General features: G+C 41.1%; 1 protein-coding gene and 1 long non-coding RNA gene across 3 annotated transcripts; both read left to right on the forward strand.

The window, feature by feature from the left end:
- Nucleotides 1–288: 288 nt before the first annotated feature.
- On the forward strand, nucleotides 289–6,460 carry LOC132659831 (uncharacterized). Its single transcript, XR_009600707.1, has 2 exons — nucleotides 289–394; nucleotides 1,629–6,460. It is a non-coding gene; the product is annotated as an uncharacterized LOC132659831 (long non-coding RNA).
- Nucleotides 6,461–10,611: 4,151 nt separating this feature from the next.
- Nucleotides 10,612–31,648, forward strand: SFT2D2 (SFT2 domain containing 2). Of its 2 annotated transcripts, XM_004002746.6 has the most exons (8): nucleotides 10,612–10,731; nucleotides 16,673–16,759; nucleotides 17,010–17,095; nucleotides 19,787–19,868; nucleotides 22,054–22,089; nucleotides 22,177–22,235; nucleotides 24,141–24,170; nucleotides 25,983–31,648. In XM_004002746.6, exons 1-8 carry the CDS (start codon nucleotides 10,669–10,671, stop codon nucleotides 26,020–26,022), a joined length of 483 nt encoding a protein of 160 aa, XP_004002795.1. In that variant the 5' UTR covers nucleotides 10,612–10,668; the 3' UTR covers nucleotides 26,023–31,648. The 2 variants fall into 2 exon arrangements, with proteins under 2 accessions (XP_004002795.1, XP_042085155.1); XM_042229221.2 differs by lacking the exon at nucleotides 22,054–22,089.
- Nucleotides 31,649–66,302: the final 34,654 nt, after the last annotated feature.

Consider the following 66,302-nt stretch of genomic DNA (forward strand, 5'->3'; position numbering starts at 1 on the left):
TGAGATGGTTGTATGGCAACATCGACTCGATGGACATGAGTTTGAGCAAGCTCTGGGAGTTGGTGATGGACAGGGAAGCCTGGCCTGCTGTAGTCCATGGAGTCACAAAGAGTCGGACATGGCTGAGTGACTGAACTGAACTGAAGAAAAGCATTTCCATGAATAATATACTGTGCTGTGCTGTGTGTGTGTGATCATTTTCCAGACCTAAAGAAAGGCCAGTTCTTGGGCAAGCTACGTTGTTGCACAAGGCTTAAGGGAAGCATGAGCAAGAATGTTCACCTCCTTCTTAAAGGGCCTAAGCTTTAACTCTCTCATTCCCTCCTTTTTCTTTTAGGAGAATATGGTTGCCAGGGAAAGGGGTGGAGAAATTGTCTGTAATTTCTTCCTGCTGGTAAGTGGTGCAGACCCTAAATTGTTAAGGCAACATATTCTCCTTACCCAAATATTCAGGGTCTCTGATCTAGAGGCCCTAAGTAACAGCTGGAGGAGGCTGTGGCGACTGCAGGAGCTTGAACCATTGTAGTTACCCATTGTAACTTAAAAGTCTCAAGCTGCTTAGATACAAAATTCATTATACAATTACAGATACAAGGAGCAAACAGCATGAATAAGATGATTACAATTATCAAACTTATCCCAGTTTTTTCAAGATGCAATTTAGTGGGTAACACTGGCACTTTGTGAGGCTCCCATCTGTAAGACAAAGAAAGAGATGATGTTCAGCGACTGTTTCTTCTCATTGTGGAAGCATCCCTCCCCCAGGGCGTGGCTGGGTGATGGGTAGAATATCTGGCCTCTCCCTTGCACTGGCCAGTCAGAGTCTGCCCATTCATCTGGTGCAGGTGCCCATCTTTCTCTCAGCTTGCTCTGAGGGAACAGTGAGGACTGGTTGGGAAAGTCCCTGGCCATGTCCCAAACCCGTTGCCAGTCCCTGTCAAAGATGGTCACCCCACGGCTTCCCTTTTGTCTCATATCACATGCTGGGTGGAGCAGTGTAGCTTGCTTCAAGGCGCCTATGGCCAAATCCTGAAGAGTGGGTACCCCTCTCATTATTGTTTTCATTTGTGCTCTTATGATATGAGACAGTGCTACATGTTCTGAGTGACTTTACTATACACCAATGGGTCAGAATTGAAACCCAAAGTGGCTTCCCCTGGTGACTTTACACCACTTCCTTAGTGTATCTAGGCTTTCCAAGATACAGTCTAAAGGGATGGGACTGAAATGGTGTGAATCTCCCATCTGTAAGAGAGAAAAAGTGGCATCTGACACCCTTGTTTTTCTACCAGAGGTGTATCTCTCTGTTCTAGATGGGGGTGGAGACAAATTTTTCACTAAGTGTCCCTTCCCTGATTGGATTTAACTTGTCTCCTATTGACACAGGTGTGCTACCTGTTCTCTTTGACTCTACTCGTTCCACCATCAGGGAGGGGTGGAGATGCACCAGGAGTGGACCTGGTAGCATCCCATGTTGACGTCCAGTCCCTTACCATCAAAGCCTTCATTTTGTTTCCCCCTTTTCTCTGACGCCACCCAGGGTACCACAGGATGGTCTTCTGGAATGTGCCCCATGCCAAAGTCACAAGGGGACCATGAGTACTGTATGTGTTTGTGCCCTGTTGCAGGAAAAGTGGTAATTCCAAAAGGACAAATGTGAAACCCAAACGTCTCTTCTGAGAAAAGCCATGCCAATCTATGGAACTGCAAAGGAGGTGATGAAGAGTTGGCCAGCAGTGAAAAGATAGTCTATCCTGTTCATGGAGTGTCAAGGTCAGCCTTTCTATTCCTGTCGTGCAGATTGTACAGAAAGAATATCTAAGGAGCTGAGACCAGAGCCACCAGGCATTCTCTGGTCTGCTAAGAGCTAGCATTACCAAGGGAAGAAGCGTGCTGCTTTTCCAATTTGTCCAAAACTGAGGTGCCCCAATCTGTATCCTCAGGAATCTCATGCTCATCAGCAATGTCTCTGTCCATATAGTCCAGAGGCATAGTGGTGACAAGAACTCACCTCTGGGTTTCTGGAGTCAGGAGGGTGATTTCCAGTCTGAGAGATGTCCCTGGAGCTAGAGCTCTAGCTAACTCCCTAATGTGTCCCTGCCTGCAGTGTCTGTAAAACTCAAAATGGGGGTCTGGCTAGAAAAACACAATAGGAGCATGGATTGAAGGTCCCCTGAAAGTCTATAATCTGGCACACTAGGTTCAGTTCAGTCAGTTCAGTTGCTCAGCAGTGTCCAACTCCTTGCGACCATGTCCATCGAGTCGGTGATGCCATCCAACCATCTCACTCTCTGTTGATCCCTTCTCCTCCTGCCTTCAATCTTTCCCAGCATCAGGGTCTTTTCCAATAAGTCACTTCTTCCTATCAGGTGGCCATAGTATTGGAGCTTCAGATTCACCATCAGTCCTTCCAATGAGTATTCAGGACTTATTTCCTTTAGGATGGACTGGTGTGATCTCCACAGTTCAAAAGCAACACTTCTTTGGTGCTTAGCTTTCTTTATGATCCAACTCTCACAGCCATAGATGACTACTGGAAAAACCATCGCTTTGACTAGACTAACCATTGTCGGCAAAGTGACGTCTCTGCTTTTTAATACGCTGCCTAGGTTGATCATAGCTTTTCTTCCAAGGGGCAAGTGTCATTTAATTTCATGGCTGCAGTTACCATCTGCAGTGATTTTGGAGTCCAAGAGAATCAAGTCTGTCACTGTTTCCATTGTTTCCCCATCTATTTGCCATGAAGTGATGGGACTGGATGCTATGATCTTCATCTTTTGAATGTTGAGTTTTAAGCCAGCTTTTTCACTCTCCTCTTTCACTTTCATCAAGAGGCTCTTTTGTTCCTCTTCACTTTCTGCCATAAGGGTGGTGTCATCTGCATATCTGAGGTTATTGATATTTCTCCTGACAATCTTGATTCCAGCTTGTGCTTCATCCAGCCCGGCATTTCGCATGATGTACTCTGCATATAAGTTAAATAAGCAGGGTGACAATATACAGCCTTGATGTACTCCTTTCCCAATTTGAAACCAGTCCATTGTTTCACATCCAGTTCTAGCTGTTGCTACTTGACCTGCATACGGGCTTCTCAGGAGGCAGGTAAGGTGGTCTGGTATTCCCATCTCTTAAAGAATTTTCCACAGTTTGTTGTGATCCACACAGTCAAAGGCTTTGGCATAGTCAATAAAGCAGAAGTAGATGTTTTTCTGGAACTCTCTCGGCTTTCTCTATGATCCAGTGGATATTGGCAATTTGATCTCTCTGGTTCCTCTGCCTTTTCTAAATCCAACTTGGACATCTGAAAGTTCTTAGTTCATGTACTGTTGAAGCCTGGCTTGGAAATTTTGCACATTATTTTGTTATCTTGTGAGATAATCGACCTTTTCCAGTCTTGTGGCCACTGCTGAGTTTTCCAAATTTGCTGGCATATTGATTGCAGCACTTTCATTGCATCATCTTTTAGGATTTAAAATAGCTCACCTGGAATTCCAACACCTTCATTAGCTTTGTTTGTAGTGATGCTTCCTGAGGCCCACTTGACTTCACATTCCAGGATGTCTGATTCTACGTGAGTGATCACACCACTCTGGTTATCTAGGTTATTAAGACCTTTTTTGTATAGTTCTTCTGTGTATTCTTGCCACCTCTTCTTAATATCTTCAGCTTCTGTTAGGCCCATACCATTTCCATCCGTTACTGTGACCATCTTTGTATGAAATGTTCCCTTGGTATCTCTAATTTTCTGGAAGAGATCTCTAGTCTTTCCCCCAAAATAGAAATTGTTTTCCTATAGCTCTTTGCATTGATCATTGAGGAAGGCCTTCTTATCTCTCCATGCTGTTCTTTGGAACTCTGCATTCAGATGGGTTTATCTTTCCTTTTCTCCTGTGCCTTTCTCTTCTCTTCTTTTCTCAGTTGTTTGTAAGGCCTCCTCAGACAAGCGTTTTGGCTTTTTGCATTTCTTTTTCTTGGGAATGGTCTTGATCATTGCCTCCTGTACAATGTCATTAACTGCCATCCATAGTTCTTCAGACACTCTATCAGATCTAATCCTTTGAATCTATTTGTCACTGTCACTGTGTAATCATAAGGGGTTCAGTTTAGGTCATACCTGAATGTTCTAATGGTTTTCCCTACTTTCTTCAATTTAAGTTGATTTTGGCAATAAAGAGTTCATGATCAGAGCCACAGTCAGCTCCCAGCCTTGTTTTTGCAGACTATATTGAGGTTCTCCATCTTTGGCTGCAAAGCATATAATCAATCTGATTTCAGTACTGACCATATGGTGATGTCCATGTGTAGAGTCATCTCTTGTGTTGTTGGAAGAAGGTGTTTGCTACGACCAATGGGTTCTCTTTGTAAAGCTCTGTTAGCCTTTGCCTTGCTTCATTTTGTACTCCAAGGCCAAACTTGCCTTTTACTCCAGATATCTCTTGACTTCCTACTTTTTCATTACAGTCCCCCATGATATAAAGGACCTCTTTTTGGTGTTAGTTCTAGAAGGTCTTGTGGGTCATCAAAGAAACATTCAACCTCAGCTTCTTCAGCATTAGTGGTTGGGGCATAGACTTGGATTGCTATAACGTTGAATGGTTTGCCTTAGAAATGAACAGAGTTAATTCTGTCTGTCTTGATATTGCACTGAAGTACTACATTTCAGACTCTTTTGTTGACTATGAGGGTTACTCCATTTCTTGTAAGGGATTCTTGCCCACGGTATTTAGATACAATGGTCATTTGTATTAAATTTGCCCATTCTGGTCCATTTCAGTTCACTGATTCATAACATGTTGATGTTCACTTTTGCCGTCTCCTGTTTGACCACTTCCAATTTAGCTTGATTCATGGACCTAACACTCCAGGTTCCTATATATTGCTCTTTACACATCAGACTTTACTTCCATCGCCAGTCACATCCCCAGTTGGGTGTTATTTTTGCTTTAGTTCTGTCTTTTCATTATTTTTGGAGTAATTTCTCCACTATTCTTCAGTAGCATATTGGGCACCTACTGATGTGGGGAGTTAATCTTTCAGTGTCCTATCTTTTTGCCTTTTCATACTGCTCATGTGGTTCTCAAGGCAAGAGTACTGACGTGATTGGCACACTAGGTTAGTAGCTTCAAATTCCTCAAACAGTTATGAAATGGTCAGAGAGACCAGGAAAAGCTGATTGGGCAAAAGAACTTCGGTCCATGCTTTCAAGTTAGCAAAATAGAGCCTTTACAGTAAAAAAGTAAAAGAGTTCCAGCTCTGAGTATTCTTACCTTGCTTTGAAGATCCTGGGTGAGCCCCCAAGGTGATAGCTTAGTGGTGAATGGTGAACAGTGCCACTGGATTTGTGGTCTCCAAAGGAGAAGCTTTAACTCTGGAACCAAAAACAGTCTCGGTCACTCAGAGTTTTGTGTAGATTTTCCTTTAAAGTAAAAGTGAGAGAAAAAGCTTCTAACATAGACATCAGAAGTGGGTAGCAGAGAACCCACCTCATTTTAAGCATGGCCTTATTTACTTCTCAGCTAGTTGCTGAGAATAGATAAAAAGAATACCTTAAGGTATAAGACTTTCACCAGACCATTACCCAAAGCATACATTCTGAGAAAACTTTGGCACAAGATTAGCCAGGGAGGAAGGGTTCTTGGAAAGGTCTCTGGGAAAGATATACTGTTGCTCTGTAATCAGGGGTACAAGTCTTGAGAAACACGTTCCCAGGCAAGATTTTTTACAGTTGTAATCATTAACATAGAGCCTAAGAAAAGTGTTTCCATGAGCAAGACCTTGTGTGTGTGATCATTGGTTCTTTAGTTCCCAATCTAAAGAAAGGCCAGTTCTCAGGCTTAAGGAAATCATGAACCAGAATGTTCACCTCCTCCTTAAAGGGCCCTAAGCTTTAACTCTCTCAGCACAGGGAACTCTACTCAATATTCTGTCACAATCTATACAGGAAAAGAATTTGAAAAAGAATATTATGTATATATATAACTGAACCACTTTGCTGTATACGTGAAAGTAATACAGCATTGTAAATAAATTATAAAATAAAATAAAAATGAAACAGAAAGTCTTTGTACTTTTATATCTGAACCCATCTAGCATTTCTCCTCAGACAACTCAAAAGTCCTTTGGCTGGAACACTTCCAGGTAGATTTGCAGGGCCTGAGAAACTGTTCAAATGGAAGTATATATGTCTAAATACTATTTTAAAAGCCATTGGAATATATTATCATAACAACATAAATTCAATTTTCAAATAAAATTGTTACTTTTTTATGTTTTCAAGAGTAATTCTTCTAAAATGTTCAAAATCAAAAGTTAAAGGGAAGAAATATAATTTATGATTAATAAACATTAAGAATTGAATATCAAATGTTTAAATAAAGTTGAAACTTTTTACTTGACATTTTGAAAATGTAATGAAATCTTATTAAATAAAGTTATTTATGATTCTAGTGTTCAATATCAAGTGAGAGTCATGTTTCATGTACTTTATGTGTATTTATATTAAAGAGTAATATGAATTGTTTAATTTTGCAAAATACTTGCCAGGCTCCATGTGAACTGCTGCAAATACTGAATTAATTTATGGGTACCTCTGGGATCTTAAATTAGAGCATGCAGAAAAACAAGTAAATGGTTATTTGGTAGTGCTGGGAGATGGTATGTTCTTATAGAAGAATCTGTTGCATTCAAGGAATCTTAGTGGAGGGATCTGACAAGAGGACTTATCTTTCTTCTGTTACATAAGCTCTTCCATTTTTGTATTCACTGGCGAAGCAGTCTTCATCTGTACAGGTAGTGGCACAACCTAGGAACTTCACAGCATTCAGATGTTGCCTTTTGTTTCAAGGACACTGGCCAGAAAACATGGATAAGCAGCTCCCTGGGACCTGAGCAGTGTTAACCACGAGAATGGGGTGTCACAGTGTTGAGTGTGAGATCCCAAATAATCAGAGTGTCCTGTGTTCAACTCTAATGTATATGTGCATGTGTTTGTGGTTTTCAGGCTCCCTTGCCAGCCTGGGCTAAGAGCAGTCTATCCCTACCTAGTTGAAAGAGAAATACTAATCTTAGGCATGAGGTGAGATTACAAGTATGGTCTTTCTTATCAAAATCTCACTGACTCTGATAAATGCAGAGTGGAGGTGGAGGTGGAGGGCAGACAAGTGGGTCTCACTTTGCTAACAAAAATAGGCTTTTTCTGCTGAGTTACATAGCATGGCCATTTACGTGTCACCATATCTGCCAATCTGTCTGTTAAATTCACTGAATTGCAAAAGACAGAGGCAAAGTTTCTCATTCATTCATTCGCTCACTCAATGTGAATTTACTGAGCACCTGTTTTGTGGGTCTTCTCTGGATTCAAGGAATAAAGAAATGAATGGCATTGTGAGAGTCTCACAATGTAGAGGAGACAGGCATGTAATAAAGGTAATACTGTGAGGTAAGTATTTACAGGTGTGCTTAAGGGGCTCCGGGAACACAGAGGAAAGAGCAACTGCCGTGTCAGTATGGCCTAGAGAAGGCTTCGGAGGATGAGGCAGAGTAATACTGGCTCCCATTAGTTGCTGACTGAATGCCCGCCATGTTCCAGGCCTTCTACATATACTGTCATGTTTACTGCCCACAGTAACTTGCAGAGGTGGTCATGTGTGTCCATTTTATGCGTGAGAAAGGTTAAGTAAATTGCTCGACGTTACACAGCTAGTAAGTGACGGTAAGATGTTTAACACCCATATCTTCCTAATTCCACTATGGATGGACTTTTCACTCTGTCCTTGTATTTGAAGAGTCTTGAAAGACGTGTAGGAATTTACTTGAGTGAAACAAGAGGATAAAGAGCATCCAGGCAAGAGCAATAGCATTTGTTATTCAAGATCTCAGGTGTAAACTAAAATCATAAAGCATAGCCTATCCATAAAGATGAAATCACATAAATGTGTAATTATAGCCATTTGACTGATTTGCGTATGGTCCTGTGCAAATCCCTTTGCTTAGTTGATTTACAATAATTTCTAAAGGTCAAGTTCTTGGTAACATTTAAATTCTCTCCATTTAGACACAGCATTCCTACTCTTTCATGAATGTTCTCCTGTGTGTGTGTGTTTATGGTGGGGAAACAGGGTATAGGAAGATTCTCTAGTGGGTGCTCCTGGTACTCTCCGTGGATTTCTTTTTTCTAAGCTTTTTTAAACTTGAAATTAGTTTTCCAGACATTTCCCAGCAAGCAGTTTGAGATGTGAGACCATGTTCTCTCTATGGCACCATCTGAAGGTAACATGGATTCTCCAACATAGAATCATTAGCACTGGAGTCTGGTTTCAGTACAACAAACCAAGGTGAAATGAAATATTATCTGCCATATGGTGAGCAAGAAATGCCACAGCCATCAGTGATTTCAGGTCTCCAAATGTGAATGAAGGCTTCCAAAATGGAACACAATGCCTGCAATCCAGCAGATGCCATCAACCCCCGACACCCTCTCCCCCACCCCATACAGATTGCTGAGGAGCTGGGGGTGGGGGAATGCAAGAAGAAGCCATCTGCCACATCTGCCACCCCTTATGGTGAACAAGAAATTAAGAAGGTAAACAATCTAGAAACAGGATTTGGCCCCATCTAGTTGGCAGCGGCGGCTGAGTGGATTTAGTCATGTCTGACTCTTTGTGACCCTATGGACTGTAGCCTGCCAGGCTTCTCTGTCCATGGGATTCTCCAGGCAAGAATACTGGAGTGGGTTGCCATGCCCACTCCAGGGGATCTTCCCAACCCAGGGATCAAACCGCATCTCTTCTGTCATCAGCATCCGTAGGCGATTTCTTTACCACTAGCGCCACCTGGGAAGCCCCCCAGATAGCTGCTGCTGCTGCTGCTAAGTCACTTCAGTCATGTCCGACTCTGTGCGACCCCATAGATGGCAGCCCACCAGGCTCCCCCATCCCTGGGATTCTCCAGGCAAGAACACTGGAGTGGGTTGCCATTTCCTTCTCCAATGCATGAAAGTGAAAATGAAAGGGAAGTCGCTCAGTTGTGTCTGACTCTTAGCGACCCCATGGACTGCAGCCTATCATGCTCCTCCATCCATGGGAGTTTTCAGGCAAGAGTACTGGAGTGGGATGCCATTGCCTTAGGTACATGTAAAAGGAATGAATTCAGTGAGCTCAGAGGCTTACATCTTCCCATACATAGAAGAACACTAAATTTCTCAGCTTGACATCTGGCTTTCCTTACTACTTAAAAATAATCTTTGATGTTCAGACTGCCTGACCCCTTTGTTATAAACATGTATTAGCCAGACTCCCTTTCCTGCCTCCTCAGAACAGTTTTCTCAGGGTTACTGAGACACTATTTTCCATGCTCAGTCTTCCAGGCTCAGAGTTGTTAATATTCCCACGGAATAAAATAACTCTCTACTTTCACGTTGAGACTAATTTTTTCAGTTCAGTTCAGTTCAGTTGCTCAGTCATGTCTGACTCTTTGCAACCCCATGAATCGCAGCACACCAGGCCTCCCTGTCCATCACCAACTCACGGAGTCTACCCAAACCCATGGCCATCGAGTCAGTGATGCCATCCAGCCATCTCATCCTCTGTTGTCCCCTTCTTCTCCTGCCCCCAAGCCCTCCCAGCATCAGTCTTTTCCAATGAGTCAACTCTTCCCACGAGGTGGCCAAAGTACTGGAGTTTCAGCTTTAGCATCAGTCCTTCCAATGAACACCCAGGACTGATCTCCTTTAGGATGGACTGGTTGGATCTCCTTGCAGTCCAAGGGACTCTCTAGAGTCTTCTCCAACACCACACTTCAAAAGCATCAATTCTTCGGTTTGGCGCTCAGCTTTCTTCACAGACCTACTTTCACATCCATACATGACTACTGGAAAAACCATAGCCTTGACTAGATGGACCTTTGTTGGCAAAGTCATGTCTCTGCTTCTTAATATGCTGTCTAGGTTGGTCATAACTTTCTTTCCAAGGAGTAAGCGTCTTTTAATTTCATGGCTGCAGTCACCATCTAATATAGATTGCACTCCCTCAAGCAAGTTCTACTCTTTTCTGCCAAAAGCAGTCTCCTGGATGCACTTCCAGTTGGAATTACAGTAGTGTTTTTGTTAACTTTTCCATAAAGCTTATTAAATTTACTCCAGTTGGCCTCAAGTGATTTTTAAACGTTTGTTTACACTGTAACTAGGACAAGAATGCAGATTCCTCACAGCATTTGTTTAAAAGTTTGCACCCACACCAGAGGGAGTGTGGGACACATGAAGATGGGTTCCAGGCGTCAGTCTTGTTTCTGCAGTGGCTTTCATGTGCTAGGGACTCCGCGTTTGTCAACTGAACCTATGGAGGGCCCCCGGAACGGAGGGCTGCCTCTTGGAGTGTGTAATGCAGCGCTGGACGCAGAACCGCAACTTCTCCTAGCTCGGTAGAGCTTAAATCCAGCTCTTCCTGCCTACCTCTCCTTCCCTGATCAAAATCAGCCGGAGAAAGAGGGCGGGGCATAGGCGGGCTGTGGGCGGTGGCCTCGCTGGGCGCATGCGTGGGCCGGAGCCAGGTGGGCAGGTACCTGGGCGGGGCGCGCTGTGGTTGGCGGCGGCAGGGGCAGCACCCGGAAGAACCTGAGACTTAGGCAGCGCAACAGGCGGCTGGAGGGGCAGCCGGGTGGACCCGTCTCGCCATGGACAAGCTGAAGAAGGTGCTGAGCGGGCAGGACACTGAGGATCGGGGCGGCCTGTCCGAGGTGAGTGCATCTTGGCGCCCCACCCTCCTGGTAGCACTCTCCTCTGCCCCGCGGCTGCTGCGCCCCTGCAGCGGTGGAAGTTCCGTCGGGGGCCTCGGAGAGCACCAAGCCCGCCCCCCAGCTCCGCCGGCTCTTGTTGCTGGCTGGCGAGAAAAGCATGCTGGACTTCTAGGGTTTCTTGGAAAGCAACTCTGGCTCTGCCTTTTTCTCACCCCCCGCAGGATCAAGACCTTCGCGTTCCCTTCACTTCCCACCCCAAGTGCCAGGGCCCAGGCACTCTGCATAGGGCAGTTGGCACCTGTTTGCTTTTTTGTCCTTCACCCTTTCAACCTTCCGCAAGCCCTCCCCCGACAGAAGGAGGGCCACGCTGGAGCAAAACTTAGAAACATCTGCGAATGGAAAGGTGGCCGTCGGCGGCCCCGTTCCTGCTGGCCAGGGAAGAGACTTTAGCGCCGAACTAGGCAGAGGCCTCTGAGAACCTGGCGGAGGGAGTCCTTGTATAGATTGCCTGGGCTAGGCCATGGTGAGGGTCCCTGCTCGATGCCCACTGCGCGACGGGGCTTGTGGCCGCGCCCTGGTGCCCTCGGTTGCGTTATTGCTCGGTTTAAGTTGTGGGGTGTGACATGCCCACCCGACGTTTGTGTACACGGTTGCTTGTAAATTGTCTCCAGGAAAACCGTGAATTCCTGAAGCTTTGGGACCACATCTTGTTTCTCTGCTTGCACGTAGACGTCTTAGACTTCATAGACGCCCAAAACCTCTTGAGGCCGCCTGCTTGTATGTTTAGTTTGTTAGAAAGGTTTGGTCGAGCTGAAACGTGGATAATATTACCCGCTATGTTCTAGAGCTACACAGTATGTTTATTGCCTATTTCTAATGCTTTGAGTTTTTGTTATTTTTTTTTCCCCTTTGTAGATGACAAAATAACATTTCTCTTTATTCTTTTTTTGTTTTCCATGGGCCTTGGTTTCCTCATTTGTAAAAAGAAGTACCTAAGTTTTTCCTCTGATTTTCATCAGTGTCTTTAGTTGTTATCTCAGCATGCTGCTTTCACTTGGTTTTGCAGTTGCTGATTTTATGTTGAGTGACCCTGATACCTCCACCCCTCCTTGAAATCTCAGAACCCTGAAATTTGCTGTCTGAATCTTCACCTTGAAGAAGTAACACTATAGATGTTGAGTGTTATAGGAATTGGGGTTTAAGATTTTTTGGACAGTTCAAAGCAGCCTCTGGCTTCTTTAAATCTATTGCCTTTATTAATTGGTCAGGGCTCAGAAGTAATTTCGTTAGTTCCTGTTCTTGATTTCTATCTTCTAAAATGAACCCTTACACCCAACCTCAGACTAGGCCTAAGAAAATTTAGATGGTTGACAGTCATGCTTATCTTAAGTTTTATGCTGCACAGACTGTCAATAAGGTTTTAAAGCAGCTGGAGTTCAAAAGGGAGATGTTTTCTTTTCCTGAGAATTCTTGGGGGGAGAGTGGGAATTATGAAGTTATTTTGATTTAGAAAATCATCATGAAGTGGTAGACAGACCCTCAAGAGTGAATGATGGTAGTACAGATTGAAAATATAAATGCTGAGTTTTTTTTACCTAAAATAGTGAACGCCTATGTTGGATACAATGAAGGGCTTTAAAGAGTTGTAAGCTCAGGCATGTAAAGTCTGTTTTAGGAAGATGAGGTGCTTCTCTCTTGTTCTAAAACACTGCTGTCAGTTTCCTCTCTGTTGAATGTGAGATTTCTTATTACGTGCATCACTGTGTGGCGCTTCCTGAGTCCCGAAGAGTCCCGACTCCCAGGAAGCGTTTTGCCTCTAGCTGAATCACTCTCAGGGTTGTTTTTGGCTTAGTTTTTACTTATTAGGTCCAGACCACCTTGAAAATGTTGGTCCTGGCTTGTCTCACATTTCCTATGCTTTTAAGGCTTGAAGATGCTGGTGAAAGTTCTGTGTGTGTGTGTGTGTGTGTGTGTGTGTGTGTGTGTGTGTGTGTGTGTGTGTGAAGTTAGACTCCGTGACCTTAAAGTCTCTTTCAGTTCAGTTCAGTTGCTCGGTCGTGTCCGACTCTTTGCAACCCCATGAATCGCAGCACGCCAGGCCTCCCTGTCCATCACCAACTCACGGAGTCCACCCAAACCCATGGCCATCGAGTCAGTGATGCCATCCAGCCATCTCATCCTCTGTTGTCCCCTTCTCCTCCTGCCCCCAATCCCTCCCAGCATCAGAGTCTTTTCCCATGAGTCAGCTCTTTGCATCAGGTGGCCAAAGTATTGGAGTTTCAGTTTCAGCATCAGTCCTTCCAATGAACACCCAGGACTGATCTCCTTTAGAATGGACTGGTTGGATCTCCTTGCAGTCCAAGGGACTCTCAAGAGTCTTCTCCAACACCACAGTTCAAAAGCATCAGTTCTTCGGCGCTCAGCTTTCTTTATAGTCCAGCTCTCCCATCCATACATGACTACTGGAAAAACCATAGCCTTGACTAGATGGACCTTTTTTGGCAAAGTAATGTCTCTGCTTTTGAATATGCTATCTAGTTTGGTCATAACTTTCTTTCCAAGGAGCAAGTGTCTTTTAATTTCATGGCTGCAGTCACCATCAGCAGTGATTTTGGAGCCCAGAATAATAAAGTCAGCCACTGTGTCCACTGTCTCCCCATCTATTTCCCATGAAGTGATGGGACCAGATGCCATGATCTTCGTTTTTTGAATGTTGAGCTTTAAGCCAACTTTTTCACTCTCCTCTTTCACTTTCATCAAGAGGCTCTTCATTTCTTCACTTTCTGCCATAAGAGTGATGTCATCTATGTATCTGAGGTTATTGATGTTTCTCCCGACAATCTTGATTCCGTCTTGTGCTTCCTCTAGCCCAGCATTTCTCATGATGTACTCTGCATATAAGTTAAATAAGCACGGTGACAATATAAAGCCTTGATGTACTCCTTTTCCTATTTGGAACTACTCTGTTGTTCAATGTCCAGTTCTAATTGTTGCTTCCTGACCTGCATACAGGTTTCTCAAGAGTTTACATTCAATCATAAAAGCTGTCAGATGTCACCAGAAATGAGTGCTTTAAAAAAATGTCATTCTTTTAGTGCAAACAATAGAAGTATGATTAGTTCTGTTTCTCCTACGCATGAAACTGCAGAATTATAAAACTTGCCTGGTAATGTCTAGTCACAGATGGCTTCTTGATGAGTTTTCTAACTGATAACCTGGTCTTCATAAATCCAACTTCAACCTTCATTTTCTGTGGGCTTTCTGAAAATAGAGGTTTTGTGTTTTCTTTACAGGATTGTAGGGACAAGGAAGATCGCACAGGAATGAAGCAGTGTTCCTTTCTCACTTTCTTCTGGTTACCAATCCTGTTTTCCTGAATGATTCTCAGTTTTTCTTATTTTGGCAAGAGCTCCTCTTCTCTCCACATCCTAGAGTCAAAGGGACCTTTGTGCATAACTACGTCAGAAGCCTGGGAGCTGTTGGCCTACAGCTTCTATCCAGGTGCTATTCCAACTACTCTAATTTCCAAAAAGTGCACTAGCAGTTTCTAGAAACCGTGAATTGAGGGAGTTATTTTGTATCCACACGGTTGATCTTCACAAACTGACAAAAAGAAGTGTTTCATTTTCGCTGGGTCTAGTTGGAAGTGGAGCAACTGCCACAGCTTCCTCTGGCCTGTGACCAAGCATGGGTGTGAAAGAACTTGTCATTACATGGATGAAAAATTATGGCCCTCTCCCCTGTTTTGGCAAATAGGGTGACGTTTGGATGGTAGTCAGCTTGAGAGACGTGTAGAACAAACGTATTGCTTTCCTTTCCGAAGGCAGAAACCAGAACTACTTCCTATAACAAATGATTTTAATTTTTACAAGAGCTGGCATCTCATCATCCTTTTGAGACTATTTTGTACTTAAAATGCCAAGGCCATATTAGATTGATATTTTGTGGCTTATCTTCTTAAAAAAAACAGATGACTCTTAAAATGATCTGTAGATGCCAAGCAATCCTATCCAGTCTCGCTGCTGCTGCTGCTAAGTCGCTTCAGTCGTGTCCGACTCTGTGTGACCCCAGAGACAGCAGCCCACCAGGCTCCCCTGTCCCTGGGATTCTCCAGGCAAGAACACTGGAGTGGGTTGCCATTTCCTTCAATGCATGAAAGTGAAAAGTGAAAGTGAAGTCGCTCAGTCGTGTCCGACTCTTCGTGGCCTCGTGGACTGCAGCCCACCAGGTGCCTCCGCCCATAGGATTTTCCAGGCAAGGGTTCTGGAGTGGGGTGCCATCGCCTTCTCCTCCAATCTCGCTACCACACTGTTTTTTTTTTTTTCTCATGTAGCTCTGTTCCTTTTTCCACCTTGACAAGCACCTTCGTTGGTGCTTGCATGAGTAGCAAGAGTGGTAGCTTTTGATTTTTTCCCTCTGTCCTTGGTAGGAGGTTGACAAAGGGTCTAACCCGATTTTCTGGGATGCCAGTAAAGCCTGGTAACAGACCATCACAAGGCTCATTTCGGGGGAGAGTGTGAATGAGGTGGCTCCGCTGTCAGCTCTGGACTCCCTGCTCCCCTTGCACGTCATCATCTCTGATGGTGCCATTTGTACATTCTGTGGCCATGTGTGTCTGCAGGTGCTCTTTATGTGTTTGTATACATGCGCGCGTGTGTGTGAGGGGTTTTCATGAGCCCACTTTCAATATGTGTGAATAGATGGGACAGGAGAGCCTCTTTTGATAAGCTGCCCTAAATACTTTTCTTGTGAGTGGAGAGGAAGCTGTGCTGTAGCAAAGCTAGCCATGCCTGGTGGAGCCTCTGGTCCTGTTCTTCTGGCTTCTGGTTTGACAGGAAGTTTGGAGACAGGGTTGAGAACAGGCTCCTAAGCTGGGAGCAGTCAAGGCGGTGCCCATCTAGTGACTTTCGCAGCCTCTACTGCACTACCTTCTTCCATTAGCTGAGGGGATGTGGAGTCTGTAAGCTCTTACCGCATGGCCTGTTGGAGACTGTGCTGTCCGCTTGAGGTGAGGCCTGAGTGAATGAATATACGTGGGGCCTGGCTGCCCTGCCTCAGCTGGGCTGGAGGAAAGGCCTTTGGTCTCCCTGGCAGCTATCTGTGCAGCTTGGAACAGCTGTGGCCAGTGCATGAGGTGAACAGGCCTCATGTCTCTGGTGCAGACACCTGACTGTCATCTTTGACATGGGGGAAAATAGCCTCAAGAGCTACTCATAGGCTCCCTTGTTTTAGCAGAGTTTTTCTGTAAATCTTGGCCCCTTCTGAACTTTGCTGTTGGGAAGGATCAGTCGTGGTGGCAGAGAGGGATGAGTAAGACAGTCATTAATTAACTAGGAGCCGTCTCACATGAGGGTGGCTTGGCTGATGCCAGCACCTTGAAGAACAGTTTTTACTAAGAGTGAATAGACTTGGATAAGAATCCTAATTAGGATGAGAGTCAGACTCCTCCTGGGTCCTGGAAGGGCCAGCAAAAGCAGTGAGTGGCAAAACTTGACTGGTTGAATTAGGAGATGGTGCCCCATGGACCCCGCTGCCTGAGTGCCCCCCCGTCTCTTCCCCTTTTCTGGGCCTCTGCAGGCAGAGCTCATGCCTTTCCGGGTGTCCTCATCTTGCTTGGGCTGCCGTAAGGGCTTCTGCAGCCTTGCCTTTCTGTTTGTGAAGGGCATTGTGCTTAAGGCAGAGAGTTTTCACCTCTGCAGATATTCAGCCAGAAGTTGGTAGCCTCTAATTAGCTACAGGAGACGAGTTTCATGGGATGGATAAGGAGCTGGATTCAGTGACTCATGAGGGCTGTTGTAGACATAACCAATTAGGGGTCCGTGTTCCTGCCTTCCTCAGTACAAAGTGTAAATTTAATTATGTGTATCCTTTGTTTTGGTGATTAAATATGCATACACATGTATGTAATTAGTTTTTTTTATTTTTTTTTAAACTATTTTAGGTTGTTGAGGCAACTTCATTAAGCTCGGGCACCAGAATAAAAGGCTTCATTGCTTGTTTTGCTGCAGGAATTCTCTGCTCACTTCTGGTAAGACCTCTCTCCCCTCTTCCAGTCTTTCCCCCTGCCTTTCTTCTCTCCTCTTTCTACTTTCATCAACCTCCTTTTCTCTTTTGTTTTTCACTGAAATGCATGGATAAGAGGAGGGGGAGGTAGGTAACAGAGGTGGAGAGGGAGCTGAGGGGTGCGGGGAGGGAACAGGTTCCTCTGTGAACTCCTGGTTCTGTGGCTGTGGAGAAGGGGTTCCTCCTGTGCAAATGCTCTGTGCCTTGTCTTACAGGGAACTCTCTTGCTCTGGGTGCCCAGGAAGGGACTATATCTCTTCGCAGTGTTTTATACCTTTGGTAACATCGCATCTCTTGGGAGGTAACAGTTTTGTTTTTTTTAAAATCTAACCTTAGCTAATTATTAGATGGGGAAATGGATGTCGATTGTGTTTAGAGGGAGGTGAAGGAGGATGCTTCAGTAATTATAAGGATTTGGAGAGTAACGAAGTTGTTAAAACACATCACTTTTATATCCTACCCTTCTATAGATACACACGTGTATTTTTAACTTCAGCATGTATTTACATCTTAGTTCATCTTTGAAGTACCCTGGGGAGGAGGCAAGAACCACTTGTAAAAATTGCCACTGTAATTTTACATGGCGCGGAGCAGTTGAATGACTTCTTCGAGATTTACAACTCCACCGTCTCCAACACCACCTTCTCCATTGCTCTAGTCTTACTGCTCTGCCCCTCGCTGAGTGATTTACCTGCTCCCACCTTGTGCTGGGCTCAGAGGATTCATAGACAAACAGGGTTTGGATCCTCACTGGTTGGCCAGGCAGACAGACATACAGGATATGGAGAGAGTGATGCCTGGGAGAGGGGCAGGCGGGCTGAGCTGATCTGACTCGATTTTGGGAGCCAAGAGGACTTTCTGTGGAGAAGGTGCTCTTTGAGCTGCTCGGAGTGCTGGCATCTATCACTGCTCCTCTGAAGAATGTGTGAGTTTCCTGTTGGGCTTCCCTGCCTCTTTTATGGACCCCTCGCCAGGCCATTTTCCACAGAACTGTGGATCACTCATTTTGTAGCCCAAGTTACCCCCTTAGTGGGCCCCCATTCCCTTTCAACAGGTGAAGTCCAAACCCCTCAGCATGCATGTGGGACAGACCCAGCCCTCCTCCTCAACCAGGCTCAACTTGCATTTCCCCCAAATGTTTTTGTTCTTTGCTGGAACTGTTTCTCTGCCTGGGGTCCTGGCCCATGTGTACCCCCTATTTGATGGGTACATGCTTATTTGTCAATACCCGACTCAAAAGTCACCTCTTCTATGAAACTTCTCTTAATTCCATTTTCCCCTTCAGAATCACTGACCTCCTCCTTTAAAATGGGCTCTGTCTGTCCCATATATATTTATGTGACAACACAGATAGCATTTTATTACACTGACTTGTTGCAGGTGTGTAAACCACTTGACAAGGGCTGCACTTCTGTCTTATTTGTCTCTACATGTCCCCCAATTTAGGTCTTTTTCTGGCTGGAAATGTTAACCAAATGATTAAGTATAATGCACTGGACACCTTCGTGAAGCTTCATTTATTAATTCTTATGAAAGTATAATGCTGGACCTTGGAGATGTCTAATCTTGCTCTAAAGCTCTCTCAAAGACTAACTTTTGGGGAGTTTTGCTTTGGGTAGGCACTGTAGGTTATAATGTAGAGTCTAGATTGAACAGATGTGTTAGTCCAAAAGAACTGTTTAATAGATCCTAATGGAACTGACCCTTCATGGCATTGCTTGGGGAGATAATAAAGGGAGTGAATTATTTCAGCATGTGTCTAGGATTTTGTGACTTTACCTGTAATCTTTTATATTTTTGTATATGTACTGCATTTAATTTTGAAAGCTACCTTTGGCTTTTGCTTCTTGTTCAGTGTAGGCTTAAGAGTGCACTCAGCTCAAACACTCAATCTGGCAGCCTTGAATTCAAGTGGAAACTTAATGGCACTTCAAAGAGAAGTAGATTTATTTAGCTTTTTTTTTTTTTTACAGAACACTTAGTAGCTCATGTTATCTGCTGGTTGGCTTGTGTTAAACACTGACTATAACCAGCTACTCCTAGAGCGATGCTTCTTGTGGCATTTCTGTCAGAGGAGTCGGGAAGCGTGACTTACAGCTGGCCCTGGCTCTTGCTTTGTTAGGCATGTCTGATTCATTTGTGTTTACTCTTTCTTATTAGCCACCTCTCAAATTTCATCCCTGCAGAAGACATGCTGAACCTATCCTTTGGAGCTTGGTAATCCAATAGATCGGAGAAGGCCATGGCACCCCACTCCATGTGGGCTGGGATGCCGCTTGTTTAAGTGCCTAGTTGTGTGATCTTAGATAAGTAAATTAACCTTTCTGAACTTGATTTTCTCAACTCCAAAACAAGTGTAATAATACCTAACTGCCAGAGTAGTTGAGAGGATGGAATGGAATCATGTATGTGATATCTAGCATTTAGCAAATAGTCCGCACATCATGGATGCTACTACTATCATCATTAGAATTACTCTCTGGAGATTATGAAAGAAAATGGAATTCTCTACTTATAAACTACCTAAGCCTGTAAGATATGTTTTTTCTTTTTTCAATTACCTGAGTCTTTTTGTCTCCATGGGTAGGTTGTTAAGCAGGCCAAGGCAGCACCTGTAAGAGAGAGGTCCTCTAGCCTAGTGGTTTTGGGGGTAGTTCTGGAGTCAGGCCTACATGCATCTGCAGCCTCCCTCTACCATTTTCCAGTTGGATGGCCTTGGATAAGTAACAGGTACTTCTGGATTTAAGTTTCTTCATCTGCAAAATAAGTATGGTAACTGTTCTGTGATCACTTCATAAATTGTTAATGGACTGAGTAAGAATAAGGCACAAAGGCCCTGAGCGCAGTGCCTGGCACAGAGCTTTCCAAGTGTTGGTCACTGTTCCTGCTCGCATTGCCACAGGTGAGCTGGAGCAGGCGATGAGGAGGCACCTTGGTGTCCCCAGTGTGGTTTTGTTCTGGTCTGAATGGCTTGTCTGTGTTTGCTTCTTAGCACTGTCTTCCTCATGGGACCAATGACACAGCTGAAGCGAATGTTTGAGCCTACACGTTTGATTGCAACTATCATGGTGCTGGTAAGGTCTGCCTGTCAGGTAACGGAAGTTACCTGTTTAAAATAGGAGTTTTTGTTTCTGCTGTTTGGAGGTTTTTTTCCTCTTAAATCTATAGACTTCTACCCTTTTCTCTTTCATCTTCACTTACAACTCACTGTCTGCACCCACTGTGGCAGAAGAGGGGATCCCTTTTTTAAAATTTATTTTTATTTATTTATTTGGCTGTGCCGGGTCTTAGTTATGGCATGCAGGATCTAGTTCCCCCATCAGGGATTGAACCTGGGCCCCTTGCAATGAGGGTGAGGAGTCTTAACCACAGGACTACCAGGGAAGTCCCAGGAGCATTCTTTATCTAATATTTTTCTCTTCCCTCTGACTTGTGTTTTAGTTGGTATTAAGGTATTGCCAGTTCTATAAAGACTTCCCAGAAGGTGTTGCTTGTCAGTTTAGCAAAACTCATGTGGTAATGGGCTTCCCAGGCAGCGCTTGGAGTAAAGAACCTGCCTGCCAATGCAGGAGACATGAGATGTGAGTTTTATCCCTGGGTTGGGAAGATCCCCTGGAGTAGGGCATGGCAACCCACTCCAGTATTCTTACCTGGAGAATCCCATGGACAGAGGAGCCTGGTGGGCAACAGCCCATAGAGTCACAAAGAGTTGGACGTGACTGAAGCGACATAGCATGCATGCAGGCATGTGGTAATGAGAGCTGTGACATCCTCCTGGTAACAGGTGATGCCACATACAAGCAGAGCTTGGAGGGCATTCTTCAGGCACACAGGGTTCATTCTCTAGAGTGGGTATCCAGTTTAACATGGTCTCTTTTTCTCCTTGTCATTATCTGACTTTGGAATCCTGTTTGTTTTTATCAGTTTTCCTGCGGTGGGTCTGGTCTCCCTCTGGCTCAGCACCCCTGTTCCCTACTGGTCACCACAGTGCCTTAAGTCTTGTCCTGTCTTTCTGTCCCTAATGGGGAATGCCTCTCTCTTCCTTGGCCATTTCGTTCCCTTGGGCCATCCCATCATTCCAGACCATATTCTCTGGACTTCTGTTATAATTATCATATTACAGTATTGTAACTTGATCCATATACTTCTCTTTTTAGTTTTGTGTACATCTCATTTGTTCAGATAGGTAAAAGTCCATTGCAACTATCTTGTGTTCTTTCAGAGCATCGGGTACAATGCTGGACACCAGTTTATTTCCATCATATTTATTGAGCAATTACTGATACAGCAGGATAGAGAGGACAAGTGTGACTGACAGCTGGATTAATTGTTCTTGGCCAGCCCTGGAAGTAGATGAGCTGAAGAAGTCTCTTGCAGAAAGAGCTTTCTAAGAAAGGATGCAGGGGTGTCCAGGGGTTAAGGCTTTGTGCTTTCACTCTCGTGGCTTGAGTGCAGTCGTGGCTTGAGTGCAGTCCCTGGTCAGGGAACTAAGATCCCACAAGCTGTGTGGCGCAGCCAGGAAAAAAGAATAGAAAGGACTCGGGGAAAGTGTTCGGTGTAAATAGGTACAAACAGATAACTGACTCATGGGCTCTGAGAGTGACATCTCATGTTAACCTTTGTCCTTGCATGCCCTTTTTACTCCAGAGACTATAAAGAAGTGTGCGTTAAACCTATTTTGGCACATTTGAATGGAAAGATGGATGGATGGGTAGACCAGAAATGTGCTTGTATTTGCTGGGCAGAGATTTTGAGAAAGTTTGAAAGTAGAAGAGGATCCTCCTTTTCTTTTTAATCTGCATGAATCGTTATTGACAGTTTCATTTGAACTCTTCTGCCAAAACATGGGTTCTGAGGTAGCTTGAAGTGAAGTGAAGTGAAGTCGCTCAGTCGTGTCCAGCTCTTTGCGATCCCATGGACTGTAGCCTACCAGGCTTCTCCATCCATGGGATTCTCCAGGCAAGAATACTGGAGTGGGTTACCATTTCCTTCTCCAAGGGATCTTCCCAACCCAGGGATCGAATCTGGGTCTCCCGCATTGGAGGCAGACGCTTTAACCTCTGAGCCACCAGGGAAGTCCTATGAGGTAGCTTAGATGCTTTGAAATAATGGATGCATTTGGTTGCTGTGATAATCACAGAATCTGATTACTGCAGTTTGATGTGCTGTTGTAAGTTTGTCAAGAATGATGTCTTTCCAGCTCTTTCCCCGTTGCTGTCATTGTCACTATGTTAATCAACGTTTCCATTCTCTCTTTAGTTATGTTTTGCACTTACCCTGTGTTCTGCCTTTTGGGTAAGTGTTGCTTTTAATTTTCCTTAACCTTTTTGGTGTGTGCCTCTTGTCATGCACATTCTTGTAACCGTATCATTTTTCTTCTAGTGGCACAACAAAGGGCTTGCTCTCATCTTCTGCATTTTGCAGTCTCTGGCCCTGACGTGGTAAGTAACCTTTTCAGCCGTCCCCTCCCACATCAGTTTCTGACTAATGCAGCTGAAGGAGATAAAATCCCACATGATTTGGGTAGGAGGATTAGGAAAACAGAAGCTTTTCAATTTAAAAATCCTTAATGATGCAAGTCAAGTACACTGTAGAGCCAAAACCTGTCAACTCAGCCCACTGCCAATAGGTGGCATTAGTGGTTTTGAGTGGTCATGGGAGGCTATTTGCCCACTGCGGCATTTTTGCTGGGCTTAGGGTTGGTTTTGAGATGTTGCTAACATTATTCAACCATTCATGTCCAGTAAGGACAAGGACAATGAAGTATTGTAGGGGCTGGTCAAAAGAGGCTGTGAGTCAAATAGACATTAAAGAGAAGGGAAACTGGCAAAAAAAATCATGAGTGGTATATTTGTGGTTGGATGAATCGTTTAACAGAAGGACAGAAAGTGTCACTGTCCAGGAACAGTGACTGATGAAATGGAAAACCTCGTGGCTGTGGGCTGTAGCACGGCCAGAGAATGGTGGCCCAGAGCCCAAGCATAGAGAAAGGACCACGGGAGACACTATCACTCAAAACCAAGGATGGTTCTGTAGGTTCATGGCCATTTCACACCTGCCCAGGGACGAATGGAGACAACAGCTCCTGAGACATTTCCGTAATATGTCCACAGTTTATCAAAGGATGATAGCGGCCAGGACAGTTTCATAAAAACATGACTAGATCTACTGTGGGAAAAAAATGTTGGCTCTAATGCAAAGAAAGGAGGACTGAAAGTTTTAAAACTTCCAGGGATCAAGTGTCATCTTATTTGATAGAACTCAGTCTTGAGACTGCATGCTTAACATCCATTCTTCCTTTTAGTAATTTGGACTTTTGAATAAATGTACTTTCAAAAGTCCCTTTGGAATTTATTCTGTTCCAAGTAAGTGAGCTTCTGTACATAGTGAGTGTCAGAATCAGAGAAGGATGGCCTGATTTTAATATGACACGCACAGTGTGTTATGTATTGAAAGGGCCTGGTATAATGGCTTATGTTTATATTTTGGTTTTCTTCTGGAGGCAGAAACCAGTCCTCACATGCACATGCCTTTCTTTGCTTATCGACTGATTATGAAGCCAGTTTTGAAAAGTTTGGCATTCATATGGGCAGAAGCAAATGGCCCTGTTACAATGCTGATGTGTTCCAACTATATATGCCTTCTTAGGGCTGATTGACTTCCAGCCTGCCTGACACCCAGGCCTGGTCTTTTAGGGTGTGGCCAGCTTCTTCCCTGTGTGGTTCCCTCCTGAGGAAGGGGCTGAGTTAACTGAGACCACCAGGAAATCTGTGGGCTTGGGTTCTTAAAGAATCATAGTTTAAAAAAAAAAAAAGAATCATAGCTTGCTTATACTTTCATCCATAGAGCAGTTGGTAGTGTGTTTCCCCACCTTTACCTATTCTCTTTTCACTTCTTTTGCAATTAATAGGCACAGAACAGAAAATTTATCCCAGTTGGGTAGAAGGTACATTCTGTTGAGGATTTGTAAAATATTAGGGGACAGCTGATCTGGATCTTATTTAGTGTTCTTTAAGAATAGGGCTTCTAGGATACCTGGAATCTGTGTGTTGTAGGTGATGTTGCTGGCTCATTTGGTTAAAGATTAACCCTGTGAGGCTGAGGTGACAGTTGTCACCACATGGGCCTTTTGCCCTCCAACTTTGATTACAGATGATACTTGCTTCCCTGTTATACACATGACACAGTGTGTGTGTGTGTGTGTGCTTGTGTGTGTGTATGTGTGTATATAGGTGTGTGTGTGTTCATGCACCCTTCACATAATGCAGATGCTCAGAAGCCCAGTTCACTGTGTAACCTTCCTCTCACTTCATCTGATCAGATCTTTTGTTTGTTTTTCATTGTAGGTACAGTCTTTCCTACATACCATTTGCAAGGTAAGACTGACTCTCCTTAGGACTGTAGCATCAATTATTTGGGGATGAGGATATGTTTGCGTAGGTCCTTTTAGTTTAGGGTGGTTTTATAGAGCTCATGCTATTATATGTTTACCAAAAATCCTTGAGGCAAATAGGCAGATGTTATACATCTGTTTTATGATTTTATACATTTGTAAGCTCATCCCCAGCCCCACCTATAATACAACCAGTGATGGTCATTGACCCAGGTCTACCAATTCCTGATGCTGGGAACATTCTGCTGAGATAGATAGATAGATAGATAGATTCCTTATCACTTTCTTAACCTGTAGCTTTGTGGATATTTTCTTAAAGGTGATTATCACCTTAATGATCACTGAGCAAAGCATGGAAGGTTCATGCTTGTTTTCTTGCTCTATCCCACTGATGGAACATTTCAGAAAAGAATTCATAAAGGGAAGTAAGCAGGGCCAGAACCCTGGAGGACTGCAGTTTCCTAATTGGCAGTGTGACCTTGGGCAACTCACTTGACCCCACCTTGGCCTGAAAGGACTCATGATAACTAAGAATAGTTTCACCCCTTCTCACTCTGAGCTTCTGACCTCAAGACCTCCTTAAATTAGCACTTGCAGTGATCTCTATCTCTGACCCTGTTCTCATGTCACTCTTTAATGTCCATTCTTTTATAACCTGTTAACTAAAAAGGGGCTTTTCCTTAACTGTGTTATGAGATGAGAAGTGTGGGAGAGCTGGGAATGAGGAAGAACAGGCTGAAGTTTCATCGCCTTCCAAGCCTCTGTCTGACAGTGACCAGAAGATGCTGGGGAGTGACTGATTAGACAGGAAGGTAACCAGCTCACTGTGTTAAAGGCTGTGTGAATAGATTTTCCAGGGCCTTTAATATGTTGTGTATATTGTGGGCTGCCATGAGGGATCTTACTTGGTCATAAAACAGTTTTTCATGGATCTGCTGGAACTTCAGTGTGGAGCATATCTTAAGAAATGCAGTCCTAGAATTATCTTGATAGTAAAGTACAGTGTCTGTTCATGTGAATGCGTTCTCTCATGCTCCCTCCCTCAGGTGACTCTAGCGTCCTTAGCACAAGTGCAGCTGAGAACCCAGAGAACAGAGCTTGGGTTGGAAGTCTTAGATGTGGAGGTGGGGTGGACATGCCTGCTTGGAGATCATAGTGATTTGCTGAGCCCCCACTCTTTTCTGGCATGCTCTGCACTGAATTCCAAGGAGTCAGTGCCTGAGTTAGGGCTCATACAGCGGGGTCACAAGCGCTCAGTCCTCATGGAGAGCTGCATGTGCTAGGGAACTGCACGCTGTCTCTTAACAAGTTTCTGCCATCTACTTAGAAGGAAGAAAGGCCCTAGTGCCTATTTCATTTAATGGTTTTAGTGCATTCTGTGCTTCTGGTTGATATTAAAGTACACAGTCCTGACTAATTTTTTGGTTTCAGAAAATTTCTGCTTTCTTCCTATTTTTTCCTCCGATTGTCAAGATAGCTATTGTTTATTAAATACCTCCTCTGTTCAGTGCATTAATCCCCAAACTGGTCAGTAGGATTGGTGGGAACATGCCCTTTTACAGATGAAGAATTTGAAATTCAAATAAGGCAAGTAACTTGCCCAGTAACTTTGCTAATAGATGTTGAAGCTGAAGTTGATGCCATGTAGGTCTGACCTCATAGTCTAGGTGCATCCTGCTCTCCAGCATGCTACTCTGAGTGCCCAGGAAATCTCAAGGAGGGCCTTTACCATTTCCAGGAAGCTTTGAGGTGATGATCTCCTGTTTTTCTTTGTGTTTTTTTTTTTTTTTCCCAGGGACGCTGTAAAGAAGTGTTTTACTGTGTGTCTTGCATAACACACAGCCACGTTTGCAAAGCTCTGGAAAACACCGTGGATGGATATGGGTGGACCGTGTTGTAAATATCTTCTAAACCTCTATCTCACAGACATGTGCCTTTGATCTTGCAAGCAACACGTGGCTTGCATTTTGAACCTTTGAGGATTGCTTTTGGAGGCAACTGTGTGTTCCCAAACCCAAATGTCTGCCACATGATACAAGAAATGGGTTCTATATATGACAGAGTGGAATCTTCCTCATATACCTTTGGATGGTGTTCCACTAAGTTTTTATGGGTAAAAACCTTGTTAACAGCAGCAGATAAGCCTTGGGAGCCAGTGATTCCCAGTTGGTGACAGATGGCGCTATTGGATACTCAGGTGCAACAGGAAGGGATAGAGTTTGGGAATCAACGGGGCTTTGTAGATTTGTCCCTCAGTGTGTCACGCCTGCCTCATACAACATGGATAGACTTCTGCTCTGGTGTCCAGGAACAAGCTGCCATCCTGACATTTGAACATGAGCCTGTGAAGAACCTGGCTGTGGAATGAAGTAGAAAAGCACTTTCTGATGATGTGTGTTGTTTTTAAACCTGAACAGCTCTCTTCTGATTCCACACCTGACTATGGAATGTATTTTCTTTCCTTTTTTTTTTAAATTGGAGTATAGTTGCTTTACAGTGTTGGGTGGGAATGTATTTTCTAATGCTTATAACTCTTCTTGGGTTTTCATTTCTTTCTTTCTCCCACCCCAATGTATCTTTACTCTTGACCTCCTGGAACCAGATTGAAAGAGAACAAAGCTGCAGCAGTAAATACTAGTGTTTCCTTTTGGACAGGAGCCAGTAGGAGGTGGAAAACCATGCTGCTCTCTGCTGTGTTCCGCCCCCACCACCATTATTTGTAAATGTTTGCTTTTAAACCGATTTTATTTTCCATTCTGCCCTGGAATGGGGCCAGGGGAGAGTAGGTGGGAAGAAAAGCCCAACCATGGCGCCAGCAGAAAGTAGGCATGCCTACCCAGTGACCTTTAAACAGTCCCAGTGTTTTGCACTGGAGCCTGTGCTGAAAACAGTGGGAGAAGACACCGGGGGCTGCAAAATGGCCGCATCACAGCCTGAAGCCTGATCACAGACAGACTGCTTTCGTGTCCCTGATCTTGTCTAGTCCTGGTAAGAGCCTTGTGATGAAGCAGAGATTGTTAACCTACTCGGCAGTCTGAAAAAATCAAGGCTCAGAGAAGTTACTAGATCTACCCAAAATCAGAGTTGATGGCAGAACTGAGTCCTGAGCCTGGGTGCCCCCGCTTCAGTCCCCTTTGTAACCTGCATTTCTGGATGTGGCTCTGGTGATATCTCCTGTAACTATTTTCCCCGTTTTCCTCAGCAAGCTTGTTCCTTTTCTGGCCCCAGTCCTCTACATCACGGTATCTTCTCCTGCTTAGTCTCCCTGTGGGAAGCTTCCTCCTGGATCTGTGGCCTCTTCATCAGTTCTTTTGTGTCCGTTTGCCCCTCCTTGCTGCATGACCATCAGAATGTCCTGTATTGATCATCAGAGCTCTTGGCGTTGCAGGGCCTCCAAAGTCTCCTTCAAAGCCAGTCTATTTGGGTTTGCCTTTCTTTTCTTCTTCCAGGTCTGGCCTGTCCACTCAGGCTCTTGCTCTGGGAGCCTCCAAACCAAACGCAGTGTTCCACCTTTTGTCTCCTTGTTTGCTAATTGCTGAATTCTTTTTTCTGAGGTAGCTGAGACCTCAGACTGGCAAGGCTTTTCTTCTGATCTGGGGAAGGTATGAACAGGCCTGATGGTGCCAGAGTGAGGAACCAATGTTACTGGGTCCGTTCTAGGCTGTTAAGGGCATCCTGTCTTTTGCTGAGACCCCTAATACACCTTCAGTTAGAAGTGGAAAGTATATACTACCATCTGGTTACCTTCACATGCCAGGTGCTTCCAGGAGACTGCTCAGGTCTCAGAAGGGCCCTGAATGGGGCCAGAAGGAAGTCAGGAGTCTTCATTGTTTCTTCTCTTTAAAGCTAATGTGAAACTAACCTGGTCTCACTGTAAGCTTCAATTAGCCTGAGGGCCACAAACAGCCACAGGATCTCTGTGGCTGACCCCTCTGTACCTTTTTCAGAGGCTAGACTTGGACTTTGTGAGACATGAGGTTACGAGGTCACCTGGCCTGTATGATGTAGTGGTGGTTAATGTGGGCTATGAAGTTAAACAGGTCTGGGTGAGTTGTGGCTCAATCACATGCTAGTGTCAAGTTGAACAAGCTCCTTAACCTCTGGTCCTCATGTTGCTCATCTGTTTAAAAATAATGGGGATAATTGCTGCTGGATCATTGCAGGATGTCAATGAAAAATATGTCAAGTGCTTAGCAGGGGGCCCAGCATAGGTAAATATCTCAGTAAAAGGTGGGTATTATATTTAAGCCTGACAGTAATGGATGACCATTGAAGGTGACAGGGTGAATGTCTCTGGTCATTAACTTATCTAAAAAAATGTATTTTGTAGATTGTGTCTGGCACTGTAGACATCACCATGCAACATCTCACTGAATATTCACAATAACTTTGCTAGACTAGCAGTGTATGCTAGTCGCTGGGTTGTGTCTGGCTCTTTGCGACCCTATGTACTGTAGCTCACCAGGCCTGTCTGTCCATAGGATATTCCAGGCAAGGATACTAGAGTTACCATAGACTGGCAGTCTTGTCTCTATTATTAGAGAAGAAACAGCCTCAGAAAGGGTAAAGGGTCTGTACCAGATCTCACCGGCAGAGGGCGCCAGTTCTTAGCTACAAGCTCCTACTTTGTCTACTCTTGAGTCCTGTGGGCAGTTTGCTCAGACAGGTCCATTCCAACACCTTAGCAGCTCGTGGGTGATCTTGCCTTCCAGGATCTTCCCAGACTCCTACATTTTTCTTTCTGCTGCCTTACCTTTTGGTTGCTTCCCTACTTGTTTTTGTCTGCCAGATTGTAGGTGCCCAGTTCAAATGTACTGAAATCTGTTACCAAGCCACAGTGCCGGTTAAAAGCAACCCATGGATGAGACAAGGAGTGGAGAGTTAGGGTTTTAGATCCTGTGGCTGTTCATGGTCTGTTTCCCTGCCCCTCTGCCTCCCACCTTACCTGTTCATTGCTGGGTTAGATCTTTGCATTTTGGAATGAAGGGAGCCATTGAGGTGGCTCTTTTGTAGACAAGAAATGTGTTTGTTCAAGGCGGTGCTTCCGGCAGCTGGGTGGGAGTCTGGCCTGAACCCTCTTCCTTGGCTGTGTTGGCCTGTGACCCCTGTGCTGGGAGCAGCACTGCTCTCCAGTCCTGGAGGCCTGGCTTCTTAGGTGTCCCTGCCCCTTAGAAACTGCTTGTCTGATGCTGGGCTAGCTTGTTTACTAACTCATTGCCTCCCATCTCCTGTCTCAGAGTTCTTTACTTTTGCCTGATGTGTTGAGGGTGGCCTCTGGCTCTCCAACTTCTCTGCGTGCCTGTGCCCATGGCTATGGGCTGCTGAGACCTGGCCTAAGGTTTCCTCTTTCCCTTTCACACACTGTCTTGTCTCTGGGAAGGAGCAAAACACTCATCTGGCTGAGCATTCTCATTGGCCTCATTATCAGTGCTTGGAGCTTCTGTGAATCACTCCTGTGTGGTGATTGTGGATTATCCACCTGAGTGCTACCCTAATCAGTATATGCTCAGAAGCAAAAAATATAATCATGAAATGGATCTAAAATTACTTTTGGATACTTCCAGTAGGAAAGATAATTAAGAAGAGGGTCATACCTTAAAAAAAAAAATGGTGTGGGGGCACTGGTTTGGCTGCTTCTGCTTTTGGTATCTCCATCAGAGTGACATGTGTTACAACACATGTGATGAGACTTGGCGGAATGAATTAGAAAATGAAACTGCAGCCCTGTGACTTCGGTATTCTTTTTGTATGGGGTTGCCTATACAAGGCTTGTTTTCTCATCTCTTTCCTCAGATGGCTTCTGACTAGAGTCAGCTGCAGAATTACAGATACTTCAGAGTTCACAACCCATCCTTAAACTTCATTTTAAGCAAATAAAAACAACAAAATCAGTGTTTAAGGTTTATAAAGTCATTTTGCTAGATAGTAGGCATCATTCTTTTGATTTTAAAATCCAAGACTTAAGTTTTTAGATATGCAGTAGTTTCCTTGCAGTTAGCATTTTTAAAAGAGTGAATAGACTTTCACCTGATGTTAAATACAGATTTATATGTGTGTAGCTCTTGAAAAGATTAACAAAAGAATTTACATTTAAAAGTCTACATTTTTTTTTAACCAATTTTTATTTAAGAAGTTGGAAAGTTAAATCATGTGACTTTAAAGTACCTTCTCTTTATAATTTTATGAACTCTGAGATGTTGAGGGTTTTTGGTCAAGTGAAGGGTGCTATGCGGTGTAGTTGCCCAGTTTAGTTGGGGTATTTAGTCCCACTTTTCAGTTATCTAGTTCTACCCTAAATGCCTTGATAACACTCCTAAGGCCCTGGTACACTTATGCTTTGAGGTTGATGGCTCAGATTTCTGCCCCTTGGCTTCACAAAGCACTTCACAAAGCACAGATTTTGCTACAGAGCTTGGGAGCAGAGCCCAGGAACCATCAGTGCCTTTGCTGATGTAAACTGACTGAATAAAATTATGTTCTTTTTTAGCTGGAGCTGATAAACTGATGATGAGCTTGAAAATATACAAAGCATTTTCTATAGATGGAATGAACTGAAAGCAGGGAAGAGTATGTTCACTAGGCAGGAGGAGCATGGCTATTTGAAGTGAAAGGTCAATCCATAGCATTGTAATAAACAAACTACTGATGTGTATATTCAGAACAATGTCACTACATTTTTTTATTGGAGTATAATTGCTACGGTGGTCATTACACTTAATAAATAGCACCAAAAAATAGACATAGCATAGGCAAAAATTCCCTGATATAAATGGCTGCCTGGATATAATATCATTGTGGATCCGTGGGAGCCATCCTTTGAGACCAAATGGAGACTCAAACTGGGTAGAATGTTGCTTTCTGCCTGTTGAACTTCCAAACTGTAAGAAGAGGTTAATGCACCTTAAGTACAGATGAACCTTATACTTCTTTAGTGTCTTAAAGGAGAACCATAGTTTACATGCAATTTTGTGGTCTTAATGCTATGAAAAGTGCTTTCTTTGCCTTTTTCAATATATTTGCTTGACTTAGCCACTTTGAACAAGGAAAAACAATTAAAACCTCTGAACTATGATCTTTTGCTGCTTTGTACATTCTGATTGCGCAGTTGAGATGACAGATTTTTAAAAGCCTGTGGGGAATTTATATGCCTACAGAACATTGTGCCTGTTCTAATATGATAAGCTTTTAAGACACTTTGTTAAAAATTCAATTTTTATAATTGTATAGATACTCAGCTAATTTTGAATGCTGCTGATGGCATACCTAAATTTTTATATCAAAAATATATTGTGTGTTGTTTTTCCTACCTTGAGATCCTATTTCATACAATGAATATTGTTTTCTTTTTACTAACTCCTTTCAAAGAGAAAGAATTTTACTGTTAAGCAAGCTGTTTTCCCCCCAAATATCACAAAACTTTTTTTTTCGCTAATAAATGAGAGCATTATGATCTTTAATAAATCTTGTGCTGTCTCTTATTCATGTTTGTTTTTCCAGGAGTCACTAAGCCAAATGAAGACTGCATGACTATGAGAAAAGACCATGTCTTTAAGATGACCTTTAATGGTAGCACATATCATAGGTACTTAAAGATGTGTTTTGAGATACACTGATATGTTTATCCTTTTTTCAAATGACTTAGGATACATACAGATCTAAGGACAGTTTTAAAGGTTTTCAAATGTAAGAAATTTCAAGTGGTTATTCTGGATTAGTTGCTTTGTGTAAACCAGGTTGTCAGATTAATTACTGTAAGGTTTTTAATAACAATATTTCCTTTTTCTTTTAATGTCTGTAGCACTTGTAGTTATGTCAGTTCTTTCATTGCTGATACTGATTATTTGTGTCTATATTGATCAGTCTAGCTTGAAGTTTATCAATTGTATTGATTGTTTCGAAAGACAGCTCAGTTAAAAAGATTTGAACAGACATTTAACTTAAGAAAATGTCACTAGCAAGCAAACACATCTAATAGTAATATATCATCATTATATGAAGTTAATAAAAACAGGTAAAACTCAATCCTAGATTTTGAAGATGTATTCTTAAGTGGTAAAATTATAATGAAAGCAAGGAAGTTATTTGCATAAAAGTTTGGATAGTGATTGCTTTGAGAAGGATGGAGAGGTTAATGATTGAGAAGAAACAGAATGTGTAGGGAGACCCTGGGTGCTGATTGTATTCTATTTCTTGACCAAGTGATCCTTACAGGGTGTTCATGGGTAATCATTGCACTTTGTATTTTTTGTGTATGTGCTCTTTTAGAAGAGTATTCATGTTTTTTGGCCTCACTGGGTCTTAGTTGCGGCACACAGGTTCACCATTGCAGCATGTGGGCGCAATCTTCCATGGGAGTGCACAGGCTTCTCTCTAGGCGCACTGTGCTGGCTTAGTAGTTGAGGCACATGGGCTTCGTGGAATGTGGAATCTTAGTTTCCCAGGCAGGGACTGAACCTGTGTCCCCTGCATTGGAAAGTGGATTCTTAACCACTGGACCACCAGGGAAGTCCCTGCATGTGTACTTTTGTGATGTGTTGTATTTTATAATAAAAGAACCAGCTTCAATTTCATTGGTTGTCTGTTTTCTATTTAATTGATTTCTTACATTTCTTCTTTCCTTTCTTATACTTACTTTGGATTTATATTACTTTTCTAGCTTTTTAAAAGTTGGACATTTAAATAGTTGACTTTAGATCTTTCTTTTGTAATATAATTTAATACTGTAAATTTCTCTCTAAAGACTATTTTAGCTACATCTCACAAATTTTGATATATTGTGTTTTCATTTTCAGGCCAATATATTTTTTATTTCTCTGATTTTTTTCTTTGGGCCATTGATTATATACAAGTCTATTTAATATTCAGATATTTGGGGATTTTCTGGATGTCTGCTCATGATTTATAATTTAATTCTGTTGTAGTCAGAGAACATAGTCTACATTATCTTAATGTGTTTAAGTATATTGGGACTTGTTTTATGGCCCAGCATATAGTTTGTCTTGATGGATATTCCATGTATATTTGAAAAGAATTGCATTTAGCACTGGTTGTGTGGAGTACTTTATAGATACCTGATCAAATTGGTTAATAGTATTATTTAAATATTATTAAACAAACAAACAAAATAGTATTATTTAAATTTAACCTTACTAATATTGTTTACTTCTATAAATTGAGTGAGATGGTATAAATTATAATTGAATTTAATTATCCATTCAATTAGCTTTTTAAAAATAGCTTATTTAAAGCGTTAAAAAATAAAATATATGTGGAGAAACAAAATATGAGACAAAAATGTATAGCTCAATGAATTATTATAGAATGATTGTCTAACCACCACCCAGGTCAAGAAATAGAACATTGCCATCACTCCAAAGTTCCCAAATGCTCTTTTCCAGGTATTATTTCCTAGATCTCTTCTTCAAAAAGGGGACCAGTATTCTGATTTTATATTGTCACTTCTTTGGTTTTCTTCAGAGTTTCTTCTTTCAATTTTATTGAGATATAATTGACATAACAGCACTATATAAGTTTAAGGCATATAGCATAATGACTTATATACATCTTGAATTGATTGCCACAATAAGTTAACATCTATAGTCTCATATATATACAAAAAAAGAAAAAATATATTTTTTTCCTTTGTGATGAGAACTTTTAGGATTTACTTTCTTAACTTTCAGATATACAGAGTTTTAACAATAGTTATCATGTTGTACATTATATCCCCAACACTTATTTATCTTCCAATTGGAAGTTTGTAATTTTTACCCATTTAGTTTTCCCATTTCCCAATCCCTGTCTATAAATCTATAAATAGTAACTATAAATCTGAATCTTTTTCTGTGAGTTTTATTTTTAAGATTCCACATATAAGTGAGATTACATGGTATTTGTCTTTTTCTATCTGACTTCATTTATCCACCCATGGTGTCATAAATGGCAGGATTTCCTTTTTTATGGCTGCACAGTATTCCTGTGTTTGTGTTCCAATATGATGCTGAATTTGGTTTCCTGGGGCTTTTTTTGTTTGCTTGTTTTGAGCAGTTCTACATCAATGTTCATAAGGAATATTGGTCTCTAGTTTTTTAAATAGTATGTTTGGCATCATAGAATGATTTAGGAAGTCTTCCTTCCTCTTCAAATTCTGGGAAAAGTCTGTGAAGGATTAGTTTTTCTTTAAATGTTTGGTAGAATTATAGTGAATCTATCACGTCCAGGGTTTTTCTTTGTGGGAATATTTTTGATTACTGATTCAACATCCTTACTAGTTATAGGTCTATTCAGATTTTATATTGGTTTGTGACTCAGTCTTGGTAGAGGAATACCAAGTGTTACATTTCCAGAAATGTGTTCATTTAAACTAGATCATCCAATAATTGTTCATAGTACTCTCTTAATCCTTTTTATTTCTGTAGAATTGGTAGTAATGCTCCTACTTTCATATCTCATTTTAATATTTTGAGTTGTCTCTCTTTTTTTCACAGTTCATCTACCTAAAGATTTGTTGATCTTATTGATCTTTATTTGTTGTTGATCTTTTTGTCACTCTTTTGACCTGTTGTTTTTGTTTCATTGATTTTTTCTATTGTTTTTCTATTCTCTATTTATCTCTGCTCTAACCTTTATTACATTAAGTTTACTTTATTACTTTACTACTAGCTAGCTTTGAGTTTAGTTCTTTTTTTCCTAGTTCCTTAAGTTGTAAAGTTAGGCTGTTGGTTTTAGATCTTTTTCATTTTTTAATGTAAGCGTTTTTATAGCTGTATATTTCCTCCAGGATTGCATTTGCTGCATCCCATAAGTTTTGGTATGTTTTGTTTTCATTTTTGTTCAACTATTTTTCGTTCTTTTTTAAAATATGTTTTTAATTAGAGAATAATTGCTTTACAATACTGTGTTGGTTTCTGCCATATAACAACATGAGTCAGCCATAGGTATACATATGTCCCCTCCCTCCTGAACCTTCCTCCTACCTCCCTCCCCACCCCACCCCTTTAGGTTGTCACAGAGTACCAGATTTGAGCTCCCTGCATCATACAGCAAATTCCCGCTGACTATTTTACATATAGTAATGTATTTGTTTCAGTGCTACTCTCTGAATTCATCTCACCCTCTCCTTCCACTGTGTCCACAAGCCTCTTTCCTAGTGATTTTTTTGGTTTAATTTCCATAATCTGTGAATTTTCCAGTTTTCTTTATGCTGTTGATTTCTAACTTAATCCTGTTCTGGTCAGAGAAGATCTTGTGTATGATATCTGTCTTTTAAAATCTATCAAGACTTAATTCATGGCCTAATATATGGACTAAGTTGGAAAATGTCTTGTGCATATGAGAAGAATGTTTATGCTGTTGTTGGTTGGTGTTCTGTATATATCTGTTAGACCTCATTAGTTTATTGTGTTAAGTCCTCTATTTCCTTATCTTCTGGCTGGTGGTTCTGTTTATTACTGAGTGAGATATTAAAATCCCCAACTATTATAGTAGAACTGTTGATTCTTTTTTTCAATTTGGTCAGTTTTTACTTCATAGATATTCATTCTGCCATTATGTGCATAAATGTTTATGGTTGTTATATCTCTTGCTGTATTAAGTCTTTCATTAATATATAATGTAATTCTTTGTCTTTCTGCTTTAAAGTCTGTTTTGGCTGCTATGAGTATAACCATTCCTGCTTTCTTATTACCATTTGCATGAAATATCATCATTTTTCATCTTTTTACTTTTGACTTGTTTGTGACTTTGGCTTTCAGGTGAGTCTCTTGTAGATAGCATGTAGCTGAATCACGCTGTTTTTTTTAATCCATTCTACCAAATTTTGTCTTTTGATTGGAAAGTTTAGTAGATTTACATGTAAAGTATTCATAATTGTTTATCAGGGAAGACTTACATCTGTCATTGTACCATTTCTTTTCTATATGCTCTATAGCTTTATTGTCCTTCATTTTCTGCATGTTCATCTTCTTTTGTGTTTAACTGATATTTTTTGGAGTGAAATATTAAATACCTTCTTAATTTCCTTTGGTACTTATGGACAGTTTTATTTGTGGTTACCCATGGAAATTATGTTTAACATCCTAAAGGTATAAATTTGAATATATTCTAATTTGATTGTGTAGCAGTTTACCTTCAATAACAAATAAAATCTATATTTCTTTATAGTTCTTATCCACACTTCTTTTGGTTGTCAGTGTCATAAAATTACACCTTTATTATTGTGTGCCTGAAGACATAAACTAATAATTTTAAAAAATGTATTACTGCCCTAAATTTTGTAGAAAACAAAATTTGGAGTTACAAACCAAAGTCATAATAATATAATCTTTTATACTTTCTTGATAATTGCTTTTCTACTTTAAATGAATTAGTCTCTAAAGTCATGTAGAAAATAAGTACAATTACAAACTGTTGTTACAATAAAACTATCTTTTATGGTTGCCTAGGTCTTTGCATTTATTGAGGTCTTTATTTTGCCGTATGGCTTTGAGGTGTTGTCTGGTATCTTTTCAGGCCTCCTTGCAGGACATCTTTGAGAACTTTTTGTAGGCAGGTCTAATAGTTATGAACTCTCTTGGGTTTTGTTTGTCTGTGGGTGTTTAGATTTCTTCCTCACTTTTGAAGGATAATTTTGCTGAACATGATTCTTAGATGACAGTTTTTTAGTACTTTATCTATCTTGGCCTACTGTCTTCTGGCCTTCCAAGTTTCAGATGAGAAATCTCATTGAGGATCTTATTGAGAATCCTTTGTGATGATTAGCTTCTCTCTTGCTGCTGTCAATATTTGCTCTTTGTTGGCTTTTAAAAGTTTGATTATCCTGTGTCTTGGTGTGGGTTTCTTTGAATTCACTTTACTTGGAGTTTTTGGGCTTGGATGTTTCATGTATTTCATGAAATTTGGGAAGTGTTCAGTCATTATTTTTTCAAATATTTTCTCTTTCCTTTTCTCTGTCTTTTTTCCTTCTGAGAAACCTACAATGCATACGTTGGCCCGCTTGCTGGTATCCCAAATGTTCCTTAGACTCTGGTCACTTTTCTTCAATCTTTTTTCTTCCTGTCCCAGCCTTGATAATTTCCATTGTCCTACATTCAATTCACTGATTCTTCTGTCTGCTCAAATCCACATGTAAGTCCCTTTTACTACCCTAGCTCCCATAAGCTGTGTGCAAACTGTTTCAGGAACACTGCACGGCTGCCTTCCAGTTGGTTGGGGATGGGTCATGGGTAGGTGCTACTGTGCTTAGAGCTGAAATTGACCACAATTTATTGTTCAAGCCTTCTCCTCAAAGTTGCAAGCCTTCAACAGACCCCAGAATTCCGAAATAGTTATATCAGACACATTCTGCCAATGTAGTTGTCTAGGTGGGGAGGCAGATTCCTGGTGCTTTCTACTCTGCCAACCTTCTTAGAATTTTCATTGTCTGTTACTTTTATTGTGTCCATTAAGAAGTCAGTTTTATGATAATCAGTACATCTTTGAAGGCAATCTATTTTTTCCACCTGCCCTCTGTACTCAGTATTTTACTGTGACATTCTTAGATGTTCATTTCTTTTTATGGTTTTAGAATTTTTAGGGCTTCATGAACTGTTAGCTCAATGTCTTTCATTAGTTTTGGAAAAATATTAGCTTTTATCTCTTCCATTATTTTTTTCCTTTCCTTCTGGGACTGTAATCAGTGTGATAGTTTCACTTTATGTCTCTTACCCTGTTTTCTGTGTGCTTTTAGTTCTTTTGTTTCTTCATATTTAATTCTAGATATTATCTTATGACCTCTTCCAGTTCATTTGCTCTTTAGCTGTCTCTTCTATGTTGAACTTATCCACACTGAATTCTTAATTTCAGTTGTATTTTTAGTTTTAAAATTTCTCTTTAGTATTTAAATAGTTCCCAGTTTTCTGCTGAAAAATCCCCACACTATCTTTTATCTCCCTGAAAATGGTCAGCATGTATCTGTTGAATCTATGCATCTATTATCTGAAGGCCCCGATAGTTCCCTTTCTAGTGTCTTGGGTTTTATGGGTTTTGTTTGTGTTGTCACGTTTCCCTTATTTGCCTGACTATTGCATGCTAGGAAGAGCTTTACAGAAAGCTCTGTGGACATAATTTGAAGCCTATATTTTCCAGAGATAATTTATATTAGCTTCTGTCAAGTAGCTGGGAATACTATCACTTAGGGTAATTTCAAGGTGATTGATAGATAAGTTACTCTTGGTTTACTCTGTTTCCCAGTGCACAGATCTTCAAGGCCAAACCCAAGAAAAGGAGAATCTCCTCCCTGTGTCCTAGTCTCCCTGCCCTGAACTAGATTCAGGAAGCCTTCAGAAGTGTTTGCTAGACCCTTTTGGAATCAGCAAAACCTTCCTAGAAAAAGCACTCCAAACAGTTATATCACTTTTCCAGTCTCTATCTCCTTTCCTATCTTGACTTTATAAATCCTTACCATTTGGTTGGCTCTCTAATGCTTTCAAAGTAGATAATTACATTTTGTTCAGATTTTCTGTTTGTCCTCAGGATGAAGGCTAGTTCAGATTATTTGGTTTGCTATGAATGGAAGCAAAAATCCCTTCCTATTAACTATGTGATTCTATCATAGTCACAAATGACCTTTTTATGCTTTTTATTGTGCTTAAGCTTTTGACTAATAAGAATAATGACCTTATTTAGCCTCCTTCCCTGTTTTTTTTTGTTGTTGACTTTTTTGCTCACCTTCAACGTTTACTTTTTATTTCACATCTTTTCTCCAGTTATATCAAAGCTGCATGCGACAGAAAAAAAACTTGTGTGTTGTGAATATATCTATATATGCAAGGTAAAATTTGTTTTCATTCTTCCTCATAAAAAGAGTAGTTATTGGGCCTTAGAATTCTTTTGCTTGGGAATTTAGTATTAGAAGATACCATAATATTTAGTAACTTAGATAAAATGCTTGAGCTGTACATTTTAAAAACATCTTTTAGTTATATATATATATATATATATGTATATATATAATTTTAAAATTCTCATTCAGTTCAGTTCAGTTCAGTCGCTCAGTTGTGTCCGACTCTTTACGACCCCATGAATCACAGCACGCCAGGCCCCCCTGTCCATTACCAACTCACGGAGTTCACTCAGAGTCATATCCATCGAGTCAGTGATGCCATCCAGCCATCTCATCCTCTCTTGTCCCCTTCTCCTCCTGCCCCCAAGCCCTCCCAGCATCAGAGTCTTTTCCAATGAGTCAACTCTTCTCATGAGGTGGCCAAAGTACTGGAATTTCAGCTTTAGCATCATTCCTTCCAAAGAAATCCCAGGGCTGATCTCCTTCAGAATGGACTGGTTGGATCTCCTTGCAGTCCAAGGGACTCTCAAGAGTCTTCTCCAACACCACAGTTCAAAAGCATCAATTCTTCGGCGCTCAGCCTTCTTCACAGTCCAATTCTCACATCCATACATGACCACAGGAAAAGCCATAGCCTTGAGTAGATGGACCTTAGTCGGCAAAGTAATGTCTCTGCTTTTGAATATGCTATCAAGGTTGGTCATAACTTTTCTTCCAAGGAGTAAGCATCTTTTAATTTCCTGGCTGCAATCACCATCTGCAGTGATTTTGGAGCCCCCCAAAATAAAGTCTGACATTGTTTCCACTGTTTCTCCATCTATTTCCCATGGAGTGATGGGACTGGATGCCATGATCTTCGTTTTCTGAAAGTTGAGCTTTAAGCCAACTTTTTTACTCTCTTCTTTTACTTTCATCAAGAGGCTTTTTAGTTCCTCTTCACTTTCTGCCATAAAGGTGGTGTCATCTGTATATCTGAGGTTATTGATATTTCTCATTATATATATATATATATATATATATACACACATAAGTTAGTTATTAATAAAAACCTACTTTTAATTTATTTTCTTCTGAACTATTTCATGGAAGTCATACTTCTGTTTTCTGGACTTACACTTATCCTAAACCTAATTTAGGAAAAAGGGAGAGAATGTTGGCCTCTAGATAGAACATCAAAGAACTTGATTTAGGGGGTAGATGAGGTAACCAACTGATGGGGGATACTTCCAAAAACCACTTATAAGTTTCTGTATAGAAATTTTTATTTTCCAAACAAGCAAGTAAAACTCTTCTTTTTTTAAAAAAAACTCTTCTGTTATAAATTATCATTGTATTTTGGGAATTAAAGTAAGAAATAAGGGAATATGCCATATAATGAGGTCCATTGAGGATCAAAGTTGAGGTTGCTTCTATTTTAGTATTCTCTTAAATATTCCTCAAGAGTGATTACATATAAAATTAAGGAACTTATAGATGAGGTAAAGTTCACCTAAAAAGTAAAAATTCTGAGCTGATGTAAAAGTGCAGGAAAATTCAACCAGATCTTAAAAATGGTCAGAAAAGTGGTAGAAAACCAAGCACAGAGTATAAAGCAACCCAAATTGTGTTTATGATCATGGGCTTCAGCTTGCCTATTGCAACCTTGAGAGGAACTTTGGAGTCCTTATAGGTATTGGTGGGAAGGTATTATAAACGAAACAGAGAAAATCTTCCCATGGATTTTTTTTTTTGTGTGTGTGTGTGTGTACCAAAACACTGGATACAGTTCTGTAAGCACACATGTCACAAAAGCTCTGATACAGCTGGAAATGGTTCACAAAATCCTGGGTTTCTGAATAAGGTGAGAATAAAAACATGTGAGGTCCTTAGGATAGAAACATGAAGCCAGCTAACTGGCTATAAATGGAGATTCTATAATTATAGAAAGAATGGTAGTCATTGAAAAAAAACACAGGTTGGTGTCACAAATCCTTGAGTCCCAGAACTGGAGGTACTCCTTGAAAATTAAAGGAGACCATTTTAGATTCAAATCACCACTATATAGCAGGGGAGTGAGAGCTGGATGATAAAAATGGCTGAGCACTGAAGAAGTGATGTCTTTTAACTGTAGTGCTGGAGAAGACTCTTTAGAGTCCCTTGGACAGCAAGGAGATAAAACCAGTCAATCCTAAAGGAAATCAACCCTGAATATTCATTGGAAAGACTGATGCTGAAGCTGAAGCTCCAATACTTCGGCCACCTGATGCAAAGAGCTGACTCATTGGAAAAGACCGTGACTCTGGGAAAGTTTGAAGGCAGGAGGAGAAGGGGACGACAGAGCATGAGATGGCTGAATGGCATCACTGACTCAATGGACATGAGTTTGAGCAAAGTCTGGGAGTTGGTGAAGGACAGGGAGGCCTGACGTGTTGCAGTCCATGGGGTCACAGTCAGAAACGACTGTGGCAGGGGAGTAAATGTGATGTTTGTGATTCTGAGAAATAATACACATAGTCCAAGTTAGTGGTGGTTTAGTTGCTAAGTTGTATCCAACTCTTGTGACCAACTCATGGACTGTAGCCTGCCAGGCTCCTCTGTCCATGGGATTCTCCAGGCAAGACCACCAGAGTGGGTTGCCACGCTCTTCTCCAGGGGATCTTCCCAACCCAGGAATTGAACCCGAGTCTCCTGCACTGCAGGCAGATTCTTTACCAACTGAGCTGTTCACTAATGAAGACTAATGAAGCTGTCTACTAATTTGTCTATTCACATCTATTCTAGCATTCTTCTAATAGTCTTTTTATTGTAATCAGGGTGATTAAAAAATTTTATTGGGATACAGTTGTTTTACAATGTTGTGTTAGTTTCTACTGTACAACAGAGTAAATCAGCTATACATACATTCCCTCTGATTTAGACTTCCTTCTCATTCAGGTCACCATGGTGCATTAAAGAATTTCCTGTGCTATACAGTATGTTCTTATTAGTTATCTATTTTATACATAGTTTCAGTAGTGCAGAATGATCTTTCAAAAGGGCGTTTTCCAATTATTTTTAGGATTATTGAATACTTCATATTTTGACCTATAAGACTATATTGTCCTGTATGGTCTGGCTTCTACCTACCATTTCATCTTCATTTTGCCTCCATTTATTTCTCTTTTTGTATGTTCTCTCTTGTCATGTGGTCTTTGCACATGCTGTTTCATCTGCCTGTGTTCCTCCTGTTAGCCAAATTATTTCTTCCTTACCTTCTGTATTTCAGAGCAAGCTTTGCTTTCCAAGGGTGCTCTGCCCTGGCCTCCTTGACTCAGTGCCATTGTCTTTAGCAGACTGTAACAGTTCCACAAGAGCATGGGCTGTGTTTCTTTTAGCTGCCCTTTCTGTAGCACTTAGCATACCACCTAACAGAGAATAGACACTTAAGAAACATTTGCTGAAGGAATGAAAGTATAAGTAGGCATGTAAGGTCACAAGTGGGTCACTTTGGCTTACAGACATATTTTGTTTATTCCCACACAATGTTTAAAATGTCTTTTGACGCCTCTGGATTGTCATGTGCCTTTCCATTTCCCTAGTCTCTGATGTGCCTGTCCTTCACTCATGTTAGGGTGTTTATGTTCCTTGGTTTGGCTGCATTGAGGGCATGGCAGATGCACAGTGGTTATCTATGGGGAAGTCAAGGGTCTTTTTACTTTGTCCACATGGAGAACAGGCATATTCCTATCCCAGTGCTGTTCCTTCTCATTATTGTTAAAAACTCAATTGAGAATTCAAAATGACATTCTCGTGGACACCTAAAAACTCAGGACCCAATTAATTTTTGAGTGAAGTTTTCAGTGAAAAATCATATTTAGGGGTCTGACAAATAGATTGTTAGTGACTTTATAAAATCTAACCTTTCACACATGGAAAAGGATGAGCTGTTGTTATGGAAAGGTATCGTAAAAGGCTCTTATGATTGATTTGGAAATGACTCCAGACACTAATGAAAGAGTAATCTTCCTTAAATCACCCAAAAGCTAGTAATCCCTAGGGCTGCATGTTGGTGATTAAAAAAGAAAAGTAGGAGCAGCTGTCTTTTTGTTCAGTTTAATTATGACCCAATACCTGGGGGAGTGTTAATTTCCTGGTGGCACTGGAGGTGGGTGGAGAAAGGTGTTAGGTTTCTGCACACTGCAGGGACTGAATGTGCAGACATGGATGCTACCTGGTTTGTGCCCAGGGATGTGGACGATGTTCAGAGGAGCTCATGCTCATGTGCTCAGATTGCATGGCATTCAATTTCTGCCCTTTATGTCCGAGACATGAACTTCTGTGTGCCAGAGGACACAGGAGTGCTATCAGATGTCAGTTAGACTACACACCTTAATTAATAGTCCCTCACCTCCAGCAAGCCATCTGCTGGGCCTGTGAGATAGAACTCCATTATGTCATCAGGAAGAAGAGGAACATTTAGCCCTCTTAATTCCTTCGGCAGCATTTAAGGCCGGAAGTCACTGAACTGGGCATCTGCTTTCCCAAGTTCCGAGTTTTGAATATTCATATTGGTGTCTGAGTGTGTATTCACAGACAGTCTGTGAACTGCTGGCTGTTCTCGAAAATTAACACCCTGCTGGTGGTAAACATGGAACACCATTCCTCCCAACTTTTCTCCTTTTGTATTTGGTATATTGAGAATGGCCCTGTCATCTGCCTAGTCATCCAGCCAGATGCTTGGTATCATGTGCCTTCCAAATAGCTATGACATCTACTGTGTCCTCTCCTCCATGGCACCTACCCTGTTCTCCTTCACCACCCCACTTGAGATTTCTGCAGCGTTCTCCCTGCCTGCCTGAAATCCCATCACTTTCCTGTCCAGCTTCCACATGACTACTAAAGCACTCTTCCTGAAGTGTCAATCTCAGGTTGTGTACCTGCTTAAAGTTACAGAGTGGCTCCTAGTCACATGTAGCAGCTTTTGCTAATCTTCAGTCTTCTGACCTCTTTTGTAATGTTCAAGTTTTACCTTCACTATTTCTTTATTAGTATTTTAGTTTAAACCACACCATTCCTTTTAGTTTTACTTGTCCTGGGAATGGCCTGGGTTTCACATGCTAGTTAAAGTTCTTTGCTGTAACTAATATAGTAATTGATGTTAGTCCATTTGCCACCTAAAATTGTTTCCTTGTGGGAAATAGTTAACATCCAAAGCCCTTTATCATTTCCTCTCTAGTCTAATGTTCCACAGGCTTGACTCCTTGATATTACTTGAGTATACAACCTGCCAAGTCGGAGCCAAGAAGAAACAATTTGAACAGACTGATCACTATTAGTAGAATCGAATTTGTAATAGAAACTCTAAGGAAACAAAAGTCCAGGGCAGGATGGTTTCATTGGGGAATAATACCAAACATATAAAGAACTAACACCTATTCTCAAACTATTCCAAAAATTTGAAGAGAAGGGAACACTCCGAAATTCATTCTATGAGAACACCATTACTATAATATCAAAACCAGACACCCTACAAAAAAAATTATAGGTCATTATCTTTGATAAATATAGATACAAAAATACTCAAGAAGATATTAGTAGGGACTTCCCTGGTGGCTCAGGGGTAGGAATCCAGCTGCTAATGAAGGGGACAATGGGTTTGATCCCTGGTGCAGGAAGATTCCACATGCTGTGGAGTGACTAAGCCCCTGTACCACAACTACTGAGCCCGTGCTCTAGAGCCTGCAAGCCACAACTACTGAAGCACCCACGCTACAACTCCGGAATAAGAAGCCACCGCAGTGAGAAGCCCATGTACCACAATGAAGAGTAACCCCTGCTAGTCACAGCTGATGTAAGCCTCTGCAAAGTGAAGACCCAGCACAGCTCTCCCCTATGCCTCCCCACCAAAAAAAAAAAGATATTAATGAACCAAATTCAACAATATATAAAAAGAGTCATACATAATGATCAAATTGGATCTATTTCAGGGACACAAGGATGATTCAACATTCACAAATCAATGTTGTACACTAATTGGGCTTCCCAGGTGGCTCAGTGATAAAGAATCTGCCTGCCAGTGCAGGAGACACAGGAGATGTGGATTCGATCCCTGGGTTGGGAAAATTCCATAGAGGAGGAAATGGCAACCCACTCCAGTATTCTCACCTAGAAATTATCATGAACAGAGGAACCCGGTGGGCTATAGTCCATGGGGCTGCAAGGAGTTGAATACAACTGAACTACTAAGTACACACACATGTACCACATTAACAAAAGGAATAAAAATCACATGATCATTTCAATAGACACAGTAAGCATTTGACAAGATTCAACATCCATGTTAAAAACTCTCCAGAAAGTGAATATAAAACGAAAGTTGTTGTTGTTGTTTAGTCCCTGAGTTGTGTCTGACTTTTTCTATTTCCATGGACTGTAAACCTCCAGGCTCATCTGTCCAGGCAGAAATATTGGAGTGGGTTGCCATATCTCAACATAATAAAGGCCATTTTTGACAAACCCACAGCTAATCATGTTCAATGGTGAAAATTCAGGAACAAGGCAGGGATGCCTACTCTCACCAATTCTATTTAATATAGTATTGGAAGTCCTAGTTATGGTACTAAAGATAAGAAAAAGAAAGAAAAGACATCCAAATTGAAAAGGAAGAAGTAAAACTGTTGCTTTTGCAGTAGACTTGATACTTTATATAGAAGACCCCAAAATCTACACCCCAAAACTATTAGAACTAATAAAGTAATTCAGCGAAATTGCAGAATACTGGATTTATATACAGAAATCTACTGCTTTTCTATACACTGATGATGAACCATCAGAGAATAGATTTTTAAATCTCATTTAAAATCACATCAGACAGACTAAAATACCCAGGAATAAACTTAACCAGAGACTTCCTTAGCTCAGATGGTAAAGAATCTGACTGCAATGCAGGAGACCTGGGTTTGATCCCTGAGTCAGGAAGATCCCCTGGAGAAGGAAATGGCAATTCACTCCAGTATTCTTGCCTGGAGAATCCCATGGACAGAGGAGCCTGGTGGGCTATAGTCCATGGGATCACAAAGAGTCAAACACGACTAAGCGACTAACACACAAACTTAACCAGAGAAGTAAAGACCTATATTCTAAAACCCATAAACAATTGATGAAAGAAATTGAAGATGATACAAATTAATGAAAAAAATACCTCGTGCTCTTGGATTGGAAGAATTAATATTGTTAAATACCTGTGGTGGATTCATGTTGATGTATGGCAAAACCAATACAATATTGTAAAGTAATTAACCTCCAATTAAAATAAATAAATTTATGTTAAAAAAGATGGCCATACTTACCCAAAGCAATCAACCCCTATCAAAATACCCCATGACATTTTTCACAGAAGTAGAACAAATAATCCTAAAATTCTGTGGAAACCTAAACTGAAAAAGATTCTAAATTGTCCAAGGAATCTTGAGAAAAAAAGAATAAAGCTGGAAGTATAAGACTCCCAGACTTCAGATTATACCACAAAGTAATGGTAATCAAAACACCATGGTACTGGAGCAAAAACAGACACATATATCAATGGAACAGAATAGAGAACCCAGGAACAAACCCATGTACCTAAGGGAGCAAGAATATACAATGGAAAAAAGACAGTCTCTTCAGTAAGTGGTGCTGGAAAAATTAGGGAGCAACATCTAAAACAATGAGTTTATAATGTTTCCTTATGTGCTGTGACCCCATGGACTGTTTGTGACCCCATGGACTGTAGCCCACCAGTCTCCTTTCTCCATGGGGATTCTCCAGGCAAGAATACTGGAGTGGGTTGCCATGCCCTCCTCCAGGGGGTCTTCCCAACCCAGGGATTGAACTGGGGTCTCCTGCATTACAGGTGGATTCTTTAGCAGCTGAGGTACCAGGGAAGCCCAGTATTTCCTTATATAATATACAAAAATAAACTCAAAGTGGATTAAAGACCTAAATGTAAGACCTTAAACCATAAAACTTGTAGAAAAGAACAAAGAACACTCTTCAACATAAATTGTAGCAATATTTTTGGGGCACTGTCTTCAAGGCAAAGTAAACAAATGTGACTTAATTAAACATAAAAGCTTCTGCACAGCAAAGGAAGCCATCAACAAAGTTAAAAGACAACCTACAGAATGGGAAAAAATATTTGCAAAATATATAAACAGCTCATATAACTCCACATCAGAAAGATTACCTCCCCCCTCCCCTCAAATGGCAGAAGACCTGAGCAGACATTTTTCTAAAGAAGACATGGCCAATAGGTGCATGAAAAGATCATCAACATTCTGAATCATCAAAGAAAAGCAAATCAAACAAGATACCACCTCACACCTGTCAGAATGTCTGTTATAAAAAGTCTATAAATAAATGTTGACAAGGATGTGGACCAAAGGGGACAATTGTATACTATTAGTGAGACTATAAACTGGTGCAGCATTATGGAAAAAAGTATGAGAGTTTCTAAAAAACTGAAAATTGAATTACCATATGATCCAGCAATTCCATACTGGTTATATATACACAAAAAAGGAAACACTAATTTGAAAGGATATATGCACCTCAATATTCATAGCATCTCTGTTTACTATAGCCAAGATATAGAAGCAAACCAACTGTCCATCAACAGATGAATGGATAGAGATATTAATATATAAAGATAACACATGCACACACACATATATATACATACATATGTACACATAATGGAATATTACTCATCCATAAAAAGAATGAAATCCTGTCATTTGCAGTACTGTGGATGGAGCCAGAGAATATTATGGTGCTATTATTGTTTAGTCGCTAAGTTGTGTCTAACTGTTTGCAACCCCATGGGCTCTAGCCTGCCTGGCTCCTCTTCCCATGGGATTTCCCAGACAAGAGTACTGGAGTGGGTTGTCATTCCTTCTCTAGGGGATTTTCCTGACTCAGGGATCAAAGCTGAGTCTATTGCATTGCAGGTGGATTCTTTACTGCTGAGCGACCAGAGAAGCCCAGAGAATGTTATACTAGTGAAATAAATCAGAGAAAGACACATATTGCAGGATATCATTTATATATGGGACCTAAAAAATAATAGAAATGAATGTATAGAAAAACAAATAGAAAAAAAAAAAAAAACTAGTGATGAGAATAAGATGGTGGAGGTGTAGGTGGATGTGGAGTACATGTCCATGGATATCCATGGAGTACATGTCCATGGATAATCAGGAATACATCTTCAGAAACAAAAGAGTTTGCAAAATACCTGCTGAGAGCAGGCAGGAGTACCTGATCACCGGAAAAGAATATATGGAACCACACAAAACTTGATAGCATGAAGGAAGTAGCGGGAAAAAGAGGAGAGTTAGTAGGACTGGACCTGCCCTTGGCAGATAGGGGAACTGATGCAGAGGTCTGATCCTCCCATCGGGGCAATTGTTTGGGACAGAGGAGAAACATTTGAGGCTGAGAGTGAAGCAGGTGAGCTGCAACAATCCTAATGGAATGAAAATCACACAGACAATCCTTGCCACCACCAGACATATCATGGACAGGGACATGGGTCCCCTAGAAGGCGCAGTGGCTGGGAGCTGGAGTGTAGGGATTGTGGAACAATCCCAGGATGAGGTCTGCTATTGACTGTGAGGGGATGGCCCAAGGGACTATGAGAGAGAGGACTGTGGTGGGCAATGCCTGTGGAGGAAAACCAGGCAGCCACGGAAGCAAGGCAATACTGCTGAGTCATGTGTAGGGGATGGAGTCATCACTGTAGCCTCTCTCTCCCCACATGCCAGCACTGACAGCTGAACAATAGAGAGGCTGGCCCTTTCAGCACCTGACCTCCAAGCAACAGAGTAGGACCCCAGCCAGGGGCCTCTTTAAGTGCCTGATGTACTGAGCAACAGAGAAGGACCAGCCAAAGAGGGCTTCTGATCTCCAGCTGCCAGAGGCTAGAAATATTCTGTTAGGGCTATAGCTCCTGCAGCTGAAGTAGTTGGTGTCCCTGCACATTTGGCACTGTCATGGTCCGCACGACCCAAGCAGCTGCACCACCTTCATGTTTAATCCTCACTGGGGCAGAGCTGCCACAGGCTAGAAAAAGCCCTAATAGCACCATATATCCTGTGACAATAGTCGCTGGCACTCCTGTGTAGCCGGTGTTGCCAGAGTCTGATCCAAGCAACCACGCCACCGCTATGCATGATCCCTAGTGGGACAGAGCTGCCAGAGGCTAGAAAAAATCCTGCACTTGTGCATGTGGTGTTGCTTCGGCATTTCTGACCCTTTGTGACCCTATGGCCTGTGGCCTGCCAGGCTTCTCTGTCCATGGGATTCTCGAGGCAAGAATAGTGGAGTGGGTTGCTGTGCCCTTCTAGAGCACCATATTTCCTGCTGCCCTTGCCACCAGCTCCCCTGAATACCTGGTGCTGCCAGGGCTCCTGCAACCCAAGCAGCTGTGACACCTCCACACCTGGCCCTCACTGGGGTACACCCAAGGCCTCCAGGGCATCCTCAGGAGCAAATCCCTGTGGATGACTCACAGAAGAGGAGATAAAACCACAGTTGAAACCTAGGGGCAGTGTGCTTAAGGAAGAGGACCCAAAACCTTCCCGACCAGCTGTACAAGCTACAGATTAAATCCACATGATCAATTAGGCAGATTCTGTGTCTATGGAATATATTAAAGGACAGTGAGAGTTCCCACAAAAGAAAATGCACTAGTTCTGACAGTGTGGACCTTGGAGGCAAGAACGCACAAGAGTAGGACCAGAGTAGAGTCTGAGCTGCCCCCACAGCAGGTCCAGAGACCAGCCCAGTGTTGGAGGGTATCCTAGGGAAGTGAGGTAGACTGTAATTCCCAGTGAGAGGAAGGATGCTGACAGCAGAGATTCAAGAAAAACATTTATTATTCTTATATTTTGACATGTTCTATAGTTGCCTCTGGATTTTTTCTTTTTCTTTCCCTCCTTCCTCTTTTTCCTCTATGTTGTTGCAGTTGTTGATTTTATTAGTACTATTAAATCTATTTAAGTTTTTGAGATTTTTTTTTAAAAATCACACTTTCTGTTTCTTTTATATACTTCTGTCTCTATGTTGGGCCTTTTGTGGTTCTGTGGGGTTTTCCTTTTTCTTTTTTTTTTAAATTTTAATTTTTGCATTTAAAAAATCTATTACTTTTTCTACATTTATTTTTTGTTTGCTTTTCCTACTGCTCTTTTTCCATTGTAATTAATCTTTAATATATGTAAATCTTCTTTATATACCTCTATTTAACTTTGTGTTTCTATTCTTTCTTTTTTCTCTTTTCCTCACTATGTTTTGTTTTGTTTTCATTGCTTTATCCCCCAGGTTGCATCTTGCTTTAGTTTTGTTTTCCAATTTGTGCTCTAGTTAGCTTTGTTTTTAAGTAGTGGACATAATTTTTGGTTTCCTTCGTTCACCAGGTCAATCTATTGTATGTTATTATTATTTTTTTGTCTGTTTTGGTTTGGTTTATGGGTGTATATGTATATGTGTATAGTCCATTATTTTAGTTATTATTTGCCTGATTATATAATTGCCATTTGTCTGGGGTGCATCATTTGTTTCTTATATTTGTGTATTTGTTTTAATCCCATAAAAAACCACCTGTGGAATCTCCATTCCCTGGCCAGAGAGCAATCCTTGAGGCTTTGGTGTGGGAGCCCTGACTCCAAGACCCTAGGCTACCAGAGAACTCCTAACCCTAGGGAGAATCAATTAGTGAGAATTCCCATAAAGGCAATCACTTGTACACAAGACCTGGAATCACCCAACTTCCAGCAGCACCATGTGCAGGACGCCTCATCCAAACAACAAACAAGACAAAATAACAAACCCAATTATCAGAGGACAGGATTACCACCCCACAGAGCCCTGCCCATCAGAGGAAAAAAGAAAAAAACAAAAACCAAAAACAACCTCACCTTTTCCCATCAGATCTCAAGCACAAGTCACACCTATACAGCTTACACAATACACTGGACCAAACTTATGAGGGCAGAAGCCAAAAGGAAGAAATAATTCAACCTCAAAGCCTTAGAATAAAGTGAAAAGTGAAGTGAAAGTTGCTCAGTCATGTCTGACTCTTTGTGACCCAATGGACTATACAGTCCATGGAACTCTCTAGGCCAGAATACTGGAGTTGTTAGCCATTCCCTTCTCCAGGGGATCTCCCCAACCAGACCAGGGATTCAACCTAGGTCTCTCACATTGCAGATGGATTCTTTACCAACTGAGTTATCAGGGAAGCCCTGGCATAGAAGACCTCAAATACAATAAGTTAAAAAAAGAAAACGAAAAGTCAGGGAAATACTGCAAAAATGAAGGAACAATCTAGAAAAAGACAAGTCCAAATAAATGAACATGACATAAGCAAACTACCTGAAAAAGAATTCAGAATAATGATAATAAAGGTGATCTAAAACTTCAAAACTAGAATGGAGAAAATGCAAGAGTCAATTAACAAAGACTTACAAGACATAAAGAATAAACAAACAGAGACCAGGCAATTACTGAAATTAAAAATACTCTAGAAGGAATCAATAGCAGAATCTGAGGTAGAAGAATGGATAAGTGAGCTGGAAGCTATAATGGTGGAAATAACTTCTAAAGAGCAGAATAAAAGAAAAAGAATGAAAAGAACTGAGGATAGTCTCAAGGACCTCTGGGACAGTATTAAACACAACAACATCCAAATTATAGGGATCCCAGAAGAAGAAGAAGAAAAAAAAAAGGTGTGAGAAATTTTTTGAAGAGATTACTGTTGAAAATTTCCCCTACTTGGGAAAAGAAATAATCAATCAACCCTAAAAGCACAGAGAGTCCTATAAAGGATCAACCGAATGAGAAATATGCCAAGACGCATGCTAAGCAAACTAACAAAGATTCAGTTAAGTTCAGTTGCCCAGTCGTGTCTGATCTTTGCGACCTCATGAACTGCAGCACCCCAGGCCTCCCTGTCCATCACCAACGCCTGGAGTTCACTCCAACTTATGTCCATCAAGTCAGTGATGCCATCCAGCCATCTCATCCTCTGTCGTCCCCTTCTCCTCCTGCCCCCAATCCCTCCCAGCATCAGAGTCTTTTCCAATGAGTCAGCTCTTCGCACGAGGTGGCCAAAGTACTGGAGCTTCAGCTTCAGCATGATTCCTTCCAAAGAAATCCCAGGGCTGATCTCCTTCAGAATGGACTGGTTGGATCTCCTTGCGGTCCAAGGGACTCTCAAGAGTCTTCTCCAACACCACACTTCAAAAGCATCAATTCTTCAGTTTGGTGTTCAGCTTTCTTCACAGTCCAACTCTCCCATCCATACATGACCACTGGAAAAACCATAGCCTTAACTAGACGGACCTTTGTTGGCAAAGTAATGTCTCTGCTTTTGAATATTCCATCTAGGTTGATCATAACTTTCCCTTCAAGGAGTAAGCTTATTTTAATTTCATGGCTGCAATCACCATCTGCAGTGATTTTGGAGCCCCCCAAAATAAAGTCTGACACTGTTTCCACTGTTTCCCCATCTATTTCCCATGAAGATGGGACCAGATGCCATGATCTTTGTTTTCTGAATGTTGAGCTTTAAGCCAACTTTTTCACTCTCCACTTTCACTTTCATCAAGAGGCTCTTTAGTTTCTCTTCACTTTCTGCCATAAGGGTGGTGTCATCTGCATATCTGAGGTTATTGATATTTCTCCCAGGAATCTTGATTCCAGCTTGGGCTTCTTCCAGCCCAACGTTTCTCATGATGTACTCTGCATATAAGTTAAATAAGCAGGGTGACATTATACAGCCTTGACGTACTCCTTTTCCTATTTGGAACCAGTGTGTTGTTCCACGTCCAGTTCTAACTATTGCCTCCTGACCTGCATTTAGGTTTCTCAAGAGACAGGTTAGGTGGTCTGGTATTCCCCTCTCTTTCAGAATTTTCCACAGTTTCTTGTGATCCACACAGTCAAAGGCTTTGGCATAGTCAGTGAAGCAGAAATAGATGTTTTTCTGGAACTCTCTTGCTTTTTCCATGATCCAGCTGATGTTGGCAATTTGATCTCTGGTTCCTCTGCCTTTTCTAAAACCAGCTTAAACAAAGATTAAACACAAAGGAAGAATATTAAAAGCAGGAAGGGAAAAGCAACAAGTAATATACAAGGAAAACCCCATATGTTTAACAGCTGATCTTTCAGCAGAAACTCTGCAGGCCAGAAGCAAATGAGAGGGTATATTTAAAGTACTGAAAGGGAACAATCTATAATGAAGATGACTATACCCAGCAAAGATCTCATTCAAAATTGATGGAGAAATCAAAAGCTTTACAGACAAGCAAAAGTTAAGAGAATTTAGTACCACAAAACCAGCTTTACAACAAATGTTAAAGAGACTTATATAGTCAGGAAATGCAAGATTAGAAAAAGCCTACAGAAACAAACCCCAAACAATTAAGAAAATGGCAATAGGAACATTTATATCAATCATTACTTTAAATGTAAATGGATTAAATGCTCCAATAGACTGGTTAAATGGATTAAAAAAAAGACCCATATATATGCTGTCTATATACTGAAGAAACCCACTTCAGGAGGAAGGGAAGATGGCAGAGAATTAGCACAGGGAGATCACTTTCTCCCCCACAAATTCATTGAAAGAACATTTGAACGCTGAGCAAACTCCACCAAACAACTTCTGAACCCCGGCAGAGGACATCAGGCACCGAGAAAAGCAGCCCATTGTCTTTGAAAGGAGGTCACCTCTATCTCCTCTCTCCCCCTTCTCTTCTCAACCCAACTCTGTGAATCTCTGTGGGTGTTCTGGGCTGCAGAGAGCACTTGGGAAACAGAGCACTGCCTAGATCTATCTCTCCCCTTTTGATTCCCCCTCTTCTCCTCCTGGTCACCTCTATCTCCCTCCTCCCTCTTCTCTTCTCCATGTAGAACCTTTCCTCTGTGAACCTCTCAGTGTGTCCCTCACTGTGGAGAATCTTTTCACCATTAACCTAGAAGCTTTATTATCGGTGCTGTATGGACAGAGAAGTCTTGAGGCTACTGTAAGAATGAGACTGAAAACCAGAGGCAGGAGGCTTAAGCCCCAAACCTGAGAACACCAGAGAACTCCTGACTCCAGGGAACATTAATTGATAAGAGATCAGAGCCAATAAGTTCCAGAATAAGACATACCACTCAAATTCTCCAGCAACGCAGGTACATAGCCCTGAGCTTCAATATACAGGCTGCCCTTCAATATACAGGCTGTCTATATATAGACATCTCAAAATTCACTACTGGACAACCACTTGTAAAAGAATGAAACTAGATCACTTTCTAACACCGCACACAAAATAAACTCAAAATGGATTAAAGATCTAAATGTAAGATCAGAAACTATAAAACTCCTAGAGGAGAACATAGGCAAAACACTCTCAGACATAAATCACAGCAGGATCCTCTATGATCCACCTCCCAGAATTCTGGAAATAAAAGCAAAAATAAACAAATGGGATCTAATTAAAATTAAAAGCTTCTGCACAACAAAGGAAAATATAAGCAAGGTGAAAAGACAGCCTTCTGAATGGGAGAAAATAATAGCAAATGAAGCAACTGACAAACAACTAATCTCAAAAATATACAAGCAACTTCTGCAGCTCAACTCCAGAAAATAAACGACCCAATCAAAAAATGGGCCAAAGAACTAAATAGACATTTCTCCAAAGAAGACATACGGATGGCTAACAAACACATGAAAAGATGCTCAACATCACTCATTATTAGAGAAATGCAAATCAAAACCACAATGAGGTACCACTTCACACCAGTCAGAATGGCTGCGATCCAAAAATCTGCAAGCAATAAATGCTGGCGAGGGTGTGGAGAAAAGGAACCCTCCTACACTGTTGGTGGGAATGCAAACTAGTACAGCCACTATGGAAAACAGTGTGGAGATTCCTTAAAAATTGCAAATAGAACTACCTTATGACCCAGCAATCCCGAGAAAACCAGAATTGAAAGAGACACATGTACCCCAATGTTCATCGCAGCACTGTTTATAATAGCCAGGACATGGAAACAACCTAGATGTCCATCAGCAGATGAATGGATAAGAAAGCTGTGGTACATATACACAATGGAGTATTACTCAGCCGTTAAAAGAATTCATTTGAATCAGTTCTGATGAGATGGATGAAACTGGAGCCGATTATACAGAGTGAAGTAAGCCAGAAAGAAAAACACCAATACAGTATACTAACACATATATATGGAATTTAGGAAGATGGCAATGACGACCCTGTATGCAAGACAGGAAAGAGACACAGATGTGTATAACGGACTTTTGGACTCAGAGGGAGAGGGAGAGGGTGGGATGATTTGAGAGAATGACATTCTAACATGTATACTATCATTTGAATTGAATCGCCAGTCTATGTCTGACGCAGGATGCAGCATGCTTGGGGCTGGTTCATGGGGATGACCCAGAAAGATGTTATGTGCAGAATTCACTACTGGACACTTCATTGCACTCCAGAGAGAAGAAATCCAGCTCCACCCACCAGAACACCAATGCAAGTTTCCCTAACCAGGAAACCTTGACAAGCCACTCGTCCAACCCCACCCACAGGGAGGAACCTCCACAATAAAGAGGAACCACAAACTGCCAGAATACAGAAAGGTCACCCCAAACACAGCAATCTAAACAAGATGAAAAGGGAGAGAAATACTCAGCAGGTAAAGGAACAAGATAAATGCCCACCAAATCAAACAAAAGAGGAGGAGATAGGGAATCTACCTGAAAAATGATTTAGAATAATGATAATAAAAATGGTCCAAAATCTTGAAAACAAATGGAGTTACAGACAAATAGCCTGGGGACAAGGATTGAAAAGATGCAAGAAATGCTTAACAAGGACCTAGAAGAAATGAAAAAGAGTCAATATATAATGAATAATGCAATAAATGAGGTAAAAAACACTCTGGAGGGAACCATGAGTAAAATAACAGAGGCAGAAGATAGGATAAGTGAGGTAGAAGATAGAATGGTAGAAATAAATGAAGCAGATAGCGAAAAAAGAAAAAAGAATTAAAAGAAATGAGGACAACCTCAGGAACCTCTGGGACAATGTGAAATGCTCCACGTTCAAATCGTAGGAGTCCCAGAAGAAGAAGACAAAAAGAAAGGCCATGAGAAAATACTCGATGAGATAATGGTTGAAAACGTCCCTAAAATGGGGAAGGAAATAGTCACACAAGTCCAAGAAACCCAGAGTCCCAAACAGGATAAACCCAAGGTGAAACACCCCAAGGCACATATTAATCAAATTAACAAAGATCAAACTCAAAGAACAAATATTAAAAGAAGCAAGGGAAAAACAACAAATAACCCACAAGGTGATCCCCATAAGGATAACAGGTGATCTTTCAATAGAAATTCTTCAGGCCAGACGGGAATGGCAGGACATACTTAAAGTGATGAAAGAGAAAAACCTACAACCCAGATTACTGTACCAAGCAAGGACCTCATTCAGATATGAAGGAGAAATAAAAAACTTTACAGACAAGCAAAAGCTGAGAGAATTCAGCACCACTAAACCAGCTCTTCAACAAATACTGAAGGATCTTCTCTAGACAGGAAACACAGAAAGGGTGTATAAACTCGAACTCAAAACAACAAAATGGATGGCAACGGGACCGTACTTATCAATAATTACTTTAAATGTAAATAGGTTGAATGCCCCAACCAAAAGACAAAGACTGGCTGAATGGATACAAAACAAGACCCCTATATATGCTGTCTACAAGAGACTCACCTCAAATCAAGGGACACATACAGACTGAAAATGAAGGGCTGGAAAAAGATATTTCATGCAAATGGAGACCAAAAAAAGCAGGGGTAGCAGTACTCATATCAGATAAAATAAACTTTAAAATAAAGTCTGTGAAAAGAGACAAAGACGGATACTACATAATGATCAAAGGATCAATCCAAGAAGAAGATATAACAATTATAAATATATATGCACCCAACATAGGAGCACCACAATACGTAAGGCAAATGCTAACAAGTATGAAAGGGGAAATTAACAATAACACAACAATAGTGGGAGACTTTAATACTCCACTCACACCTATGGGTAGATCAACTAAACAGAAAATTAACAAGGAAACACAAACTTTAAATGACACAATGGACCAGCTAGACCTAATTGATACCTATAGGACATTTCACCCCAAAACAATGAATTTCACCTTTTTCTCAAGCACACATGGAACCTTCTCCAGGATAAATCTCATCCTGGGCCATAAATCTAGCCTTGGTAAACTCAAAAATATTGAAATTATTCCAATAATCTTTTCTGACCATAATATAGTAAGGTTACATCTCAGTTACAGGAAAAAAATTAATTAAAATTCCAACATATAGAGGCTAAACAACATGCTTCTGAATAACCAACAAATCACAGAAGAAATCAAAAAAGAAATCAAAATATGCATAGAAATGAACGAAAATGAAAACAAAACAACCCAAAACCTATGGGACACTGTAAAAGCAGTGCTAAGGGGAAGGTTCATAGCAATACAGGCTTACCCCAAGAAACAAGAAAAAAGTCAAATAAATAAACTAACTCGACACCTAAAGCAACTGGAAAAGGAAGACATGAAGAACCCCAGGGTTAGTAGAAGGAAAGAAATCTTAAAAACCAGGGCAGAAATAAATACAAAGGAAACAAAAGAGACCATAGCAAAAATCAACAAAGCCAAAAGCTGGTTCTTTGAGAAAATAAATAAAATTGACAAATCATTGGCCAGACTCATCAAAAAACAAAAGGAGAAGAATCAAATCAACAAAATTAGAAATGAAAATGGAGAAATCACAACAGATAACACAGAAATACAAAGGATCATAAGAGACTACTATCAGCAACTATATGCCAGTAAAATGGACAACCTGGAAGAAACAGACAAATTCTTAGAACAGTATAACTTTCCAAAACTGAACCAGGAAGAAACAGAAAATCTTAACAGACCCATCACAAGCACAGAAATTGAAACCGTAATCAGAAATCTTCCAGCAAACAAAAGTCAAGGACCAGATGGCTTCACAGCTGAATTCTACCAAAAATTTCGAGAAAAGCTAACACCTATCCTACTCAAACTCTTCCATAAAACTGCAGAGGAAGGTAAACTTCCAAACTCATTCTATGAGGCCACCCTCACCCTAATACCAAAACCAGACAAAGATGCCATAAAAAAAGAAAACTACAGGCCAATATCACTGATGAACATAGATGCAAAAATCCTCAACAAAATTCTAGCAATCAGAATACAACAACATATTAAAAAGATCATACATCATGACCAACTGGGCTTTATCCCAAGGATGCAAGGATTCTTCAATATCCACAAATCAATCAATGTAATACACCATATTGACAAATTGAAAGATAAAAAACATATGATTATCTCAATAGATGCAGAGAAAGCCTTTGACAAAATTCAACATCCATTTATGATAAAAACCCTCCAGAAAGCAGGAATAGAAGGAACATACCTCAACATAATAAAAGCTATATATGACAAACCCACAGCAAACATTAACCTCAATGGTGAAAAACTGAAAGCATTTCCCCTAATGTCAGGAACAAGACAAGGGTGCCCACTCTCACCACTACTATTCAACATAGTTTTGGAAGTTTGGCCACAGCAATCAGAGCATTAAAAGAAATAAAAGGAATCCAGATTGGAAGAGAAGAAGTAAAACTCTCACTCTGCAGATGACATGATCTTCTACATAGAAAACCCTAAAGACTCCACCAGAAAATTACTAGGGCTAATCAATGAATATAGTAAAGTTGCAGGACATAAAATTAACACACAGAAATCCCTTGCATTCCTATACACTAACAATGAGAAAACAGAAAGAGAAATTAAGGAAACAATTCGTCATTGCAACAAAAAGAAGAAAATACTTGGGAATATATCTACCTAAAGAAACAAAAGACCTATACATAGAAAACTATAAAATACTGATGAAAGAAATCGAAGAGGACACAAATAGATGGAGAAATATACCATGTTCATGGATTGGAAGAATCAATATAGTGACAATGAGTATACTACCCAAAGTAATCTATAGATTCGATGTAGTCCCTAAAAGCTACCAATGGTATTTTTCACAGAGCTAGAACAAATAATTTCACAATTTGTATGGAAATACAAAAAACCTCAAATAGCCAAAGCAATCTTGAGAAAGAAGAATGGAACTGGAGGAATCAACCTGCCTGACTTCAGGCTCTACTATAAAGCCACAGTCATCAAGTACGGTACTGGCACAAAGACAGAAATATAGATCAATGGAACAAATTAGAATGCCCAGATATAAATCCACACACCTATGGACACCTTATCTTTGACAATGAGGCAAGAATATACAATGGAGAAAAGACAATCTCTTTAACAAGTGGTGCTGGGAAAACTGGTCAGTTCAGTTCAGTTCAGTCTCTCAGTCACGTCTGACTCTTTGTGACACCATGAATCACAGAGCACCAGGCCTCCCTGTCTATCAACAACTCCTGGAGTTCAATCAAACTCATGTCCATCGAGTCAGTGATGCCATCCAGTCATCTCATTCTCTGTCATCCCCTTCTCCTCTTGCCCCCAATCCCTCCAAGCATCAGGGTCTTTTCCAATGAGTCAACTCTTTGCATGAGGTGGCCAAAGTATTGGGAGTTTCAGCTTCAGCATCAGTCCTTCCAATGAACACCCAGGACCGATCTCCTTTAGGATGGACTGGTTGGATCTCCTTGCAGTCCAAGGGACTCTCAAGAGTCTTCTCCAACACCACACTTCAAAAGCGTCAATTCTTTGGTGCTCAGCTTTCTTCACAGTTCAATTCTCCCATTCATACATGACCACTGGAAAAACTATAGCCTTGACTAGACGACCTTTGTTGGCAAAGTAATGTCTCTGCTTTTCAATATGCTATCTAGGTTGCTCATAACTTTTCTTCCAAGGAGTAAGTGGCTTTTAATTTCATGGCTGCAATCACCATCTGCAGTGATTTTGGAGCCCCCAAAATAAAATCTGACACTGTTCCCACTATTTCCCCATTGATTTGCCGTGAAGTGATGGGACCAGATGCCATGATCTTCGTTTTCTGAATGTTGAGCTTTAAGCCAACTCTTTTACTCTCCTCTTTCACTTTCATCAAGAAGATTTTTAGTTCCTCTTCACTTTCTGCCATAAAAGTGGTGTCATCTGCATATCTGTGATTATTGATATTTCTCCCGGCGATCTTGATTCCCACTTGTGCTTCTTCCAGCCCAGCGTTTCTCATGATGTACTCTGCATATAAGTTAAATAAGCAGGGTGACAATATACAACCTTGGTGTACTCCTTTTCTTATTTGGAACCAGTCTGTTGTTCCATGTCCAGTTCTAGCTGTTGCCTCCTGACCTGCACATAAGTTTCTCAAGAGGCAGGTCAGGTGGTCTGGTATTCCCATCTCTTTCAGAATGTTCCACAGTTTCTTGTGATCCACACAGTCAAAGGCTTTGGCATAGTCAATAAAGCAGAAATATATGTTTTTCTGGAACTCTCTTGCTTTTTCCATGATCCAGCAGATGTTGGCAATTTGATTTCTGGTTCCTCTACCTTTTCTAAAACCAGCTTGAACATCTGGAATTCATGGTTCACATACTGCTGAAGACTGGCTTGGAGAATTTTGAGCATTACTTTACTAGCATGTGAGGGTGGCTGCTAAGAGGCATTTCCCCATGTCCAAGGAGAGGCGGCTGTGTGGGCACAGAAGGGCCAAGAGGACTACTCCACCTTCAAGGTCAGGAGGGGTGGCTGTGAGGAGATACCCATCGTCCAAGGTAAGGAGCAGCATCTGTGCTTTGCTGGAGCAGCCATGAAGAGATACCCCACGTCCAAGGTAAGAGAAACCCAAGTAAGATGGTAGGTGTTGCAAGAGGGCATCAGAGGGCAGACACACTGAAACCATAATCACAGGAAACTAACCAATCTGATCATAAGATCACAGCCTTGTCTAACTCAGTGAAACTAAGCCATGCCGTGTGGGGCCACCCAAGATGGGAGGGTCATGGTGGAGAGATCTGACAGAATGTGGTCCACTGGAGAAGGGAATGGCAAGCCACTTCAGTATTCTTGCCTTGAGAACCCCATGAACAGTAGGAAAAGGCAAAATGATAGGATACTGAAAGGGGAACTCCCCAGGTCAGTAGGTGCCCAATATGCTTCTGGAAATCAGTAGAGAAATTACTCCAGAAAGAATGAAGGGATGGAGCCAAAGCAAAAACAATACCCAGCTGTGGATGTGACTGGTGATAGAAGCAAGGTTCGATGCTGCAAAGAGCAATATTGCATAGTAACCTGGAATGTCAGGTCCATGAATCAGGGGAAATTGGAAGTGGTCAAACAGGAGATGGCAAGAGTGAACATTGGCATTCTAGGTTCAGCGAACTAAAATGGACTGGAATGGGTGAATTTAACTCAGATGACCATTATATCTACTACTGTGGGCAGGAATCTCTTAGAAGAAATGGAGTAGCCATCATGATCAACAACAGAGTCCTAAATGCAGCACTTGGGAAAACTGGTCAACCACTTGTAAAAGAATGAAACTAGAACACTTTCTTTTTCTTTTTCTTCTTCTTATTATTTTTTTTAGAACACTTTCTAACACCATACACAAAAGTAAACTCAAAATGGATTAAAGATCTAAACGTAAGACCGGAAACTATAAAACTCCTAGAGGAATACATAGGCAAAACACTCTCCAACATAAATCAAAGCAGGATCCTCTATGACCCACCTCCCAGTGTATTGGAAACAAAAGCAAAAATAAACAAATGGGACCTAAAGTTAAAAGCTTTTGCACAACAAGGGAAACTATAAGCAAGGTGAGAAGACAGCCTTTAGAAATGGAGAAAATAATAGCAAATGAAGCAATGGACAAAGAATTAATCTCAAAAATATACAAGCAACTCCTGCAGCTCAATTCCAGAAAAACAAATGACCCAATCAAAAAATGGGCCAAAGAACTAAACAGACAGTTCTCCAAAGAAGACATACAGATGGCTAACAAACATGAAAAGTTGCTCAACATCACTCATTATGAGAGAAATGCAAATCAAAACCACAATGAGGTTCCATCTCACACAGTAAAAATGGCTGCTATCCAAATATCTACAAAAAATAAATGCTAGAGAGGGTGTGGAGAAAAGAGAACCCTCTTATACTGTTGGTGGCAATGCAAACTAGTACAGCCACTATGGAGAACAGTGTGGAGATTCCTTAAAAACTGGAAATAGAACTGCCATCAGTTCAGTTCAGTTCAGTTCAGTTCAGTCGCTCAGTCGTGTCTGACTCTGCGATCCCATGAATAGCAGCACGCCAGGCCTCCCTGTCCATCACCAACTCCTGGAGTTCACTCAGACTCATGTCCATCGAGTCAGTGATGCCATCCAGCCATCTCATCCCCTGTCGTCCCCTTCTCCTCCTGCCCCCAATCCCTCCCAGCATCAGTCTTTTCCAATGAGTCAACTCGTCACATGAGGTGGCCAAAGTACTGGAGTTTCATATGACCCAGCAATCCCACTGCTGAGCATGCACACCAAGGAAACCAGAATTGAAAGAGACACATGTTCCCCAATGTTCATCGCAGAACTGTTTATAATAGCCAGGAAATGGAAGCAACCTAGATGTCCATTGGCAGATGAATGGATAAGAAAGCTATGGTACATATACACAATGGGATATTACTCAGTCATTAAAAAGAACACATTTAAATCAGTTCTAATGAGGTGGATGAAACTGGAGCCTATTATACAGAGTGAAGTAAGCCAGAAAGAAAAATACCAATACCATATACTAACGGATATATATGGAAAGATGGTAATGATAACCCTATATGCGAGACAGCAAAAGTGACACAGATGTATAGAACAGTCTTTTGGACTCTGTCGGAGAAGGCGAGGGTGGGATGATCTGAGAGAATAGCATTGAATCATGTATATTATATATGAAACAGATCACCAGTCCAGGTTTGATCATGGGACAGGGTGCTCAGGGCTGGTGCATTGGGATGACCCAGAGGGATGAGATGGGGAGGGAGGTGGGAGCAGTTTCAGGATGGAGACACATGTACACCCATGGCTGATTCATGTCAATGTATTGCAAAACCACTACAATACTGTAAACTAATTAGCCTCCAACAAAAGTTAAAAAAAAAAAAAAAAGGAATCTGCTTCAGACCTAAAGACATGTATAAGCTGAAAGTGAGAGGATGGAAAAATATATTCCATGCAAATTGAAAGCAAAAGAAAGCTGGATTATCAATTCTCAAATCAGACAAAATAGGCCTTAAAGAATATTACAAGAGATAATGAAGGATACTACATAATGATCAAGGGGATCAATCCAAGGGGAAGACATAGCAATTGTAAATATTTATGCATCCAACATAGAAGCACCTGAGCACATAAGACAAGCACTAACAGACATTAAAGGAGAAACTGACAATAACACAATAATAGTAGAGGACTTTTAATACCCCACTTACACCAATGGACAGATCATTAAAACAGAAAATTAATAAGGAAACACAAGCCTTAAATGACACAGACCAGATGAATCTCATTGATATTTTCAGGACATTCCACCCAAGTGCAGAAGAATACACGTTTTTCTCAAGTGCATATGGAACATTCTCCAGGATAGACCACATCTTGGGTCACAAATGAAATTTCAGTAAATTTAAGAAAATTGAAATTGTATCAAGCATCTTTTCTGACTGAAACAGTAAGAGACTAGATATCAATTATAAGGAAAAGAAAACTGTAAAAACACAAACACATGGATATTAAACAATCCATTTCTAAATAATGAACAGGTTACTGAAGAAATCAAAAGCGGGAAAAAAAAATCCTAGAAACAAATGACCATGAAAACATGATAACTTAAAATCTATGGAATGCAGCAAAAGCTGTTCTAAGAGGGAATTATATAGCAATACAATCCTACCTCAAGAAACAAGAAAAACATTGAATAAATAGTCTAACTTTACACCCACTATGACTGGAAAAAGAAGAACAAAAACCCCCCAAAGTTAGCAGAAGGAAAGAATCATAAAAATAAAAGCAGAAATAAATGAAAAAAGAAACGAAAGAAACAGTAATAAAGGTTAATAAAATGAAAAGCAAGTTCTTTGAAAAGATAAAATTGGCAAACTTTTAGCCAGACTCATCTAGAAAAAAAGAGAGGAGTCAAATCCTCAAAAATTAGAAATGAAAAAAGGAGAGGTTACAACAGACAATGCAAAAATACAAGGGATTGTGTACGTGTGTGTGTGTGCATGCTTAATTGCTCAGTCGTGTGTGGCTATGGGGTCTACAGACCCCATAGACTGTAGCCTGCCAGGCTTCTCTGTCCATGGGATTCTCCAGGCAAGAATACTGGAGTGGGTTGCCATTTCCTTCTCTAGGGGATCTTCCCAAACCCAAGAGACAAACCGAGGTCTCCTGCATTGTAGACAGATTCTTTACTGAGTGAGCTATGAGAGAAGCCACAAGGGTTATAAGAGAATATTTTGAGCAACTATATGGGAATAATCTGGACAACCTGGAAGAAATAAACAGATTCTTAGAAAAGTTCAACCTCCCAAGACTGAACCATGAAGAAATAGAAATTATGAATAACCCAATTACAAGCAATGAAATTGAAGCTGTGATAAAAAAAAAATCTCCCCTAAAAACAAAAGCCCAAGGCCAGATGGGTTCACAGAGGAATTCTGTTAAACAGTTAGTGAAGAGCTAATGCCTATTCTTTTAAAATTCTTTCAAAAAATTGCAGAAGAAGGAATGCTTCCAAACTCATTCTATGAGGCCACCATCATCCTGATACTAAAACCAGGCAAAGACAACACACCCAAAAAGGAAAATTACAGACCAATATCACTGATGAAGGCAGTTGCAAAAATCCTCAACAAAATTCTAACAAACAGAATTCAACAACACATTAAAAAAAGCTCATACAGCATGATTAAGTTGGGTTTATCCCAGAGAAGCAAGGATTCTTCAATATATGCAAATCAATCAGTGTGATACACCATATTAACAAATTGAAAACTAAAAACCATATGGTAATCTTTACACATGCAGAAAAAGCCTTTGACAAAATTCAGCATCCATTTATGACAAAAACTCTTCAAAAAATGGACATAGAAGGAATCTACCTTAACATAGTAAAGGCCATGTAAGATAAACCCTCAGCAAACCTTAGTCTCAGTGGTGGAAAACTGAAAGCATTACCTCTAAGATCAGGAACAAGAAAAGAGTGCCTACTCTTATCACTGTTATTCAGCACAGTTTTGGAAGCCCTAGCTATAGTAGTCAGAGAAGAAAAAGAAATAAAAGGAATCCAGTTTGGAAAAGAAGTAAAGCTCTCACTGTTTGCAGATGACATGATACTATATATCAGTTCAGTTCAGTTCAGTCGCTCAGTCATGTCCGACTCTGCGACCCCATGAATCACAGCATGCCAGGCCTCCCTGTCCATCACCAACTCATGGAGTTCACTCAGACTCACATCCATCGAGTCAGTGATGCCATCCAGCCATCTCATCCTCTGTCGTCCCCTTCTCCTCCTGCCCCCAATCCCTCCCAGCATCAGAGTCTTTTCCAATGAGTCAACTCTTCGCATGAGGTGGCCAAAGTACTGGAGTTTCAGCTTCAGCATCATTCCTTCCAAAAGAAATCCCAGGGCTGATCTCCTTTAGAATGGACTGGGTGGATCTCCTTGCAGTTCAAGGGACTCTCAAGAGTCTTCTCCAACACCACAGTTCAAAAGCATCAATTCTTCGATGCTCAGCTTTCTTCATAGTCCAACTCTCACATCCATACATGACTACTGGAAAACCATAGCCTTGACTAGATGGACCTTTGTTGGCAAAGTAATGTCTCTGCTTTTCAATATACTATCTAGGTTGGTCATAACTTTTCTTCCAAGGAGTAAGCCTCTTCCAGTTTCATGGCTGCAGTCACCATCCACAGCGATTTTGGAGGCCCCCCCCAAAAAAAAACCCCCAAAGTCTGACACTTTCCACTGTTTCCCCATCCACTTCCCATGAAGTGATGGGACCAGATGCCACGATGTTCGTTTTCTGAATGTTGAGCTTTAAGCCAACTTTTTCACTCTCCACTTTCTCCAGCCATGAAGAGATACCCCACGTCCAAGGTAAGAGAAACCCAAGAAAGACAGTAGGTATTGCAAGAGGGCATCAGAGGGCAGACACACTGAAACCATAAT

This window comes from Ovis aries, chromosome 1 (genome assembly GCF_016772045.2).
Source record: "Ovis aries strain OAR_USU_Benz2616 breed Rambouillet chromosome 1, ARS-UI_Ramb_v3.0, whole genome shotgun sequence".
NCBI classification, from domain to species: domain Eukaryota; kingdom Metazoa; phylum Chordata; class Mammalia; order Artiodactyla; family Bovidae; genus Ovis; species Ovis aries.

Bases quoted from the DNA above. Each gene is read 5' to 3' on its own strand.
- SFT2D2 (XM_004002746.6), top strand. From the start codon at position 10,669: ATGGACAAGCTGAAGAAGGTGCTGAGCGGGCAGGACACTGAGGATCGG. The intron at 16,760-17,009 runs GTAAGACCTCTC...CTTGTCTTACAG, and splicing joins GAATTCTCTGCTCACTTCTG to GGAACTCTCTTGCTCTGGGT. The intron at 17,096-19,786 runs GTAACAGTTTTG...TTTGCTTCTTAG, and splicing joins AACATCGCATCTCTTGGGAG to CACTGTCTTCCTCATGGGAC.